The 71,739-nt window shown below is 40.6% G+C and overlaps 3 protein-coding genes and 1 non-coding gene across 4 annotated transcripts; all 4 read right to left on the bottom strand.

The window, feature by feature from the left end:
- Positions 1 to 20,161: 20,161 nt before the first annotated feature.
- LOC141638604 (small nucleolar RNA R71) lies at positions 20,162 to 20,268 on the bottom strand. Its single transcript, XR_012542150.1, has one exon. It is a non-coding gene; the product is annotated as a small nucleolar RNA R71 (small nucleolar RNA).
- Positions 20,269 to 45,401: 25,133 nt separating this feature from the next.
- On the bottom strand, positions 45,402 to 48,052 carry LOC141638558 (tyrosine aminotransferase-like). Its single transcript, XM_074447967.1, has 7 exons — positions 47,335 to 48,052; positions 46,905 to 47,247; positions 46,617 to 46,835; positions 46,482 to 46,541; positions 46,202 to 46,360; positions 46,019 to 46,112; positions 45,402 to 45,756 (listed from the first exon to the last, which is right to left on the bottom strand). Exons 1-7 carry the CDS (start codon positions 47,607 to 47,609, stop codon positions 45,638 to 45,640), a joined length of 1,269 nt encoding a protein of 422 aa, XP_074304068.1. The 5' UTR covers positions 47,610 to 48,052; the 3' UTR covers positions 45,402 to 45,637.
- Positions 48,053 to 48,604: 552 nt separating this feature from the next.
- LOC141638429 (putative E3 ubiquitin-protein ligase RHB1A) lies at positions 48,605 to 53,456 on the bottom strand. Its single transcript, XM_074447837.1, has 5 exons — positions 53,253 to 53,456; positions 51,288 to 51,438; positions 50,431 to 50,854; positions 49,687 to 49,796; positions 48,605 to 49,234 (listed from the first exon to the last, which is right to left on the bottom strand). The coding sequence occupies exons 2-5, from the start codon at positions 51,354 to 51,356 to the stop codon at positions 49,199 to 49,201; spliced, it is 639 nt and encodes a 212-aa protein (XP_074303938.1). The 5' UTR covers positions 51,357 to 51,438; positions 53,253 to 53,456; the 3' UTR covers positions 48,605 to 49,198.
- A 2,016-nt stretch (positions 53,457 to 55,472) lies between these two features.
- LOC141638400 (uncharacterized) lies at positions 55,473 to 60,061 on the bottom strand. The gene is made up of 8 exons (XM_074447811.1): positions 59,834 to 60,061; positions 59,535 to 59,593; positions 58,945 to 59,267; positions 57,776 to 57,914; positions 57,292 to 57,425; positions 56,526 to 56,588; positions 56,231 to 56,296; positions 55,473 to 55,848 (listed from the first exon to the last, which is right to left on the bottom strand). The coding sequence occupies exons 3-8, from the start codon at positions 59,137 to 59,139 to the stop codon at positions 55,756 to 55,758; spliced, it is 690 nt and encodes a 229-aa protein (XP_074303912.1). The 5' UTR covers positions 59,140 to 59,267; positions 59,535 to 59,593; positions 59,834 to 60,061; the 3' UTR covers positions 55,473 to 55,755.
- Positions 60,062 to 71,739: the final 11,678 nt, after the last annotated feature.

Here is a 71,739-nt window from a genome sequence, read left to right as displayed (position 1 = left end):
ATGGTAGTCCAAAGAAAGTTCAAAAAGAACCTCAAAGTTGGCGACAATTTAGTTGTTAAAATAGTCTCAGACGAAGTCGCATCTTGTTTGAAATACCGTTTCACTATTAACTTGTTCTCAGGTGTCATACTTCCCCATTCTACGCTTGGATTAATTTTGATTCCTCCTCCAGGAACTCGAGACAAGTCACAGAAATCACCAGGTGAGACACGTATAGATGTCTCGTTAACCACGGCAATTAAATTTCCTTCCTTAAATTGAACAGTAGCATAAAATTGATATACCTCAATGGGAAAGACAGGACCACTTACAGCAACAATATTTTCCCATCTTTGATCTTTGAGAAAATTCCTGAAGAACCCAAGTGCTTTATATTTATTTAACCAATCAATCGAATATACTCGTCCTGCGTGAATGCGATATTGGGCAACTTGATTGATATTCCTTCATTCTACTTGAGTTAATCGAAGATTATTCAGTCCATTGTTAGTGTAATCATCCATATGCTGTGCGTAAAGAATGCGTGAAGAACCATCTTGAAGTATATAGTTCTCAGTCTTCGAACTTACCTCAATTTCCGAAACCAACTTTCCCTTACCCTTAACCAATTTCCGTCGCTTCTTGTCGTTGTCGGGTAGGTCGGCTGACCGGGGGGACCAAGGTGTCTCGGGTGGCGTGATGGGGTTGGTTCTTGGCGGTGATTGGCTTACCTTCTTTTTAACAACAACATGTTTCTTGGATTGAAAACGGGTTGTTGGTTGATTTGCCATTATTAATTTTGAAGGGTTTAACAAAAGGTATTAGGGTTTAAGATGATTAGAATTGATGAGAATTATGGAGAGATTTAAAGGGTATATATAGCATAAGGAATTTGTGTTTTTGTAACAATAGAATTCTTAAAGATAGAAAATAATACCAACTTCCTAATTTTTAATGCCTTTCCTTTTTTTTTCGGCACTTTCCCTTTTTTTTTCTCTTTTTTTTTTCGTGCTTTTTTTTTTCGCACTTTCCCCCCCTTTTTTTTGTTTTTCGTATTATCTCCTATTTCTTATAGGATAAGAATAAGAAAAGAATCCTATTTAATGTAAGATTAGGAAAGAATCTTTTGTATTGGAGTTTAGGCTGGATTTGTGTACGAATATAATAAGATAAAAATATCTTTATTATATTTAGGCATTTTATTGTAGATTTTGTCGAATTTTTGTAAGAATATGTGATCATACACAATATAAAATATTACCATACACATAAGCAAGATATAACACGTAAAATAAACATTATTTAACATAATTAAACTTGCAACAAAAATATACGGACACAATCGTACAATCTCATCTTCCTAGCCAGTCATTCAGGTTCCCAGACATAATTATGACGGATTTAATTATCACTAATTAAACCAATCTCAAGTCTCAATAACTCAAAGCATTTTCTAGCTAATGGCTTAGTCAAGATATCAGCCTATTGCCTTTCGGTACTACAAAATTCAAGTGAAATGTTGTCTTTCTCTACATGATCTCGTAGAAAATGGTGTCGAATATCTATATGTTTGGTCCTCGAGTGCTGGGCAGGGTTCTTAGAAATTACTATAGCACTCGTATTGTCACACATAATAGACATACGACCTACATTTATACCATAATCACATAGTTGTTGCTTTAACCAAAGTAATTGAGAACATACCAGTCCAACAGATACATACTCGGCTTCAGCAGTAGACATTGCAACTGAATTTTGTTTCTTTGATCCCCATGTGATAATACAAGGTCCAACAAACGTCACAAACCCAGAAGTGCTTTTCCTATCTAAAAAGCATCCTGCATAATCTGCATCTGAATACCCTACTAGATCGAAATTATACTCAAGTGGATACCATAAGTACAAATTCGATGTACCAATTAAATATCTCAAGATACGTTTAACTGCAATCATATGTGACTCTTTAGGAGACGATTGATATCGCCCACAGACACATACACTATACATTATATCAGGACGACTTGCAGTTAAATATAAAAGCGAACCAATCATACCTCGATATGTAGTCTCATCGACACACTTACCATGTTCATCTATAGTTATTTTCTTTTCAGGTACCATAGGTGTATCATAAGATTTTGCATTTTCCATACCGAATTTTCGAATCAGTTACTTGATATATTTCTGTTGGTGAATCTTTATACCATCCTTTGTTTGTTGAATTTGTAAGCCTAGAAAGTACTTCAATTCTCCCATCATGCTCATTTCAAACTCAGAAGTCATTAGATCTGAAAAATACTTGCACAATTTTTCATTAGTAGAACCGAATATAATATCGTCTACATAAATTTGCACAACAAGTAAATTAGAACCCTCGGATTTTAGGAACAAGGTTTTATCGACAGATCCTCTTATAAAATTATTTTGTAATAGAAACTTGGATAATCTGTCATACCATGCCCTTGGAGCTTGTTTCAAACCATATAAAGCTTTGTCTAACTTATAAACGTGGCTTTGAAACTTGCTATCTAAAAATCCGGGAGGTTGTTCTACATAAACTACTTCTTCCAGATAACCATTAAGAAATGCAGTCTTAACGTCCATTTGGAATAATTTCATTCCTTTATGAGCAGCAAAGGCAATAATGAGATGAATAGCCTCAAGTCTTACTACGGGTGCAAAGGTCTCGTCATAATCGATCCCTTCTTGTTGATTGTAGCCTTGGACAACTAGTCGTGCGTTGTTTCTTGTAATAAGTCCTGCATCGTCCAGTTTATTTCTAAATACCCATCTTGTACCAATAACAGTTCGATCACTAGCTCGTGGCACTAAGTGCCATACCTTATTGCGTTCGAATTGTTGAAGCTCATCTTGCATAACGGTTATCCAATCAGATTTAGCAAGAGCTTCTTTGATATTGGTAGGTTCAATGGTTGATGGAAAAGAAAAGAACGAGCAGAAATTATTCAAGGACCTTCTAGTTTTAATGCCTTGTTCTAGATCCCCTAGGATTTTGTCCAAAGGGTGGGAGCTTTGATGTTTCCACTTTTTGAGAACTCTAGGTTCATTATCATTTGATGAACTCGTACCATCTGCAGACGTGGAATCATGATTTGTTCCCCCTGAGTTGGACTCGGGATTTTCTTCAGAAGTATCACTAACTTCATTAGAAATTTCATGATTTGGATAGAAAGTTACACCATCATTAGGTATAACTTCAAGATCTTTTTCTTTATCTAAGGAAGGGTCAATAGTATCATTAACTACGGACTCATCACTTCTCTTAGGATCATTTGCAGAATTATCTAGTTCATCATTGATACCTTGAATATCTTCATCTTCATTTAAGGGCTCATTTCTTGCTAAAAAGAAATCGGGCTCATCTGGATCCTCTTCTTCCTGTTCAACTTTATCAAGCACATTATCTTCGTCAAAGCGAACATGAACACTTTCTTCTATGCGCAAGGTTCTTTTATTAAACACTTTGTAAGCTTTACTATGATCCGAATATCCCAGAAAAACAGCTTCGTCACTTCGGGGGTCAAATTTTCCTAAATTGTCTTTTCCATTATTGTGAACAAAGAATTTGCTCCCGAAGCAACGAAGATGTGATATATTGGGTTTTCTCCCTCTTAAGAGTTCATAGGGAGTCTTTTTCAAAATAGGTCGGATCATAGCTCTATTATGCACATAGCATGCGGTACTAACAGCTTCTGCCCAAAAACTTCTAGGAAGGCCACTAGACAAAAGCATAGTACGAGCCATATCCTCTAGGGTTCGATTTATACGTTCCACGACACCATTTTGTTGTGGGGTACGTGGTGCGGAGAAGTTATGCCACACACCATTTTCCCTACAAAATTCTATAAACAATTGATTATCAAATTCTGTGCCGTGATCCGTCTGAATCTAAATAAGCTTTTTATCATATCTATTTTGGGCAAGCTTCATAAAAGCCACAAATTCATCGAAAGTTTCATCTTTAGAGGAAAGAAAGATTGGCCAGACATACCTTGAGTAATCGTCGACTAGAACAAATATATACTTTGATCCACCACGGCTTCTAACTTTCATAGGTCCACATAAATCCATGTGTACCATCTCAAGTGATCGTTTAGTGCTAACTACTCTTTTAGGTTTAAATAAGGATCTAACATGTTTGCAGCGGGCACATGAGTCACACATTGTCTCTTGCTCGAATTTAATTGAGGGCAAGCCTTCAACTAAATCCATAGACTTAAGTTTATTTAAAATAGTTCGACTAATGTGTGCAAACCTCTTGTCCCACAAGCAAGACTCGTCTGAGGTTGCTTTCATACAGGAGAAGGAATTTGTATTGACAATATTTAAGTCAATCATATACACATTACTCATACGGTGACCCTCAAGTAAAACATTACTAGTACCTTCAATTATGATACGACAATCATCGGCATGAAAAACAACTCTATTTCCTTTGTCACATAATTGAGAAATACTAAGTAAGTTATGTTTAAGACCACTTACCAGATATACTTTATCGATTGAATGAGAGGTTGAAATTCCAATTTTTCCTACTCCAATAATCCTACCCTTCTTGTTATCTCCAAAAGTAACCTTGCCACCAAAGAAGGGCTCTAGTGAAAGAAAAAACATGTATGTCTCCTGTCATGTGTCTCGAGCGTCCACTGTCGAGATACCATAGATTATTTTCTTTCACTACTACCTCTTCATCCTCTGAATCTGAATCTGAATTTCCAACAAGACACATATCATCACTTGAAGCATTACTTTCATTATCGTTGTCGGAGAATAGGTCAAGACTGATGCTGCTTAGGCAAAGATTGGCAGTATCTTCTTCATTTTCGGATTCGCCATCTTCAGAGTCCAAGTCTCCCCAACAATATGCTATCAGAACTTGCTTAAATTCCTTCTTTGTCTTGTTACGTTGATCTTTGTCCTTTATTTTTTTCCATGTGGGGCAATCTTTGATCATATGATCATTATCACCACACTTGAAGCATCCACAGTTAGAGAAGGACCCTTTTGACTCAAAGGTTTTCTTGGGAGTTTGCTTAGATTTGTTATTTGTTTTATTTTGATTTTGATTGAAGGACTTTTTCCTAATTCGTTTAACAAACAACACGGTTTCATCTTCAATATCTGAAGAATCATTACTCTTGCAAGACTCGGATTGTAAGGCCATCTTTTTGCTTGTCCCAGCTTTCTCCTCATCCTGATTCAGAGTAATCTCGTGAGCCATTAAGGTTCCGAGTAGCTCCTGATAGGATAACGAAGTTAGGTCCTTACATTCCTCTATGACAGACACTTTATGTCTCCATCTGCGAGACATACTTCTAAGGATTTTTCTAGCAATTTCCTCGGAGTCAAATGTTCTTCCTAAATTCTTTAACTCATTGATGATACTAGAAAAGCGAGAGGACATGCTGTCAACTGACTCGTTTTCTCCATTGCAAACAGCTCGTATTTTCGCATTAGTAATGCCATACGTTGCTTTTTGACAACAGGGGTTCCCTCATAGGCTAAATCTAGACCATCCCATATTTCCTTGGCAGATGAACTGGTTGAGAAACGATCGAATTCAGTTGCAATCATACCGTTTTGCAATAAGCTTATTGCTTTTGAAATCTTCTCAGCCTTTTTATATTCCGCCTCAATATAGTCCTCTTCTTTCTTTTCGACGGTAGTGCCATTATTGGTTGCAAGTAAGATCTTATTCGGACCATTCTTGAAAATCAACCTGCACTCCCTATTACCTTTAATGAGATGGGTCATCATATTTTTCCATAAACCATAGTTCTTCCCATTGAATATAGGACACTTAAGGTATTTGGAATCCATTTGATAAAAAAATAAATGCAGCGGAAAAAACGATAAATAAACTCAAAAAAAAAAGATCAGACTCTAGCTGTTAGGCTATCAATAGCACGAGGCTCTGATACCAATTAAGGAGTCTATTGATCGAATACGAAAGAGGGGGGGTGAATTGAGTATTTAAAAACGATGACCACTTTTTCGATCTATATGATGTAAAATAATTATTTGATTTTATTGATTAAAATCAACTAATTAATTTACTAATAATAAACGCAAAATCGAAATAACAAAAATAAAGAAAGAGGGAGAGAGACACACACAGGATTTTTGAAGTGGTTTAGTTTCACAAGTCGAAACCTACGTCCACTATTCTCGATTAATAATTTTTAGTACCTTTCTACGGATTACAAAAATTATCAATCCACTCGTATAATCAACTATATGATTATAACTCAGATTGAGTATCGCTAAATACTCTAGATTGCTCTTACGTTAATAAGAAAAGTACAACGATAAATACTAATTTCACGTTATGCGAGTGAGTATAATATCTTTGTGTACTTAGTATCCTATAACGATTTCTCTTTGAGTGATTGACAAATATGATGCGCAACTTTTGTTTAAGCAATTTGTAAAATAAGAATTAAGGCTCAAATAATTTTTTGCTTAAATATTTTTCTCTTTGAAAGTGTATATGTGTGTCACTTTTAAATGATGAATGAATGAGAGTATTTATAGTAGTAGAGAATTAGGGTTTAGGAATGTTCTGGAATTAGGGTTTAGGAATGTTCTGGAATAATAAAACCTAAACGACTTGATGAACAAGTAAGAGGCAAGGAGATGGAGTTTCGGCCTCCTAGGGTTTCGGCCTCCTAGGGTTCGACCTCCTAGGGTTTTGGTCGGCCCACTCGGTCCCTCTTGCTTCCATAGTCCACAACAAATCGAGATAGAATTAAGTTAAAAACCAGGTTTCATGACGACATAAATATCGTGTTACAAACCAATAGTTTATTCAAGTTAAATTCTTATTAATTAATTCCAATTAAAATAAATACTCTCTTATCTTTATAAATCACTAAAAATATATTTTTCAAAAATTAACGCATCATTTTTGTCTAGCAATGAAGTTATGGCTGTGAGGTCATAACTTCACTAACCTTTAAATCAAACAAAGTAAAACCATTATCGGATGACGACCTATACTATCTAATCTTCAGTAGATCTTCAGTAAACGAATCGTCTCTTCATAAGTCTCTCATCTTGAGTCTCGTGGTTGTTATATGGTCTTGATCTTGAACATTACGATCAAATGTCTTTGAAGTAAAACCTCCTTGGTCCAATACTTCAAGCTTGCGTCATTGTAATTGTTCCTTTCTAAATTAAAACTTAAGCACACAATTACACGCATATGTTTATAATATTAAGTCCACATACAAATCATTACTGTCATTATCAAAACAACTAATTAGGACTAAAGGTCCAAATTTGTTGTGATTGTTTATTTTTAGTGATTTATAAAGATAAGAGAGTATTTATTTTAATTGGAATTAATTAATAAGAATTTAAGTTGAATAAACTATTGGTTTGTAACACGATATTTATGTCGTCATGCAACCTAGGTTTTTAACTTAATTCTATCTCGATTTGTTGTGGACTATGGAAGCAAGAGGAACCGAGTGGGCCGACCAAAACCCTAGGAGGCCAAACCCTAGGAGGCCGAAACCCTAGGAGGTCGAAACTCGATCTCTTTGCCTCTTACTTGTTCATCAAGTCGTTTAGGTTTTATAATTCCAGAACATTCCTAAACCCTAATTCCAGAACATTCCTAAACCCTAATTCTCTACTACTATAAATGCTCTCATTCATTCAACAATTAAAAGTGACACACATCTACACTTTTAGAGAGAAAAATATTTTAAGCAAAATTATTTGAGCTTTAATTCTTATTTTACAATTTGCTTATACAAAAGTTGCGCATCAATTTTGTCAATCACTCGAAGAGAAATCGTTATAGGATACTAAGTACACAAAGATATTGTACTCACTCGCATAACGTGAGATTAGTATTTATCGTTGCACTTTTCTTATTAACATAAGAGCAACCTAGAGTATTTAGCGATACTCAATCTGAGTTATAATCATATAGTTGATTATACGAGTGGATTGAAAATTTTTGTAATCCGGAGAAAGGTACTAAAAATTATTAATCGAGAATAGTGGACGTAGGTTTCGACTAAGCCATTAGCTAGAAAACGCTTTGAGTTATTGAGACTTGAGATTGGTTTAATTAGTGATAATTAAATCCGTCATAATTATGTCTGGGAACCTGAATGACTGGCTAGGAAGATGAGATTGTACGATTGTGTCCGTATATTTTTGTTGCAAGTTTAATTATGTTAAATAATGTTTATTTTACGTGTTATATCTTGCTTATGTGTATGGTAATATTTTATATTGTGTATGATCACATATTCTTACAAAAATTCGACAAAATCTACAATAAAATGCCTAAATATAATAAAGATATTTTTATCTTATTATATTCGTACACAAATCCTGCCTAAACTCCAATACAAAAGATTCTTTCCTAATCTTACATTAAATAGGATTCTTTTCTTATTCTTATCCTATAAGAAATAGGAGATAATACCAAAAACAAACAAAAAAGGGGGAAAGTGCGAAAAAAAAAGCACGAAAAAAAAAAGGAAAGTGCCGTAAAAAAAAGGCACGAAAAAAAAAGAGAAAAAAGAAAAGGGAAAGTGCCGAAAAAAAAAGGAAAGGCATTAAAAATTAGGAAGTTGGTATTATTTTCTATCTTTAAGAATTCATTTGTTACCAAAACACAAATTCCTTATGCTATATATACCCTTTTAATCTCTCCATAATTCTCATCAATTCTAATCATCTTAAACCCTAATACCTTTTGTTAAACCCTTCAAAATTAATAATGGCAAATCAACCAACAACCCGTTTTCAATCCAAGAAACATGTTGTTGTTAGAAAGAAGGTAAGCCAATCACCGCCAAGAACCAACCCTGTCACGACACCCGAGACACCTCGGTCCCCCTCCCCCCCCCAGGTCCGCCGACCTACCCGACAACGACAAGAAGCGACGGAAATTGGTTCGGGGTAAGGGAAAGTTGGTTTCGGAAATTGAGGTAAGTTCAAAGACTGAGAACTATATACTTCAAGATGGTTCTTCACGTATTCTTTACGCACAACATATGGATGATTACACTAACAATGGACTGAATAATCTTCGATTAACTCAAGTAGAACGAAGGAATATCAATCAAGTTGCTCAATATCGAATTCACGCAGGACGAGTATATTCGATTGATTGGTTAAATAAATATAAAGCACTTGGGTTCTTCAGGAATTTTCTCAAAGATCTAGGATGGGAAAATATTGTTGTTGTAAGTGTTCCTGTCTTTCCTATTGAGGTATATCAATTTTATGCTACTGTTCAATTTAAGGAAGGAAATTTAATTGTTGTGGTTAATGAGACATCTATACGTGTCTCACCTGGTGATTTCTGCGACTTGGCTCGAGTTCCTGGAGGAGGAATCGAAATTAATCCAAGCGTAGAATGGGGAAGTATGACACCTGAGAACAGGTTGATAGTGAAACGGTATTTCAAACAAGATGTAACTTCGTCTGAGACTATTTTAACAACTAAATTGTCGCCAACTTTGAGGTTCTTTTTGAACTTTCTTTGGACTACCATTGTTCCTCGCAAAGAAGGTAGAGATAAATTCGGGGTTCATGAGATGATTATTATGAAGGCTTGGCTTGAAGGAGAAAAGGTTAGTCTACCCTTGCTTGTGTTTCATAAAATTATACAAGCTAGTGTAACGGCTAAGATGGATGATTTAACTTCTACTTTAAGTTTGCCTTATGGGAATTGGATCTCACGAATTTTAGAGAAGAAAGGAGTTATTGGGAAGCATAGTTATGGAGTTATAACAAATGACGAGATGAGCGATCTTTATTTATCTTATATGAAGCTCGTTATTAATGGCCCGGAATTATGTTTTGAATCAAAAGGAGAAAAAGGAGAAAAAGGAGGAAAAAGCAATGTGAGTTTTGAGATGTTGGATTCTAAGATGGAATCAAATTTTACTTCTATTCTTGGAAGGATTAATGAGCAAGACAAGAAATTAGGTGAGTTGTTTGAGCTTATTAAAAAGGAAAGGAGAGTTGATACTAGTGGACCAAGTAGTATTAGCCCGGCGCGTCTAAATACCGTGTTGTCACGGTTTGACACGAAAATCGATAGTGCTCTTAAGGCCGTCGTGCGAACACACTCCGAGTCTACTCATATGAGGGAAGGTTTGGATAGTTTGGTTAAGTTTGTTGATGAGCTTTTACAATCTGGAAAGGAGACGAGGTCTGAAATGCAAACGATATGAAGCAGTTAAAGCTATGACTTTGAGGATTGGTAATTTCGACACTCGATTGACTGCTCAAGCTGCACCCCTAGACCATTGTCATGTGCGACTCGAGAACTTGGAATATCGGACCCGTCCTAGGTCACAACCGCCGACTCCACGCTACCCTTGACCACCTCGCCATACCCATCCAACCTAGCCTTATCTTTTTAATTCCTTTGCTCACAATAAAAATCCATTCTTATGGATATTAGCTCTTCCAATTCCGCATTTTATTCATTGTGTGATTGCAGGTTTATAATATTATTATGCTAATTAAGAACTATATTGCGTTTAATATAATATGTTTTTCATGATTAATTCTTGTCTCATAATATATTATTCTAGTTGTTTTATGTTTGTTCTCATCTTTTCAATGATGCCAAGAGGGGGAATTATTTTTATGATTTGCGACCGTCTCAAGTTAATTCTCTCAAGGCGTTCTATAGTTATAACTTTGAAAAGATTATTAGTTTCTGCGCTCAACTGTTCTATAATTTGGGAAGTATTATGTTGAGGGGGAACTAGACTTAGACACAAATCATAGGAGACTTGTCATCATCAAACTATATAGTTAAAAGGCAACTTAATACATTTAATTTTTTGCCATGTAGAATTATCATAATTAAATTCTATTAATTTATATTTTTAATATTAAGGCTACTTTAATAAATTTATTAAAATTCATTATAAGGTTTATTAATATTTTTTTATGTGGAAACCATAAGATCATGATTTAAATTATAAAAATAAATTAAGAATTTAGTCTCATCATTTAAGTCATTCAATTTGTTCATCTAACTCCTCCTTAACCATAAATATAGTAGCTAAAAGGTCTTATATAGTAAATAAAAAATCTAATAATTTGGATTATAAAGCTATAATATCTACAAATTTATAAATATAATTAAAAGGAAAACCAAAATATCTATCATCATCAATATGTCATATTTTAACTATATAGTTAAAAGGCAACTTAATACATTTAATTTTTTGCCATGTAGGATTATCATAATTAAATTCTATTAATATATATTGTTAATATTAAGGCTATTTTAATAAATTTATTAAAACTCATTATAAGGTTTAGTAATATTTATTTTTGTGTGGAAACCATAAGATCATGATTTAAATTATAAAAATAAATTAAGAATTTACTCTCATCATTTAAATCATTCAATTTGTTCATTTAACTCCTCCTTAACCATAAAGATAGTAGCTAAAAGGTCTGATATGTAGTAAATAAAAAATCTAATAATTTGGATTATAAAGCTACTAATATCTACAAATTTATAAATATAATTAAAAGGAAAACCAAAATATATATCATCATCAATATGTCATATTTTAATTACATATACAAGATAACTTTTTAAATGACTCTCATGCAAAGTGGAGTTTGTAGGGAAATAACAACAACAACAACAACAACAACAACAACAACAACAACAACAACAACAACAACAACAACAACAACAACAACAACAACAACAACAACAACAACAACAACAACAACAACAACAACAACAACAACAACAACAACAACAACAACAACAACAACAACAACAACAACAACAACAACAACAACAACAACAACAACAACAACAACAACAACAACAACAACAACAACAACAACAACAACAACAACAACAACAACAACAACAACAACAACAACAACAACAACAACAGCAACAACAACAACAACAACAACAACAACTTTTACATACCATTTCTCATTTTTCCATATTTATGTTTCTATTAAACTTCATAATAATGAAAAATGGATGCTCAAAAGTCATGAACTTGATCTTTATTTATACCTATATTAAATTTAATAATAATGAAAAAATAATATTTAATAGGCATAAAACGCATTCTCAATTGTTTATATATTTTTTATAGAAGGCAAAATTTGTAAGCAAAAAATTTCTTATCTCTATCGTTAGTAGAATGATATGTGTCACCGATATTATTAACTAATTTTTTTTATTTTTTGTTTGGAAGTTTAATTGGGTTATGAAGTGTTCATCACATTTTCAAGTTCGTGTATATGTTTGTTTTGTTCTCATTTAGGTGCTATCAAGATTATTTATTGTGTTAAGCTCTTCCAAGGTAAATATACTTACATCTCTACGATTTGATTATCATTCCCTCTTTTTTTTTTCATTACTTAAGGTGAAACTAAGTTAATAACGATAATATTGCATAAAACAAATTCCACCATTAATGTGTTATTTTTTTTTAATAGGTATGATTTATTGAAGAAAGAAGATTATATGGAGAAGTGAAATACTAAGATTGCTTAAACAACTATATTTTACATACTAACTAAAGATTGGTGACATCAACGTGAAATCGTGGATGATTAATAATTTTTTGAGCATTTACTATATATATATATATATATATATATATATATATATATATATATATATATATATATATATATATATATATATATATATATTTTGAAATATCACAAAAAAGTGGAAAATTTGAGGGGATGACATAGCATTTTTGTATAATATTGTTTAATAGGTGAAGTATTCGGCAATAATGATCCAATTGTTGTTCAAGTTGTTGCTGCTTTAAAATTTTTAGTTCCGCAATTTATTAATGTATTAGCTTCAATTTTATGGGGGCATGAAATGTTAGTTTTGTCACAACATTTCTAATTGTGTGTTTTATGTTATTTTCATAACTGTTGATGAAATTTTGATATCTAATTTGTGAGGGTGCTCTATTTTCGGGGATCTTTGTTTGATAATATAGTTTTGTTTAATTTGATTATATGAATACTTATATTATTAATTCATTTTAGCTTGCACTTAGTTATTTTAGTTTTGATAGAGGGTATCTTAGTATATCTAATGTATGGAATTTTAATTTCTGATAAACTGTTGTATAAAAGACTAATTGAATTTATACAACCCTTAAAACATGAAAACCGTAAATTGAATTGATCGTAGTATGTTATTGTATTAAATCACTAAAGTATTACACTAGAAACAGAACAACCCGTGAATTTCACGGGTTACAAAACTAGTTATTATTATTATAAGCCTTTCTTAGCGTTATTCTGGTTGGCAATAACATTAATTCGCGATACTAATTAATGGGCGAGCAATTAACCAATCACATCTCCTATATACTAAGAGAATAAAACTTGTCAAATTTTTTCCTTCAAACTCCACTTACTTATTTAAGGAAAATAATGAGATTTTTTTTTTCCAAACTATTTTTTTTCTTTAATGTATACTTTTTTTCATTAAATTCTAAATTGTAATGTTTTAATCAAAATAAAATAATAGTGGTATAAAATTATAAAATAAAAACTGCTAATCTTTGTGATGGGGCATATTCTGCACCCGCTGACCGAGTCAACACATTGAGCAAGGTCAAAGATAAATGACAGCAAGTCAACGTATTAGCAGCCTAACCGACACGGAATGTCGGCCTGTCACTTGGACCTCGGTCTCGGTAACTAGCCGGCCGAGAGGCATATCCGCGTACTCACATCCAGTCCCCTCGGCATGAAGTCAACCAGGTCTGCCGGCCCGACATGGGTCCCTCGGCCGAGGGTAAGATAGTCTTTCCACCTGCTAGCCACTTGGCCACTACGTGACAAAAGGTGAAAGTCTATAAATACTCCACTTCTCTCATTGAGAAAAGGATCCCAAAAACTATTCGAAAAACACCTAATAATATGGTATAAACTCCCTTATCTCTCTACAATATACTTTGCCAAGTTAACACACAACTTATCTCTCTAAGTTTACTGACTTGAGCGTCGGAGTGAGTACGCTCGGTACCAAGCCGAGCCCTCAGTTTGTTCATCTTTACAGGAGAGAGCGAAAGGAAGAGACAAGCCAACGACGTCATTCTACAAGCTTAAGTGGTCATAAATCCTGCTCCGGAATTACACCCGGAACACTTTGTTTTAGAATGACTTGACTCTATAAAACAAAAATCTAAACTAATATTATTAGCTTTGTGAAAAAAAAAATTCATTAAGATGATTCAAGAAAAGTAATAAAATGAAATCCTTAATTTTTTGATAAAAAATTCATTAAAATACAAATTTCATGACATACTCAGTTTTTTTTATTAGTTTTGCAGTTTCATTTTTTTCTCATATCAAAATGCAATAAGGTGAAATACGAAAAAGTTAAGGTATAAATTTGAATGAAAAAGTAATATACACTAAAATGTAAATACTCTACAAATACCGCGCATTTATTGCGTGTGATCTATACTAGTTACTAAACAATAATCAAGTGATAGTCTATCTAAGCAATTAACAGATTATTACCTCTAATAAAATATTCATTGATTTCCTTCACTATAGATGAATATTTAGCTACGCAGAACGATGAATGTAATTAAAGAAGACATAATGAAATAGTAAACATGAATTAATAACGAAAGGAAATCAATTACCAATAACTAAAAGATTAAAGATCCAATCGCAAAGTATGTAGAATAGCAAAAGTACTCAGGGTTCCTAAGAGTAGTGCATAAAAAGAAATTAGGTAGAATGTAGAATGAATATTTAACCTAACATGATGCTTAAAGTAATACATCTTAATTTATTAGCCCGAACCCAAGTTCATTACTAATTAATCTAGCTCGAACGAGTTGCCCCCGGTCGAGTGGGAGCTGGTGTAATACTACGGTTTTATGTGTCTTAAGGTACTCTATCGAGTGGGGCTTATTCTGTCGAGTAAGTAGCTTTTTACGCAAAACAGTAGACTGCCTGTAGGATACTCGATCGAGTAAGTTGGGGACTCGATCGAGTATGGGGCACTCGATTGAGTAAGTCACTTACTCGATCGAGTAAGTGAGTTTACTGGTGATGTTTGACAGGTTTTGTTAATAATGCGGGATTAGTATATAAAGCTTTCATCACTTTTCTTAAAACACTTTTACACTCTAAAACCTTTCAAAGAGAATATTAGAAGTTACGTTGATTGTTCTCGCCGCATTATTAACAAATCCCAAGGCTAGGGGTGTCGGATTGCATTGTTCTTTACGGCGTTGTGATCCTTGTGTCGAGGGTAAACTTTTTATATAAATTTTATAATGTTTTGTTAAGATTGGTTAAATCCTAATTGGGTGATATTGGGGGTTTTGGGTGATTTATATGAATGTGGTTGTAATTGCATGTATGTATGTTATAGAAGGAGGTTTCGTTGAGGAAAGATTCTGATTTAGCTGCTTGATCGACTGTTGGTGTTTGCTTTCTAGGTAGGGTTCCCTACTCAGTATTGGCTACATAATGTGTGGTGTTTGTGATGGTGATTATTGGTTAATTATATTGTTGGTTTGATTTTGATGGTCGTTGGTTGTATATTATTGATTGGTTGTGTATATGTCTGTGATCTTCGAGGTGCGTCCCTGGCTGAGTGAAGTCACTTGTGGGAGTGGCTTCACACCCTTGATTCGCCTTCTGTGGAACCCGTCAGAGAAGGGATGTGCATATTAATGAACATTGGTTTATCGCTCGATGGAGATGAGCGGGGCTTAGGTGGGAATGGCTGCGGTCCCCACTGGCGGCGAGGAGTACTTGTTGCGATGGGTACTCTGGCAAGGCTACACACTTTAGTGTGTAGTCAGTTGTGTGGAGATTGGAGATGGAGACTGGAGATTGGTTTGAGCTGTTTGAGATGTCTGTGTTTCTGTTTCATTGTGGCTATTGTTTTTATGTAATCAGTACTGACCCCGTTAATTATTTTAAAAACTGTGGTGATCCATTCGGGGATGGTGAGCAGTTGTTGAGCAGGTATGATGGCTTATGCGAGGGATAGCTAGGATGGAGTCACCACCGGTCTTAGAGTCTTTCGTTGTGTGTTATTTAGTTGTTTGAGTACTTTGGTTTTTGGAGAACAATTGTATTCCTTTTGGCAGTTTTTGGAACTTTGTTGTATCATCTAAACTTTGTTATCATTTAAATACGTCTCGTTATTGTCTATTTGAGTATCATTGCCTCGGTTAACCGAGATGGTGACGTTCTCATTCCTTAAGTAGTCCTGATAAGGCACTTGGGATATGGGGGTGTCACAAAGTGGTATCATAGCGACGATCTTGAAACCTGTAACCAATGAATCTAATGAACATAGGGAGTCAAACTAAAATGAACCCGAGTAGGAGTTGTAGGAGCTAATGCAAAGACTTGGGAGACGTCCTAAAGTCGCGAACTCGCCCTACAATTTTGAACCGGTCACTATGGGGTGTGTGTCGGGATCGCTATGTGTTTAGCTTGTGCTTTGTGTATCTATATAGTAATGTGTGGTATGAATCGGTGGATGCATGCATGTGGAGGATAGGAGATATGAAGTAAAAGATGATGATGATGTGGTTTGTATGTTGATTGATTAAAAGCATGAAAGCATGATATTTGATTTATAACGTGGCATGTTAGAAATACGGAAGGAAGGTTGTTTTTGTTTGAATATATAAAGCGATACGTATATATATATGTTGTTGTTTGTCGTTTTGCATAAGAGTATAGATAGTTGGAAGTGTGAGTTTGAACATGCGGGTAGTGTATGAGTCTGCATGACTGGATCGAGTGAGGGGCACTCGATCGAGTAGGTGAGTGACTCGATCGAGTAGGTGTGACTCTGTCGAGTAGGTAGTTTTTTGTTTCTGGGCAGTAGTCTGTTTTTGGGCACTCGATCGAGTAGGATATGTGATTCGATCAAGTAGGGCCAACTCGATCGAGTGGGTTGTTAACTCGATCGAGTACATTTTTGGGAGCTTTCTGGTCAGGTTCTGGAGTCGAGGTACTCGATCGAGTACGTTGGGCAACTCGATCGAGTGACCTCAACTCGATCGAGTGGGTGATGGGGCTCGATCGAGTAGGTGTTGTGCAAGTCGTTTTCGCGTTTTGAGATATGGGATATGTGTTTATGTTTACCCTTTTCTTATATAGTTTCAAAGATGCCGCCAAAGAGAACGGCATTGTATGTAGAACTGATCATCTCCGGGCTGGCCCGCCCAGCCCAGCCCGTCCGGCCCGCTACTTTAGCGGGCTTGGTCCCAAGATTTTTAAAAAAAAAATATGGTTAGTGGACAAGGAAAACTCGGCTCGCTAAGTTAATGGACGGGTATGGACTAAATAAAAATGTTCGTGGACAACCCGGTAGGCCCGCTAAAGCTTATAATTTAATTTTACTTCTTTGAAATCAATTTCCAAACTAATTAATTAACTAAGGTCCATATAAGAATTCAATACCCAATTAAATTAATTAAGAAAAAAAAAACACCACCCAAACGACCAAACTTATTGAATGTTATACTACTTGTACCCTTAATTTGTGCAACTTGTTATGCCTCCCGACAACTAACGTCAATGTGAGGACGAATTTCCTGTCGCGCAAAGATGTACTTTAGTACTCACTGCTCAGATTTTGGTAGGCATAAACATCATTTTTAGGCCAGTGTTTTCTATGTTTCAAAGCCCAGTGGCCCATGGGTAGGCCCGCCAACTTATATCGGGCGGGTATGGACAATTTCAATAAGCCCGCTATAGCGGATACAGACACAAAAAATAGGCCCGCCGAACACTTTTTATACGGGGTAGCCCGGCCCACATCCGGCCCAAGCCCGCAAACGATCAGCTCTAAATTTGTATGCCAGGGCAGAGAATATGAGTATTGATGAGATCGTTAAAATGTTGGAGCACCAGGATGCTCTCACGGAGGCACTGAATAAGGTGGGAAAAGATAAGGAGACAGGGCCTGATCACTCAAAGATCAGCATACATATAGCGAGGTTCAATCCTAAGGAGTATATGGGAATGGGGGCGCCAATTTTGCTGGATAATTGGCATAGAGAGACGGAGAATATACTCAATCTGGTTCATTGCCCAGATGAGCTTCGAGTGGAACAAGCTACGTTCTACTTGAGGGAAGCAACTGGTGAGTGGTGGGACAAGGTTAAGGTGAGTGCTTTGGAGTTTTACATGAAACAGGGGTTACCAGCGATACCTTGGGATGAGTTTAAGAGGGCAATGAGGCGAGAGTTTGTGCCAGAGCATGTGCGTAGTAAGCTGAGAGAGGAGTTTGATGATTTTAAGATGACTTTTGATATGACAGTTGCTGAGTACTACCACAAGTTTAATGAGAAATCTAGGTATGCTGAGGACATGGGGCTGAGCCAAGAGAACTTGGCATTGAGGTGTGAGAAGGGGTTGATACGTGCATATTCTATACACTTTATCTGCGATTTTGGCACGTATTTCCATGCATAATTGTTAGCTTAAGGCTACTATTTCTCCCGAAACGGTTTACTTTGAATTTTCTATGATTTATTGTAGGAATGAGTGGAAGTAAGCTAAATCAAGCCTAATTCGTCCTCCGGAGGCAACTTCAAGGAAGCCCAGAAGAAGGAGATTCAGATTCACCCACCTTGGGATGCGTGCAAAGGAGTGAAGAGCTGATTTGAAGGAACAAAAAGAGCCACTGCACAGCATTACCGGTCGATCGACCAGTCTTCGAGCTGAGAATTATTTCTTCGTGTTAGACTTTTAAAAGCCCAACTTGTAATTAACTTTTGGCATCTTTTTATCAGTAGAACACAGCAACTTTTAGGTTATGCTTTTCATTATTGAAGAACTCAGTTTTTAGATCTAGCTTTGCTGACGGAAAACCTCGATTTCGATACTTTGTTCTTTAATTCAATTAGTAAGTTTTTATGCAATTCCTTTCTTCTTTTAATTCTTGTTATTTCAATTCTTGTTTTACCAATTTAATTCCAGAAATTCATCTCTTGTCTTTTGTCTTTTATTTAAATTCAATCATGTCAATCTTGTTCTTTGTTATCAATTTAGCAATTGTTTTAGTTTTAGTCATGCGTAGCTAATTTCTTTGATTGGGAATTAGGTGAGCCATGGCATAAATTAGGATTGTTTTGTAGTATGAATTCTTCCGTATTGGTCTTGTTGTCTTTTGATAAATCCCTTTACTAGATTGAAAGATTAGTAATTTGAATTATCGTTAGATTTGGAATTTCTCCTGAGCGAAAGCTTTGAGAAATTCTAGGGAATTAATAGACCGTAAGGTTATTTGAGCTTCGGTCGAAAGGCTAGCTTATATTCCCTGAGACCGTATTATAAGACCTCTGCTACCTTACTGACCTGACATTTGCCATGGTGAACCGAAGTTCCCAGTCTTCTCTTTTTCTTGTTGAGAAATTTCATTTTAACAATTAGCCGATTAGTCAACCAATCTCAAAACCCCCCAATTAATTGTTACCTTCATAGACTGAAAATTAGCAAACAAAATCAACCTTGTCTCTCTGTGGTTCGACCCTTACTATCACTAGCTATAGTTTTAGTTTAGAATTATAAATTTAATTTTGATACAAAACGACGGTATCAAATTTTGTTGCCGGGGAGACGGTGTAATTCTGTTTGCTTTATTTTAGTTTATTTTTCTTGTCTCAAGGAACTTTGGTTCCTTGAGACCGTTGCTTACCTTTGCTTCTAGTTTTGCTTTTGCACAGTTAGAAGACAGGTTTTTGAGAGGAAGACTTGAGTACTCTCATTTTGGCAATTATGGCTACAATATATGATAATCTACCGCCAAAGGAGCACCACCTTCCAAAAGGGCACCAGTTACCTACTCCTACTACGGGTAACTTCGAATTTCGTTCCTCTTATATCGATTTAGTGGAGCGAAATCAGTTTGCTGGTCTACCAGATGAGGACCCCTTGAAGCATATGGAAATTTTCACGGACTCACATTGCTCCATACCTATACCAAATTGGGGTGACTCGGGATGAAGTAAAGGGGTTGATGTTCTTATACTCCTTGAAGGATTCAAATGAGATTGGTACCGCTACCTTGATAGGGTAGCAAATCGGAGTCACTGACCGGACATCTCTAGCATTAGCCTTCTACAAGAAGTACTTCCCACTTTCAAAGACTGACGCCTTGAGAAGTAAAATCACAAGTTTCCAGCAAGGAGCTGATGAGGGTTTTTGCGAAGCATGGGGACGTTTCAAAAGTTTGGTCCGAGCTGTCCCTCACCATGGTTTCTTGCAATGGTATCTTTGCAACCTATTTTATAATGCTCTATATGATGATTACAAGGTCATCCTGGATGCAGCTGTTAATGGTAGGTTCCAAAACAATACCAGTCAAAGTAAAGGTTGGAACACTATTGAGGAGATGGCAGTCAATAGAGCTGAGTTTGGAAGTTCACGTGGAAAGTCACGAAAGCAAGGTGATGAAATGAGTGCCGTTGTGACACTTATAACTTCTATTACTGCCCGTCTCGAGAAGCTCGAGATTTCTGAAACTTCCAAGGAGAAAGTTGAAATACCTGTTCAAAACTCAGATGAGATCGAGAAGTTGAGAGAAATGGTCCAACTCCTTTTGGTTCAAGTGGCGAATATGGAAGCAGCCGGGATTGAGTCCTCAAACAATTTTGTGAAGCAATTGGAGAATATAGAGGCTAAGCAAGTTGCTAATTCTTCAAGCAAATGTGAAGGGCCGATTGAAACGATTAATGCCATTAATCTCAGAAGTGGCCTCTCTTATGAAAGTCCCGACAAGCCAAAGGAAGACTCGGAAATGATGAAGAAGCTCGTTTAAATTCTCGTGCAAAACGAGCTCAATTGCTAGTATTCCGTCGATCGACCAACATTGTCGGTCGATCGACCGAGCGTCGATAAAATAGTTTCGATCAATTTATTCACACCCAAAGACAATCGATCGATCGACCAACATTGTCGATCAATCGATCGAGTCACCTGACGAAATCAATTACGAACAGAACTGTTCACGCCACCAAGTTGGTCGATCGACCACTCACATCGATCGATCGATGGAATCCCGAGAGCAGATGCAAATCAAACTAGTTCGCATGATTCTTCACTCATTGATGATTTGACGGGGTTTTAAACCTACGGAAGCCGAAGGTTACTGATCCTACTGCGATGTTGCGATCCCGTATCCGGAGCGTTTGAAGGCTACTAAGGTGGAGCTTAAGTTTGGTAAGTTTCTGGAGATGGTCCGAATCTCGAGGTAATGTGATTCCGTTCACTCGATTTAATTACCCGGTACCCTCTTACGCTAAATTTATGAAAGATATTTTAAATCGTAAGAGAAATTTTCGTGATGATGGTAATGTTGCTTTTGTGGAAGAGTGTAATGCTCTTTCGCAAATTAATGTGCCACCTAAATTAAAGGACCCGGGTAGTTTTTCAATTCCTTGCACTATAGGTAACCACGTAATTGGAATGGCCCTTTGTGACTTAGGGGCCAGTGTCAGTGTCATGCCCTATTCTGTTTGCGAAAGATTAAATATTGGTAGACTTAAGGTGACCGATATTACCGTTCAAATGGCAAATAGATCGACTCAGAGACCTATAGGGGTTCTAGAGGATGTACCCGTTCGAGTGGGTAAGTTTTTTGTTCCTGTCGATTTCGTTGTTTTGGACATTGCGAGGACAATCGATACCTATTATTTTAGGCAGACCGTTTTTACATACAAAATGTAATAGATGTCAAACGCGGAACCACCACCTTGGAGGTAGGGGATGACACCATTGAGTTGATCTTTGCTCACAAGGCGACCGAACTCGCTTGATGAGGACACGTGTTATTCCATTGATATTGTTGATGGGTCATTACTTGTAATTGGAGGGAATCCTTAGCCAAGGATCCCTTAGCTGATCTAACCCGTTTAGATGAGTGTGCAGGTAATACAATGGAGAATGCTGAGGAGCCAAATGCTTTGGTAGCCTCAATGGAGAGCTACGAGCTCAATGAAGAAGAAGATGAGATGCTCTTGAGCCTAGCCAACGAGAACTTGGTAAACACTTGCTACACCATTAAAGCTGATTCTGTCTATGTTGTAGAGGTAAAAGTGCCAGAGCGTAAGCCACTTCCTCCTAATCTTAAGTATGTTTTTCTAGATGATACGGAGCAAGACCCGCTATTGTTAGCTCTAAGCTTAATGATGACCAGGTATGCCCGCTTTGATGTGTGTGCTTAAGAAAAACAAGAAGGCTTTGGGTTACTCTTTGGATGACATTAAGGGCATCACCACGATGTTTGTATGCACAGGATAGAGCTGGAGGAAGGCCACAAGCCTTACAGGCAGGGTCAACGCAAGTTGAACCCGAAGATGCAGGAAGTTGTTATGGGCCGAGGTGATGAAACTACTCGATGCGGTATTATTTATACAGATTGGCAACTCCAAGTGGGTTAGCCCGATTCAGTAGTCCCGAAGAAAGGAGGGACTACCGTGGTTAAAAATGAGAAAAATGAATTAATACCAACTCTAGTAGTGACAGGTGGCGGATGTGCATTGATTATAGACAGTTAAATGCCGCCACCAAGAAAGACCACTTCCCCCTCCCTTTTGTTGACCAAATGACCGAAAGACTTGCTTCTAACAAATTTTTCTGTTTTCTAGACGGATATTCAGGGTTCTTTCATATCCCTATTCATCCGGACGATCGTAGTAAGACCACTTTTACCTGTCCACAGGGTGTTTTTGCATATCGTAGAATGCCTTTCGGATTGTGTAATGCCCCAGCTACCTTTCATAGGTGCATGATGGGGATTTTTTCTGATTATATAGAAAATATTATGGAGGTATTCATGGATGATTTCTCGATTAATGGTAGTGACTTTGATCGTTGTTTAGCTAACCTTGATAAAGTCATGCAACGTTGTATAGATGTTAATCTTGTTTTAAATCGGGAAAAGTGTCGGTTTATGGTCAATGAGGGAGTTGTGTTAGGGCATCTAATTTCGATAAAGGTATACATGTTGATAAGGCAAAGGTGCAGGTGATTGAGCAATTACCTCCTCCAGTGAATGTTAAAGGAGTGAGGAGTTTCCTTGGTCACGCCGGTTTTTACCGGCGTTTCATTAAGGATTTTTCAAAAATTGCTAAACCACTTACACAATTGCTCCTTAAGGATGCTGTATTTGAATTTACGATGAGTGCCTTGTCGCTTTTAACAGTTAAAGGAGGCCCTAGTTTCTACACCAATCATTCAAATTACTGATTGGGACCTCCCATTTGAGATCATGTGTGATGCCAGCGATTATGCGATCGGTGCGATTAGCTGGGACAGCGAAAGAATAAAGCTTTGAATGCCATATACTATGCGAGCCGAACTCTGGATGAGGCTCAAGTCAATTATTTTACCACTGAGAAAGAGTTTCTAGCTGTTGTTTTTGCCTTAGACAAATTTCGGTCTTATTTGTTAGGTTCTAAGGTTATTGTTTATACTTGACCATGCAAAGTTGAAGACTCTCTTTATTAAGAAAGATGCGAAGCCGAGGCTTTTGAGGTGGATACTCCTTTTGCAGGAGTTTGATTTGGAGATCAAAGACAAGAAAGGAGCTGAGAATGTGGTGGCTGACCACCTATCTCGTCTGCAGCTGACAGAAAGGGAGGATTCGTTACCTATTAATGATTCTTTTTCTGATGAGAGTCTGTTAGCTATTACTACTTCATGGTCTTATCCACCTCCGTGGTTTGCTGATTTTGCTAATTTTGCTGTGACAGGTAAGATACCACCCGAGCTTTCATGGCAGCAGAAGAAGCGGTTTGCTTATGATGCTAGACAATATTTTTGGGATGATCCTTATGTTTTCAAGGAATGCGCAGACGGTCTCATCCGAAGATGCGTACCTCAATGGGAAGTGAAGGATATCCTAGAGGCTTGCCACTCTTCAGCTTATGGTGGTCATCACGGTCCGTCCAGGACTGTAGCTAAGGTACTCCAATCTGGTTTCTATTGGCCAACTTTGCATGCAGATTGTCGCAATTTTGTTGCTGACTGCGATGCTTGTCAAAGATCAGGGAATATTTCCAAGAGACATGAGATGCCACAGGTAGGCATTCTTGAGGTTGAGATTTTCGATGTCTGGGGCATTGATTATCAAGGACCTTTTCCGAGCAGTCAAGGTAATAAATATATCCTCGTAGCTGTAGATTATGTATCCAAATGGGTGGAAGTTATTGCTACTCCCCATTGCGATGCAAAAGCCGTGATTAAACTGTTTAAAAAGATTATTTTCCCTCGTTTTGGTGTCCCTCGGGTTGTCATTAGCGATGGGGGAATGCACTTTAAAGAGAAACAACTTAGTGCTTTATTGACTAAATTCGGTGTCCAACATCGTAGAGGTTTGGGGTATCATCCCCAAACTAGTGGTCAGGTTGAGGTTTCTAACAGAGAATTGAAAGAAGTCTTAGCTAAAGTTCTTTCTAAATCACGGAAAGACTGGAGTCTTAAGTTAGATGATGTCTTATGGGCTTATAGAACTGCGTTTAAGACGCCAATCGGGATGTCACCATACCGATTGATTTATGGTAAGACATGTCATTTACCTGTTGAGTTAGAGCGTAAGTCTTGGTGGGCTATTTGTGATTTGAATTTGGATCCTAACCTCTCTCGAGAGAAACGCATGACACAGCTGAATGAGCTAGAGGAATTTAGGCTGCTGGCCTATGACAATGCAAGGATCTACAAAGAGAAAACAAAGCGCTGGCACGACAATAGAATCATCAAGCGCGAATTCCATATTGGCGATAAGGTACTCCTTTTTAATGCTCGTATCCGTCTATTTCCTGGTAAGCTGAAATCCAGGTGGACCGGCCCTTACACGGTCACAAAGCGCTTTACAAAATTCGGATCGCTGGAATTGGAGACCTCACCGAGAAAGGTTCAAGGTTAATGGCCAATATGTGAAGCATTATCACGGATCAGATGCATATGTTGGGAAAGTCGAGGTATTATACTTCGACCCGTTATCGGATGATGCAAAGTGAGGTAAAAAGGTCGTGCGTGACCTCTTAAACCAGCGCTAACTGGGAGGCAACTCAGGTTGTAATTAATTATAATTTAGGAATTTTATTTTGTCATTTAATTTAATTTGCATTTTTGAGTTCTTTTGTATTCTTTAATTCCTTTTAATTCGCAATTCCTTGGTTTGGGAATATGTGCGCCTTTGATAATTCTTGTAGGAATTTATTTTATGCAAAGTGTGTAGGTGGCTTACTGGATGTTTGTGAGAGAAAGACAGGAAATTATGATGGCAAAAATGAATTTTGACGAATTAAAGTCCAATTGCCAGCTCTAGCAGTCGATCGACTAAGTGGTTCAGTCGATCGACTGAAGCGGAGAAAGCAGAAGCTACTGTGCAGGAATATTGGTCGATCGACTGGGTCAATGAGTCGATCGACAAATACACGAGACTCCAGAAGCTGTTAAATGAAAGACCGGTCGATCGACCGAGTAAAGTGGTCGATCAACCACTCCGCGGGATCAGAATACAACTAAAAAGGGAAGTTTTCACTCATTCATTCATTCACTTTCACAAACTCAGAAAATCATAAGCAAACCCTAATTTCACCCTCCTTTTCGCGATTTTCACCTTAAATCTAGTCTTACACTTGATTTTTCTTGCTTTAATCTTCAAGTTTCTTCAAGGTATGTCTCTAATCCCATTTCCATGCTCTATTTTCGATTTTAATGCGTTTTTATGCGAAATTTTCGAGTAATGTGCATTTGAGATGGAAAAATCGATTTGGGGAAATTGATTTTTGGGATTGATTTCTTGTCTTTTCTATGCTTTAATCGCTTGTTCTACCATTTCCCCCTTGATTTTCAACACTAGCTAGCAACGAGGAGGCGATTAAAGCCGTTTTCCCCAAAATCTCGAAACCCTAATTTGCGTTTCACATCTGATTTTGATTCGGGTTTCCGTAAATTGACATTGTTAGGGGATTTCTGTTGCTAATGAAGATTCTTTTGCAGGTAACAACAATGACAAAAGGGAAGGAGCACATGCACGAGGGACAGTCGAGCCAAGAACCTGCCAAGCGGCCACGAGGACCGCCACTGATGATTGCTGACACCACGGATAGTCTACCTGACTATCCGCAGGTTATCTTTTCCTCTTCTACTCAGCGGGCTAAATTTTCTATGTTTGTTGCGAAAATGAAAGTCACAGCTACCCGGTTTCTCCATAAAGATACTTTGGAGAAATTAGGCTGTTATGAGTCGGTTGTGTCCCTGCTAAATGGGACAGGTATGATGGGTCTTGTGGACATGGCTGAGTTCAAATACTACATTTTGACCCTCGAATTCTTTTCATCTTATGCTTTTAATTCCGCTGCTTTTAAGGAAAACAAGACTAGTGCTTGCATCTCCTTCCGGCTATTCAATGTCAATTACTCCTTGACGTTAGCCGATTTCGCTGGATTTTTGGGTCTTTATTTCGAGGGCAGAACCTCGGATACCTCTGATGTTCATCGAGTCATGTGGTCTTGCATCAGTGACTTTCACGGGCCTAAAAGGACGGGCACTTCCGTCCATTTGCCCCCTCTTCGTTATTTTCTACGGCTAATGGGTAATACCATTTTTTGCCGTAAAGAGTCTAATAATGTGAATAATATTGAGCTTTCCATCTTGGCGGGCTATCTGAACGTTGAAAGTCGGATAGCCCGTATTTTTAACATTGCCTACTTGACTGCCGCTCACTTTCAGACTGTAAGTGAGGGCACTTTGACCACCATTGCTTGTGGCGGGTTGGTGACACGTATCGCCAACCGCCTTGTTTTACTTTTCCCTCGAGAGGAGGCCCCCATTGACCCTGACCTGCACTTCATGGACCTTCCTTACGCGAGGGCTGTCTATTGGGTCGATAGACAGATGCGGTGGAAGATTGATTCTTTCATCTGTGACCGCATCCCTGTTCTAGGCTACCGTCCTATCCTGCCCCTTACCACTGTTCAGGGGGCAGCTCGGCCGCCCTTGCCTAGTTACAGGCTTCCTCTGGTGGCGGCCACTGCTACTGCTAGCACTTCGAGGAGAGCTCGTGCCTCCACTTCACAGGCACTCTCTTCCTCCACTCCTGCTCCCACTGGCTACCCGGCCACTTTTCGACCACCTACTCCCTTGGTTGTCCCTCCGGTCATGGACCAGAGGGCAATGTCACGTGTATTGGGTGATTTGTGCAGGAGCTTTGACCAGCACAGGCTAGACACGGCTCTAGCCCTCTACCCAGTTTACGAGGAGTTAGCCCGGGGAGGGATGCTCCCACAGGGTGCTTGACTCACCCTTCCTACTTTGTTCCCCCGTGGGCGGCTACCTCACTCGCCGTCGAGACCCCTCCTACTACTACTACTGGTGCCTCCACTTCCAGGAGAGCCACTGCCGCTGCTGCTGAGGCGGAGGAGGAGGAGAGCGACTCGGGGTCCGAAGAGGACAGTGGTTTCTGATTACGATGGTGGAGATTAGATGCTGGTGACCTCCCCGTTTTGGCTGGTTTGGGGAGGTCGTATTTTGTGAGTTCCTTCCTTTCTTTATTAGCTTCCTTTTATTTTATTATGCTTTTATTCTCCCATTTTTCTGCTGGTGATTTGCTGCTGAGCACAATGAGGGCATTATGCGTTTTGGTTTGGGGAGGGTATTTGCATATGCCTTTTGTTTTGCATCTGCATTTGTTTTTTTTTTCTATTGCATTTCACTCACATGTTTAGTGCATTTCTGTTTGCATTTGTTTTTTCATTCATTCAAAACAAAAACAAAAACAAAAACAAAAAAAAAAAATTGAAAATTCATAAAAATCAAAAATATCACGTTTACTTTTGCATATAGTTGAGTCGGGTTGGAGTTATTAATGATGATTTTGCACTATTAGTCAAATATGCCACTCCTTGCCTTTTCACAGCTGTTTAGCGAGAATTTTAAGTGATTTCTCAAATTTTGTTATGGAATTCATTTCGGGTAATTAGACTTGACTCATTACTTTTGGCAAACTACTTATATTTTCTGAGATATAGAGCCCATAACTGGTGACATTCATGACCGGTTAATTTAGGATTGAGAGTAGTACTCCCTTCATTTCATGTTTTGCACGTGTATGAGTTTTGATTGCTTATTGCCTATACGCATTGGTGTGTGGTCGGTATTGCATGTTTTGAGAACTATTGCATCCTCCCCTTTCTCATTTTACCCCATTAACTCCACTATAAGCCATAACTGCCAGTTACCCTCAACTACATCCCATACTTAGCCTACCATTGTGCCAAGCTAGGAAGTAGTAGAGGAATTTGTCGATTCATGTTGTTTGGTTCGTTTTGTAATGATGGAGTGGGTATTGATGAGAAGTGAATGGGTTGTGTCATTTTGAAGGGAACGAAAGAAATTTAGAAGAAATGAAAAAAAAAAAAAGATGTTTACCTGGCAGAGAGCACTGGAATGTGCAGAGTGGTCGATCGACTGCCATCACTGGTCGATCGACCACCAGTTCAGAAGATGAAAAAAAAATGAAAATGAAAGAAAAGAAAAAGAAACAGGAAGAAGAAAAAAAAAGAAGAGGAGTTTGAAAATAATAAGGTTTTGGTTGAATTGAGAACACGCCTCATGTGCCTACTTCATGAATTGGAGGCGTTTGTTTGGGATATTGTGTAGCCTAGTCATTAAAAGGCATGGTTTATATTTTGAGTTGGAGGAACGGGATACGGTTTCTGATGGTCGGATAGGTACTAGCTTGGCTCTTACCTTCACTTTTTCCATAATTGTTTTGCCCTTCCTTTCCCACTTAACCTCACATATCCAAATCTTGCAATAGTTCGGCATGTAATAGTCTTTGACGGTGGTTATGCGTATGTACGGTAGCTAGAATCATTATTCATGCTAGTCAAGCATACATGTTTTGTCGGTCGCAGTCTAGGTGAGAGACTGTATTTTTCTTTCCTCTCTTTTAAATATAATCTTACCATTTGCTTTGCTGAGAGAAGAGTGACCCGGGAGAGTCCGAATCTATGAGTCTTGCAAGGTCGAACGCCCGATTAAATCCATGATATGCATAAATTTGTTCACTTGATTTAAGCTTTGCAGTAGTTGACTATGTGCATTAAACGGTTTGGCATTGATTTGTAGCTAGCTCTGAGATATACTCCTTTCCATTTAGTTTTTATATGGGTCATAGTGCTTGCTTGGGGACAAGCAAGGTTTCGTTTGGGGAGATTTGATACGTGCATATTCTATACACTTTATCTGCGGTTTTGGCTCGTATTTCCATGTATAATTGTTAGCTTAAGGCTACTATTTCTCCCGAAACGGTTTACTTTGCATTTTCTATGATTTATTGTAGGAATGAGTGGAAGTAAGCTAAATCAAGCCTAATTCGTCCTCCGGAGGCAACTTCAAGGAAGCCCAGAAGAAGGAGATTCAGATTCACCCACCTTGGGATGCGTGCAAAGGAGTGAAGAGCTGATTTGAAGGAACAAAAAGAGCCACTGCACAGCATTACCGGTCGATCGACCAGTCTTCGAGCTGAGAATTAATTCTTCGTGTTAGACTTTTAAAAGCCCAACTTGTAATTAACTTTTGGCATCTTTTTATCAGTAGAACACAGCAACTTTTAGGTTATGCTTTTCATTATTGAAGAACTCAGTTTTTAGATCTAGCTTTGCTGACGGAAAACCTCGATTTCGATACTTTGTTCTTTAATTCAATTAGTAAGTTTTTATGCAATTCCTTTCTTCTTTTAATTCTTGTTATTTCAATTCTTGTTTTACCAATTTAATTCCAGAAATTCATCTCTTGTCTTTTGTCTTTTATTTAAATTCAATCATGTCAATCTTGTTCTTTGTTATCAATTTAGCAATTGTTTTAGTTTTAGTCATGCGTAGCTAATTTCTTTGATTGGGAATTAGGTGAGCCATGGCATAAATTAGGATTGTTTTGTAGTATGAATTCTTCCGTATTGGTCTTGTTGTCTTTTGATAAATCCCTTTACTAGATTGAAAGATTAGTAATTTGAATTATCGTTAGATTTGGAATTTCTCCTGAGCGAAAGCTTTGAGAAATTCTAGGGAATTAATAGACCGTAAGGTTATTTGAGCTTCGGTCGAAAGGCTAGCTTATATTCCCTGAGACCGTATTATAAGACCTCTGCTACCTTACTGACCTGACATTTGCCATGGTGAACCGAAGTTCCCAGTCTTCTCTTTTTCTTGTTGAGAAATTTCATTTTAACAATTAGCCGATTAGTCAACCAATCTCAAAACCCCCCAATTAATTGTTACCTTCATAGACTGAAAATTAGCAAACAAAATCAACCTTGTCTCTCTGTGGTTCGACCCTTACTATCACTAGCTATAGTTTTAGTTTGGAATTATAAATTTAATTTTGATACAAAACGACGGTATCAGGGGTTGACCCCCAAGATCATGGAGAAGTTACCGGTGGGAGCTCTCTATGAGCGTGCTGGGAGGGCTGAGAGGTTAGTTGAGATGACCAAGGAGAGAGTTTCTGAGAAGAGGAAAGCTGAGAGTGAGGGTGGTGGCCAGTCTAGTTACAAGAAGAGCGGCCATAACCAGGCAAGAGTGTACTCATCAGGTTCGGGGTTTAGTGCTGGAGCTTTTTACGGGCGTGGTCGTGGGGGTGGTAGTAGCAGTTGGGGTATGACTTGTTTTAATTGTGGAGGTATGGGCCACAAGAGGCAAGAGTGAACCAGTGCTATGAGTGGGGGTTTCTAGAGACCGTCGCATGGGAGTTTCTCTCAGGGTCCTTCGCAGAGTTATACTAGTAACAGGCCGGGTGGGTCGTGGAACAACAGGGGTGGCCATAATAACAACAATGGTGGGGCTAACCGCAATGGCGGTAATTTATACCAGAAACCGACAACGAACAACAACAACAACCAGGGGTCGGCTGTTAAGCCGTCTACCTCAGCTTGTACTGTCCAAGGAAGTGGGCAGAAGACCAATGGTAAGCTGTTTATGATGGAGAAGAAGGCAGCTGAGGATGATGCTCACGTTATCACCGGTACTTTTCTTGTTAATGGAGTCTTTACCTTTGTTTTGTTTGATTTGAGAGCGTCACAGTCGTTTGTATCATCGAGTCATGCTAAGCGGTTGGGTTTGAGTGGGTATGAGTCTGTAAAAGAGGAAGTTTTTATACCTTCGGGTGAGTCTGTATCTTGTGGGCGGTTGTATAGAGGTGTGTCTATGATAGTTGGGCAACAGGTTGACCTACCAGTGGACTTGTTAGAGTTTCCTTTGGAGGGTTTTGAGATAATAGTTGGTATGGACTGGTTGGGTAAGCATAAGGCTAAGATAGATTGTCATCAAAAGAGGGTTTCCTTGAAAGGTCCTAAGGGGATTAGTGTGTCTTATCGTGGGTTTGTTGTCAAACCCAAAGTCAAGTTGATTGCAGCAGTGACCTTGAAGTCCTATCTGAGGAAGGGGTGTTCGTTGATCTTATGTAATACTACGGTTTTCTATATCTATGGGTACTCTATCGAGTGGGACTTACTCTGTCGAGTAAGTATGTTTTTATACGAAACAGTAGTCTGTCTGATGGGTACTAGATCGAGTATGTGTGGCACTCGATCGAGTAAGTTACTTTTACGGGTTGTTTTTGACGGGATTTTTTAATAACGCGTGATTCATATTTAAAGGTTTTCGTCACTTTAGTCATCACTTTTACTTCTTCTAAAAACCATTCAAAGAGAAAAGAAGTTACGTTGTCTCCGTCGTCGCGTTATTATCAAATCCCAAAGGCTAAGGTTGTCGGATCGTCACGTTATTTACACCGTTGAGTTCGTCGTGTCGAGGGTAAGATCCTTGTATAGTTTTTATGTTGTTTCATTGAGTTTCGTTAAAACCCTAATTGGGTAAATTGGGGGTTTTGGGAGTATTGTGTTTATTAGATGGTGATTGTATGATTGTATGATTGCATGTTTGATAGGAGGTGATTTCATTGAAGAATGATTATGATTAGTTGATTGTGACGATCTTGGTGATGGCTTATTTCAGGTAGGGTTTTCCCTACTCAGTATTAGTTACATGATATGTGTGGTGAATTGTGCTATAGTTAGTGATTGTTGATTGATTGAGACAGTTCTGATTGTATATTGTTGATTGATTCAGACGGTTGTTGATTTTGGTGTTATGGTTATTGTTTATCTGTCTGTGTTCTTCGGGGTGCGTCCCTGGCTGAGTGGAGTCATTTGCGGGAGTGGCTTCACGCCCTTGATTCGCCTTCTGTGGAACCCGCCACGAAAGGGATGTTCACATTAATGAACATGGGTTTATTGCTCGATGGAGATGAGAGGGGCTTAGGTGGGAACGGCTGCAGTTCCCCACTGGCGGCGAGGAGTAACCTGTTGCGATGGGTACTCTAGCAGGGCTACACACTTTAGTGTGTAGTCAGTTGTGTGGAGATTGGAGATGGAGACTGGGGTTGTGTTAAGCTGTTTGAACTGTTTGTGTACTTGTTTCATTATGGCATTGTTTTTGTCTAATTAGTACTGACCCTGTTTAAATGTTTTAAAATTTGTGGTGATCCGTTCGGGGGTGGTGATCAGGTTTGATTGATGCGCATGGGATAGCTGGGATGAGTCATCACGTTGCAGTTAGAAGTCTTCCGTTGTGCCAGACGATGTCTAGTAGCTTTGATAGTTTTATCAGTAGACCGTTTGAGTACTTTGTATTTCATTTAACAGTTTTGTTTGAGACATGTAATCACTTAAATTATAGTTACTATTTAAATTGTGTTTCGTTATTGTCATTTGATTATCATTGCCTCGGGAAACCGAGATGGTGACATTTCTATACCTGAGTGGTCCTGGTAAGGCACTTGGAGTATGGGAGTGTCACATCTTATGCCATGTGAGAGACCATAGAATGGAGAGTCCGTCAGTTGAGTAGAGGAGAGTTTCCAGATGTCTTTCTAGAGGAGATACCGGGGTTGCCACCGAAGAGGGAGATAGATTTCAGTGTTGAGTTGAAACCGGGGACGGGGCCAATCTCTAAGGCAGCGTACCGTATGGGTCCTAAGGAGTTGGAGGAGCTGAAGAAGCAGCTGGATAATCTGATTGAGAAGGGATACATTAGACCTAGTGTATCACCATGGGGAGCAACAGTTTTGTTTGTGAAGAAGAAAGATGGGAGCTTGAGGTTATGCATCGATTATAGAGAGCTGAACAGATTTACAGTGAAGAACAAATATCCTTTGCCGAGGATAGATGATTTGTTTGATCAGTTGAACGGTGCAGCGATCTTTTATAAGATTGATTTGAGGTCGGGTTACCATCAGGTGAAGATTCGGGAAGAGGACATACTGAAGACAGCTTTTACATCGAGGTATGGTCACTATGAGTATGTTGTGATGCCGTTTGGGTTGTCTAATGCACCTGCAGTGTTTATGGATTTGATAAACCGGGTCTTCAATCAGTTCTTGAATCGGTTTGTTGTGGTCTTTATCGATGATATCTTAGTCTTTTCTGAGACTAAGGAGGAGCATGAGGAACATTTGAGGATAGTGTTGCAGACTTTGCGAGAAAATCAGTTGTATGCAAAGTTGTCTAAGTGTGAGTTCTGGTTAGAGGAAGTTTTTTTTCTGGGGCATGTAATTTCAAAGAAGGGTGTAATTGTGGATCCTGCAAAGATTGAAGCAGTTACTAAGTGGGAAGCACCGAAGAATGTGGCAGAGATCAGGAGTTTCATGGGTTTGGCAGGGTACTATCGACAGTTCGTTAAAGATTTCTCCAATAGTGGTTGCAGATGCCTTGAGCAGGAAGAGTGTGAATTCTCTATGCACAATTATGTCTTTAATGAGGATGAGAGATGAGGTGGGGAAGATGGGGATACATATGATCCAGAAAGGGGATGCTATAGGGGATTTGACAGTGGAGCCAGACCTTTATGATGATATTCGCAGGAAACAGACTTTGGATCCCAAGATTGAGGAGTGGAGAGCTGGAGTAGAGAAAGGGACAATGTCTAGATTCTCTATTCATACAGATGGTAGTGTTAGATTCGATGGGAGATGGTGTGTTCCTAGTGATGAGGAGTTGAAAAATATAATCATGACAGAGGGTCATTGCACATCATACTCGGTACATCCAGGCGGTGACAAGCTATATAAAGATTTAAAGAAAACTTTCTGGTGGCCTAGGATGAAGAAGGAAACATCCGAGTTTGTGACTCGTTGTTTGACATGTTAGAGAGTGAAAGGGGAGCACCGATGACCACAAGGTAAGATTCAGTCTCTTGAGGTACCTGAGTGGAAGTGGGGGTCCATTTCTATGGATTTTATAGTGGGTTTGCCGAGGAGTCAACAGGGTAATAACATGATATGGGTTATAGTTGACCGACTGACTAAGTCAGCTCACTTTGTGCCGATGAAAGATAAATGGACCAAGATACAGTTGGCTTTGGCTTATAGGAAGCATGTGGTTCGTTTGCATAGAGTGCCTAAGGATATAGTGTCCGATAGAGATGCGAGGTTCATATCACGATTTTGGAAAGAGTTGCAGGAGATGATGGGGACTACTTTAAAGATGAGTACTGCATTTCATCCTGCGACAGATGGCCAGACAGAGAGGACCATCAAGACTTTAGAGGACATGTTGCGAGCTTGTGTTATAGATTTTGGTGGTAGCTGGGAGCAGAGGTTAGATTTAATTGAGTTTTCTTACAACGACAGCTATCACACCAGTATTGGCATGGCACCGTTTGAGGCTTTGTATGGGAGGAGATGTAGGAGTCCTATTTGCTGGGATGATAGTGCTGAGGCAGTTGTTTTGGGACCACAAATGGTACAGGAGATGGTTGAACAGGTTAAGCTGATTAGACAAAGGATAAAAGCGGCCCAGGATCGACAAAAGAGAGATGCAGATCTACATCGTCGTGACATAGAGTTTCAGGTTGGGGACAAGGTTCTTTTAAAAGTGTCTCCTATGCGTGGGGTCATGAGATTTGGTAAGAAAAGGAAGTTAAGCCAGAAGTTTATCGGACCTTATGAGATTTTGGATCGTGTGAGTGAGGTTGCTTATCGGTTAGCTTTACCAGCTGCTTTGGATAAAGTGCATATTACGTTTCACGTGTCTCAACTGCGGAAGTATGTTAGTCACCCATCACATGTGTTAGAGGTAGAGAACATCGAGCTGGATGAGTCTTTGTCTTATCTTGAGGTGGCCAAACAGATTCTTGATCGCAAAGTTAGGAAAACCAGACACGGTGAGACAGTGTTTCTTAAGGTTCTTTGGTTTAATCATGAGGTTGAGGAGGCTGAGGAGGCTATGAGGGAGCGGTATCCGTCTCTTTTTTATCAGGTATGTGTGGTTACGGGGACGTAACCTTGTTTTTTTAGGGAGGTAAAAGATGGTCGCATAGAGTTTTTACAAGTTTTTGCATGTTTTATGTTGGTCTTAGTACAGTTAGTAGTTGTCTTAAGTCGGGTTGAGTTTTGTCTTGGGAGGTGTGTTTTGAGTTTTGTGTTGAGTTTTGATTATGTTGTTATGTCGGGGTGATATGGTTTGAAGGGACGAAGTTCTTTTTAAGGAGGGAAGGCTGTAATACTACGGTTTTATGTGTCTTAAGGTACTCTATCGAATGGGGCTTACTCTGTCGAGTAAGTAGCTTTTTACGCAAAACAATAAACTGCATGTAGGGTACTCGATCGAGTAAGTTGGGGACTCGATCGAGTAAGGGGCACTCGATCGAGTTAGTCACTTACTCGATCGAGTAAGTGAGTTTACGGGTGATGTTTGACGGGTTTTGTTAATATTGCGGGATTAGTATATAAAGCTTTCGTCACTTTTCTTAAAACACTTTTACACTCTAAAACCTTTCAAAGAGAATATTAGAAGTTACGTTGATTGTTCTCGCCGCATTATTAGCAAATCCCAAGGCTAGGAGTATCGGATTGCATTGTTCTTTACGCCGTTGTGATCCTTGTGTCGAGGGTAAGCTTTTTATATAAATTTTATAATGTTTTGTTAAGATTGGTTAAACCCTAATTGGGTGATATTGGGGGTTTTGGGTGATTTATATGAATGTGGTTGTAATTGCATATATGTATGTTATAGGAGGAGGTTTCGTTGAGGAAAGATTCTGATTTAGCTGCTTGATCGACTGTTGGTGTTTGCTTTCCAGGTAGAGTTTCCCTACTCAGTACTGGCTACATAATGTGTGGTGTTTGTGATTGTAATACTACGGCTTTATGAGTCTCTGGGTACTCTATCGAGTGGGCCTTACTCTGTCGAGTAAAGGTGTTTTGGTTTTTTAAAACAGTAATCTGCCTGTAGGGTACTCGATCGAGTAGCCTGGGCACTCGATCGAGTACGTTAGTTACTCGATCGAGTAGCTCGGTTTACGGGTAATGTTTTGTCGGGTTCTGTTAATAACACGGATTAGTATATAAATCTTTCCGTCATCTTCATAATAAACTTTTACAAACCTAATCACATTGAAAAGAGATTCAAGTTACGTTCTTCGCATTCATCTGTGTTATTGACAAATCCCGGAGCTTGAGAGGTCAGATTTCATCGTTCTTTGCATCCTTGTGATCCTTGCGTCGAGGGTAAGATCTACGTACCGATTTTATAGTATTTAGTCAAGTTTGTGTAAACCCTAATTTGGGGGATTGGGGATTTGTGTTAGTTTTTGTATGGTTAGTGATTATGTGATGATGTGTTAGGAGGAGGATTCGTAAAAGAGGCTTTTTGATACAGTTGTTGATATCGTCACATAATGTGTTGATTGTTGGTTGTGATTGTTGTATAATATCATACTCATATTGTGACGGTTGTTGGAATTGGTTACTGTTGATAGTTGTGATTGATTGTATCTGTCTATGATCATCAGGGTGCAGCCCTGGCTGAGTGGAGTCACTTGCGGGAGTGGCTTCATGCCCATTATTCGCCTTCTGTGGAACCCGCCACAGAAGGGATGTGCACATTAATGGATTTGGGTTTATCGCTCTATGGTATGAGCGGGGCTTAGGTGGGAATGGCTGCGGTCCCCCACTGGTGGTGTGGAGTAACCTGTTGCGATGGGTACTCTGGCAGGACTACACACTTTAGTGTGTAGTCAGTGATGAGGAGTTGATTATGTAGTTTGGGTTATGTGACGATTGAGATGTGTTGGTTTCCGTCTTATTGTAATTATATATGATTGTGTGATTAGAACTGGCCCCATCTTTGTTTTGAAAAACTGTGGTGATCCATTCGGGGATGGTGAGCAGTTGTTGAGCAGGTATGAGTCGAGACATATGGGCTAGCTGGGATGCGTCACCACGAGATGATAGAGTCTTCCGCTGTAGTTTGAGTAGTTTGTCAGACATTTTGTTTAGTTGTTAGACATTTGGTTTAAGAGCATGTAATCGTATTTCATTAGTTGGTTTTGGGATTGTATTCACTAAACTTTATTCTATTTAAATGTTGTTTCTCTATTTTCTTTTGATTATCATTGCCTCGGGAAACCGAGATAGTGACATCTTTATACCTGAGTGGTCCTAGTAAGACACTTGGAGTATGGGGGTGTCACAAAGTGGTATCAGAGCGAAGATCCTGAAACCTGTAATTAATGAATTTAATGAACATAGGGAGTCAATTAAAATGACCCCGAGGTAAAAGTTGTAGGAGCTAATGCAAAGGCTTGGGAGACGTCCTAAAGTCGCGAACTCGCCCTGCAATTTTGAACCGGTCACATGGGGGGGTATGTGTGTCAAGGTCGTATGTGTTGTCTTTGGTTCGTATGTGAATCTAACGGTATGTGTTGTGAATTGTTGAATGTTGGAAGTGGAGAATTGAAAGTACGGTTAAAAGAGAAGAGATATGTTTTATATGTGAATTGAATGAAGAAGCATGTTGGGTGTTTATAATGTGGCATTTTGATAACATGAAGTAGTTTGTTTTGTGGATTATATGAGGAATTGTGTAGAATTGCATGCGTAGTTATAATTATAATGTTGAGATTATAAAGCTTGCGTATTACGTTGGGGGTAAGTGAGATAACATGCGGGTAGCGTATACGAGTCAGCATGATTCGATCGAGTGGGGGGCACTCGATCGAGTAGGTGAGGTGCTCGATCGAGTGGGTCTAGCTCGATCGAGTAGATAGTTTGACGTTTTATGACCAGAACCATGTTTTGGGGTACTTGATCGAGTACGTAGGGGCACTCGATTGAGTAGGGGGCACTCGATCGAGTGGCTTGTCAGCTCGGTCGAGTATGTTAGAGATCAGAAGGTCTGTTTGAGGTCTGGAGTCGGGGCACTCGATCGAGTATGTTGGGCACTCGATCGAGTAGCCTCAACTCGATCGAGTGGGTTTTGGTACTCGATCGAGTGGGGTCTGTGCAGGCTATTTTCGTGTTTTGGGTTATAATATGTATGTTTATATCTACCTTTACTTATATAGTTTTAAGATGCCGCCAAAGAAAATCGCCTTGTATGCGAGAGCTGAGAGCATGAACGTTGATGACATAGTTAAGATGTTGGAGCATCAAGATGCTCTTACGGAAGCGCTAAAGAGAGTGGGAAAGGATAAGGAGGTTGATCATTCTAAGATTAGTCTTTACATAGCGAGATTTAACCCGAAGGAGTATAAGGGAACCGGGGAGCCAATTCTTCTTGACAATTGGCATCGTGAGATAAAGAACATTCTGGATTTGGTACATTGTCCGGAAGAGATGAGGGTAGAACAAGCTGCGTTCTACTTGAGGGAGGCGGCAGGAGAGTGGTGGGATAAGGTAAAGGTGAGCGCTAGAGATATGTATGCGAAGCAGGTGCTGCCTGTTATTCCTTGGGAAGAGTTTAGGAGAGCTATGAAGAGGGAGTTCGTGCCGGAGCATGTGAGGAGTAAGCTGAGGGAGGAGTTTGATGGGTTCAAGATGACCTCTGAGATGTCTGTGGCTAAGTACTACAAACAGTTTAATGAGAAGTCTAGATATGCTGAGGATATGGGATTGAGTGAGGAGAACCTAGCTCTTGAGGTTTGAGAAGGGGTTGACCCCCAAGATAATGGATAAGTTACCCGTGGGAGTCCTTACTGATGTTAAGGAAGCTTATGAGAGGGCTGGGAGAGATGAGAGGTTGGTAGAGATGGCCCGGGAGAGAGGTGCTGAGAAAAGGAAGGCTGAGAGTGAGGGTGGTGGCCAATCTAGCTACAAGAAGGGCAACCACACTCAGGCTAGAGTATATTCATCTGGCTCGGGGTTTAGTACAGAGGCTTCTTATGGACGTGGCCGTGGGAACAGTAGCAGCAGCTGGGGGATGACATGTTTTAACTGTGCGGTGTAGGCCACAAGAGACATGAGTGCACCAGTGCGGTGAGCGGGGGTTACCAGAGGTCGAGACAGGGGAGATTTTCTCAGGGGCCGGCACAGAGTTTTGCGAGTAACGGACCAGCTGGGTCATGGAACAACCAGGGAGGTCAGAGCAACAACGGGGGTGGTAACCGCAATGGCGGTAATTCTTATCAGAAGTCAGCTACGAACACCAACAACAACCAGGGGTCGGGTGCTAAGCCGGCTACCTCTGCCAGTACTGTCCAAGGAGGTGGGCAGAAGACCAGTGGAAAGCTGTTTATGATAGAGAAACAAGCAGCTGAGGACGACGCACATGTTATCACTGGTACTTTTCTTGTTAATGGTGTTTACACCTTTGTTTTGTTTGATTCGGGGGCATCTCAGTTGTTTGTATCTTCGAGTCATGTTAAACAGTTGGGTTTGAGAGAGTATGAGTCTGTAAGTGAGAAAGTTTTTATACCTTCGGGAGAGTCTGTAACATGTGGGAGGTTGTTTAGGGATGTATCTATGATAGTTGGGCAAGTAGATCTACATATAGACTTGCTAGAGTTTCCTTTAGGTGGTTTTGAGGTGATAGTCGGGATGGATTGGTTAGGGAAGTACAAAGTTAAGATAGACTGTCATCAAAAGAAAGTGTTTCTGAGAGGCCTTAAGGGCATTAGTGTGTCTTATAGTGGGTTTGTTGTCAAACCCAAAGTTAAGTTGATTGCAGCTGTGACTTTGAAGTCCTATCTGAGGAAGGAGTGCCCGTAAATCTTGTGCCATGTGAGAGATGACCGGATAGAGAGTCCGATAGTTGATCAGATACCAGTTGTGGGGGAGTTTTCAGATGTCTTTCCAGAGGAGATTCCGGGGTTGCCACCGAAGAGGGAGATAGATTTCACTGTTGAGCTGAAACCGGGGACGGGGCCAATCTCTAAGGCACCGTAACGGATGGGTCCTAAGGAGTTAGAGGAGCTAAGGAAACAGTTAGATGATTTGATAGAGAAGGGATACATTAGACCTAGTGTATCACCGTGGGGAGCACCAGTTCTTTTCGTGAAAAAGAAAGATGGGAGTTTGAGGTTGTGCATAGATTACAGGGAGCTGAACCGAGTGATAGTGAAGAACAAGTATCCTTTGCCAAGGATAGATGATATGTTTGATCAGTTGAGTGGTGCATCAGTCTTTTCCAAGATTGATTTGAGGTCAGGGTACCATCAGGTGAAGATTAGAGAGGTGGACATACCAAAGACAGCTTTCACGTCGAGGTATGGCCATTATGAGTATGTGGTGATGCCTTTTGGGTTATCTAACGCACCGGCTGTGTTTATGGATTTGATGAACATAGTCTTCAGTCAGTTTTTGGATAAGTTTGTGGTGGTTTTCATAGATGACATCTTAGTCTACTCCAAGACTAATGAGGAACATGAGGAGCATCTGAGGATTGTGTTGCAGACCTTGAGGGAACATGAGTTGTATGCTAAGTTGTCCAAGTGTGAGTTCTGGTTAGAGAAAGTTACTTTTCTGGGGCATGTGATCTCTAAGGATGGGGTAGCTGTGGATCCGGTAAAGATTGAGGCAGTTACCAAGTGGGAAGCACCAAAGAATGTAGCTGAGATCCGGAGTTTCTTGGGTTTAGCTGGATATTACAGACGGTTCGTGAAGGATTTCTACAAGATTTCTAGACCTATGACGACTTTGATGAGGAAAGAGAACAGGTTTCGTTGGGATGAGAGTTGTGAGACGGCGTTCCAAACATTAAAGGAGCGTTTGACCACAGCTCCAATCTTAGCATTGCCTGAAGGGAGTGAGAACTTTGAGGTTTATACAGATGCCTCAAAGAATGGGTTGGGATATGTGTTGATGCATAACGGTAAAGTCATTGCCTATGCTTCTAGGCAATTGAAGCCTTATGAGGAGAATTATCCTACACACGATCTAGAGTTGGGTGCAGTGGTGTTTGCTCTCAAGATTTGGAGACATTACCTTCATGGGACGACCTTTAAGGTATTTTCAGATCACAAGAGTCTCAGGTACATCTTCACTCAAAAAGAGTTGAACATGAGACAGAGGAGGTGGATGAAGTTGATTGGCGATTATGACATGGATATTATCTACAATGAAGGGAAAGCCAATGTAGTGGCAGATGCTTTGAGCAGGAAGAGTGTACATTCCTTGTGCACTGCTATATCTTTGATGAGGTTGAGAGATGAGGTTGGGAGGTTTGGGATACATATGATCTAGAAGAGGGATGCCATGGGAGATTTGACAGTGCAGCCTGATCTTTATGATGACATTCGAGGTAAACAGGTGTTGGATTCTAAGATGGTGGAGTAGAGAGCTGAAGTAGAGAAAGGGACAGTGTCTATATTCTCTATTCATACCGATTGTAGTTTGAGGTTTGATGGGAGGTGGTGTGTCCCTGATGATGAGGAGCTGAAAAAGACAATCATGACAGAGGCACATTGTACAGCATATTCGGTACATCCAGGTGGTGATAAGCTGTACAAGGATTTAAAGAAGACGTTCTGGTGGCCTGGGATGAAGAAAGAAACAACTGAGTTTGTGGCCCATTGTTTGACATGTCAGAGAGTTAAGGGGGAACAGCGACGACCACAAGGTAAGATTCAATCTCTTGAGGTACCTGAGTGGAAGTGGGAATCCATTTCTATGGATTTTATCGCGGGTTTGTCAAAGAGTCAGCAGGGTAACAACATGATATGGGTTATAGTGGATTGACTGACCAAGTCAGCTTATTTCGTGCCAATGAAAGATACATGGACTAAGGCACAATTAGCTATGGCTTACCGGAAGCATGTGTTGAGGTTACATGGGGTGCCTAAAGACATAGTATCTGACAGAGATGCGAGGTTTATCTCAAGGCTTTGGAACGAGTTGCAGGAATCTTTGGGAATGACATTGAAGATGAGTACAACATTTCATCCTGCAACAGATGGTCAGACAGAGAGAACAATCAAGACTCTTGAGGATATGTTACGAGCTTATGTGATGTATTTTGGTGGTAGCTGGGAACAGAGGTTGGATTTGATTGAGTTTTCTTACAATAACAGCTATCACACTAGTATTGGCATGGCGCCATTTGAGGCTTTATATGGGAGGAGATGTAGGAGTCCGATTTGTTGGGATGACAGTGCTGAGGCAGTGGTTTTAGGACCAGAGATGGTACATGAGATGGTTGAGCAGATTAAGATGATCAGAGAGAGGATGAGAGCAGCTCAGGATAGGCAAAAGAGTTATGCAGATCTACATCGCCGGGACATAGAGTTCAGGTTGGGGACAAGGTTCTTCTGAAAGTGTCTCATATGCGTGGGGTTATGAGATTTGCGAAGAAAGGCAAGCTAAGTCAGAAGTTCATAGGACCATATGAGATCCTAGACCGGGGTGGAGAGGTTGCTTATCGTTTGGCTTTACCGTCTTCTTTGAATAGGGTACATAACGTGTTTCATGTATCTCAGCTGCGCAAGTATGTGAGTGATCCGTCACATGTGGTAGAGGCAGTGAGCATAGAGCTAGATGAGTCCTTGTCTTAGCTTGAGGTGCCTAAGCAGATTCTGGACCGGAAGGTTAGGAAGACTAGACATGGTGAGACAATCTTGCTTAAGATCCTTTGGTCTAATCATGAGGTTGAGGAAGCTACATGGGAGGTAGAGGAGGCCATGAGAGAGCGTTACCCTTTCCTTTTTGATCAGGTATGTATGGTTACGGGGACGTAACCTTGTTTCTTTTAAGGGGGTAGGAGATGATCGCAAAGAGTTTTCGCACCTTTTTGTGTTGTGTCGGTATAGTTAGTAGTGGTTTGAGTCAGGTTGAGTTTGGTTGGTAGCATGTTTTATGTTGATTTTTGTTTTGGTTGTTGTGTCGGGAGTATGGTGGTATGTCTTTTCTTTGTGTGGTTTGAACTTCGGGGACGAAGTTCTTTTTAAGGAGGGAAGACTATAATACTACGGTTTTATGAGTCTCTGGGTACTCTATCGAGTGGGTCTTACTCTGTTGAGTAAGGGTGTTTTGTTTTTTTTAAAACAGTAGTTTGCCTGTAGGGTACTCGATCGACTAGCATGGGCACTCGATCGAGTAAGTGGCACTCGATTGAGTACGTCAGTTACTCGATCGAGTAGCTCGGTTTACGGGTAATGTTTTGTCGGGTTCTGTTAATAACACGGATTAGTATATAAATCTTTCCGTCATCTTCATAATACACTTTTACAAACCTAACCACATTGAAAAGAGATTCAAGTTACGTTCTTCGCATTCATCTGTGTTATTGACAAATCCCGAAGCTTGAGAGGTCGGATTTCATCGTTCTTTGCATCCTTGTGATCCTTGCGTCGAGGGTAAGATCTACGTACCGATTTTATAGTATTTAGTCAAGTTTGTTTAAACCCTAATTTGGGGGATTGGGGATTTGTGTTAGTTTTTGTATGGTTAGTGATTATGTGATGATGTGTTAGGAGGAGGATTCGTAGAAGAGGCTTTTTGATACAGCTGTTGAGATCGTCTGCGTGTGTTGCATTCCAGGTAGGGTTTCCCTACTCAATATTAGTCACATAATGTGTTGATTGTTGGTTGTGATTGTTGTATAATATCATCAGGTGTTCCTTTTCAACTCCTTCCTTTTCCTAATCATCCCTGGTTTCCTCTCACATATGCATTTCTTCCTTTAAGCTCAAAATGTATCCTAAAACCCAAATGGAAAAATTAAGGCGAGAGAAGCGGTATTTAATCAACACAGGATGTCACTAAGCCTAACGTAAAACTACAGCAAACTGCATATGTTAATAAGATTTGAAATTGAGAGAATTCTCGGGTTTTTTATTTCAAAATAAGCTGCTGAATACAGTTGGGGTAGAGGTCCTTATATAAGCCTCTCCTTTACTATTTTGAATTTTTGATACAGAATAAACCCTAGAGATCTCATCTAAGGGTTAGGATTGTCCATGCATACAAACAAGAGTCTTAAAAATACTACTCCATTCAACTCCACTCTACCTATTTGTGTTTTACACAAATATTAAGAAGGGTGGGGTAGGGTGGAATATATTGTAAATAAATAATGGGATATGATGTAAATAAGTGGGTATGAGACTATGAGTGAAAAATGGTGGAGTTTGATGTAGAAGTAGTGGGGTATGAGTGACAAATATTGTAAATAAGTAATGGGATATGAGGACAAAATGGTCATTTGTCATTCTTTTTAAGGAAATAGGTAGAGTGGAATTGAATGGATGAAAAAGGAAATATGGTAGAGTGGAGTTGAATGGAGGAAGTATATTACAAAGGTTATAAATTAAACTGATGCAAGTTGAAACAAAACAAAAGAGGTCTCGGGTGACAATGACTGTTTGCCTTGCTTTGGGCAGTGTGACTTGGAGTTTGAGGATGAAAGGTTTTAATTGTCCTTTTGGCTTCTTCCCTCGGCTGGTACCTAGAGATGTCAAGGCTTCATCTGTTTGATGGCAAAAACAGCTCCAAAGTACTTTAGCAAAACAATCCTCTTGTCTTCACCATAAAAGGAAATTTGTTTTTTATTTTTCACTTTTTCTGGTTTTGAGATCATTTTCAACTTGATTTCTCTATGGATTGCAACATGATTTGGGTCTGACTCCCTAAGACTTTTTTGGACTTAGTTGACCCAACTTTCAGCTAGCTAGGGTGTTAGCTGGTGATTAGTGGTCAAGTGGTTGTTTTGAGCTCCCAAAGTAGGCTGGTCAATGGCTGTTTTGGCAAGGCTATGGCCTGATGTGGCTTGGTTGTGGCTTGGGTTGCCGGCCTGGTCTATAGCTCCTGCTGCAACCAACTTGCAGATGTTCTGACCAAAGCCTTGCCTCGTCCACAGTTCCATTCTCTGGTCTCCAAGCTTGGTTTTGTTTTCGCTTCGTCCAGCTTGCCGGGGCGTACTAGAAATATTAGTTAAATATTTGATTCTTATCTTTTGTGTTTGCTGTCACTTTTGTAATTTTTGTGCAACTACAATTAGTTATGAAATTATATCTTGTGAGTTGTAAAGATTTAGATTATAAGCAGTAAAGTTTAGCTTAGTTTAGGTATTGTAGCTCTAGTCCAATGCTCATCTCTTTGAATCAGCAATAAAAACACACAAATTCATTCTCCCATCTTATATTTTGAACCATTGATCTCGAGTTTGAAATAGTAACTACTATCGCAACTGCAACTACGTACCAAAGCGGGAACTAATGTTGGTTTACATACTCAAATGTAAATGGCCATAGCCAAAATCCACCGATGCATCTTCCGCAGGACGACATACAACTACAAAGTTGTCAATCACCATACTCCCCTCCCCGCCTTTGTTTGCTCTCTTGCTTCATACTTTTTTCGAATGCCTTTTACAGAAGCCCTCTATCCTTTCAAGACCTTCTTGAAGGACTAATGGTTCAAGAGCGAAGGTAATCCGAAGCCAATTTTTCATTCCTAAGGTCGAACCTGTACAAAAAGGTGACGAATTGTTATGCTAACTGGTTTATTTCGCAAATTTTAAAGTCACTCTAGAATCAATCAAACTATATAACAAAACAAGAACCGAGAAGGCCTCACTAGGGCAGCACAGTAGCGTAGAATCAACAACCGACACCCTTACGCTTCTATAGACGATAGTCTTTGAGGCACTTACTGTAAATTTTTTCAATTAGTCTCAATAAATTAACACTGATAACAATGATTTTACGAAGTATAGATTAGTAGGTACCTGGTAAAATCATTACTTTCTCTTCTTTAGCAATCTTGAGGCAAAATTCAGTGTCATCTTCAATGTCATCCAACAGGGACACATCTAGTTTGACCTGCAAAATATTGTCCATGCTCAAGCAAAGATCATTTCAATTTGATACTCCGCGGAAAGTAAATGAGACTATAATGCTTATTCCCTCACCATTACAAACATAGAACCTTGTGGTTTATGTGGACATGAAATGCAGGGTATCTTCTTCTCTAGCTTCTCATAAATAATATCCGCGTCTTGGCGCAGAATATTGTTAGCATTTGAAAAGAACTCGTCTTTCGTCTTCTCTAATATTTCAGGAAGTGCCCCCTATCATGCTCAAATTCATTAGGTTTCATACCCATTCATCAGTGGCCAGTAAAGAGGAAGCTAATGGAGTAAAATGTGGTCGCACAGGACAATACATGAACACAGGAGTCAGGACACAGACCTGAATGAATGTTGTAGGATTAGACGCAAGGTCCAGAAATGCTTGAATGCGTTCCATTAGCTGACAAAAGGAAGCAAGCAACTTAGGTATTGACGTGAACCACGCTGAAATGACAAAATGCAAAGAAACAGCAACCTCAGAATTCTGCAAGATGCCATTTGGATCAGTTGTGACAAGCCAACCAACACGCCAGCCAGGAACAAGCCACCTCTTTGAGATGGACCCAATTGTAAGAACGGGTGCTTTTAATGCAAACGTTCCCATTCTAACAAATGGAGTGTCGCCGAATGTCATGTGTTCATACACTTCATCAGCAATCACAAGCAGTCCTAGTTTTTCTGCCATTTTTGCCACCTAAACAAAAAATTATTAAACAAAAAGTAATATTTCATGTTGTCGTAAAAATAAGGTAGCAGAAGATACATTTTCCAAGTGTTGATGAGTGTAGACACTTCCACAAGGATTTCCGGGGTTAATTATGACAATAGCCACAGTGTTGTCATCGGCAAGAGCTTCAACTGAGTGAAGATCAACTTCCCATTCCTTTGTTGGAAGAAGATTATAATGGCGGACTTCAACTCCGGAAACAGCAGAACAAGCATCATAGGTTGGATATGTTGGCATTGGTAGGAGGATGTTGGAACCCGGGGGGCTGGAAAGGGAAGAAATTGTTGCGAGAATTGCTTGATTGCAGCCAACAGTGATGCAAACATCACTTTCGGACAATCTGTATGGAAGATCCCTTGAAATATATTCAGCCACAGCCCTGTGAGGAATGTGTAACAGCTAGCTGGTCAGGTCAATACATATATTAGAATAAAAGTTCGAATAGAAAAAAAAAGGGAGTTACTACTTTTTGGCAGAGGGGAAATCGGTGGGATAGCGATAACCATTGAAACGGGTAGAGCGGAGAGCATCAACAATGGCATTGACAGCGGCAACAGGAGGATGAAAGCATTTGAATGGTGAAGGATCGCCATGACCTAATGGAATAACTGACCGATTGTCATCAGGGTTGAGCTGCTTATGCAGCATACCCATTGTTGCTTTTACTGTCATTGCTCTCTTTTCTACTGATTTTATTATACCTTTCTCACATTTTTTGTTAAATTTCCATCTTTTCTCCATTTTTTCACCTTCTTTCTAATCTCTACTCCTATGTCGGTCTCGGACTGTTAGACTGTAACTGTCTAAACTGTACATGAATTGCTTATATTTAGAAATACCCACATGTTCTGTGTCTATTGTTCATATCATCACATGTTTGTATCAAGCGGCTGTGGTGTTTGATGTGAGATGGTACTGTATATATGTATGAAAATGATAGCCGAGAAATTAACTGTACTACCATCCACACATCATTGCTCTCTCTGTCTCACCTCATCTCAATTTTTTCAATTACAAGAGAACCAAAATGTGTCGTACAAGAGATCTTAGCCTAGTGGTTAAGATGGATGGAGGTATAGTGGACAATAGGTCTCAGGGTCGAAGCTCCCCAGCCCCACTCCCGATATTGTACTACCCTTGTGGCTCATTTAGCACCAAATAAGGGTGATTAAAACCTCGAGGTGTTAGTTTGGATGGATTTATACCTTCTTGTAAACAAGAATTTCACCTATTTTTATAGAACAATTTATTTTACTCCTGTTTATTTTTGCACGGATGTCGTACTATAATTTAGGTAAATAAAAGACAATTTACAATAGAAGATTGTAATAAGTTTTTTTTTTTTTTTTTTTTGACAAATAAGATAGTAATAAGGTGATGGTTTAATTTCCTAGAAACTCATTCGTGAACTTTAATGAGAAACGGAATTTCTTTCTAGGAATTTTAGATAGTGGATCCTAGGAAACGGTTTCTCGCTAAATTATTGAGAGAATATTTATGTCTATCACGAAAGGAGTATGTCTATCACGAAAATAAGTACGAAATTAGAGTCATATTAAGCCAGGATTACATATAAACCAGTGTAATATTTAGACTTGGCGACCTTTTTCTTGTATTACATGGAAGGTTTCTTTCCATGACTTGGTTATAACATGTACCAAGTAGTCAGTTATACTCAATGCTTCACCTGTATCTTTTCTCGAACAGCGTATGGTCAAGCAAAGACAAGTTTACACTTTTCTCTTCAAAGCTCAAAACTATGTACGAAAGGCTTAATCGAGTTAAAAAAGGTAGATCAAAGTCGAAAAGGCAACAAAAAATAATAGATCTAAAAGAATGGAAATGATTTTCTCTAAACTAAACCTAAAAAGGAAAATAAACAGGATTGAACAACAAAAGGTGGTCTTTTGTTGATATTGAATATATACAGGGGAAGAATTTTATAAACACTGTAATAATTAAAGAAGAAAAAGGGCCAACTCGATATGGTATGAAAGATCATTCACTTCGGTTCCAGTAATCAAGAGCAAATCCCATTGTGTTCCATCTAATGTCCCATTCTTTTCTCCTTTTAACACATCATCAACTAAAAGTATGTTCGCACATACGACAATCACACATCATCATCATTCCTACCGCGCCAATTTAGAGCTCAAGGAGGACCATTCTTACCCTATCCTCTCTGTTTCAGAATATTTTTAAGGTATGCCACCACAGACCATATAACGACCATATCAGCCATACACTAAGTTGAAACCCAAAACAGGTGATCTAAAATCAAACTAGACATGTCCTACATAAATCCATAATTTACCACAAACCCTACATACTCAAGTTCCCATTAAGGCTTCATCGATCACCACTTCCTGCATTGAAAAACAGAAGAAGATAGAAACTAAGGGTTATAACAGGAGATACCAACATTGTTCATTTGGGCAGTAGTTTCCCGTCCATGAATAAACTTCTTGTTTCTTTGAAAAAAAAAATAAGGAACATAATAAGATGCGGATGAAAATGGAAGTTCAAGAAAAGATAGGGGTTATAAATTATAGTGATTGTTGCCTCAAAAAAATCATAATGATTAAAAATAAAATACAATGCATATATCAACTGGCTTAGTTGGTAAAGTCATGAGATTGAATACCGTCACTGATTAAAAATCGCCCTTGTGGCTCCCTTGAAACCAAAAAAAAAAACAAAACAAAAAAGGAAATAAAAGGAAATATTAAAGGTAAGAAGTTTATTCACGAGCACCACGAAGTGAAAACCGTGAAGTCTATTAACAAACAGAGGAAGTATAAATTATAAAGGCACTAACCTTGTCACACACAGGACAAGTGTTGCTTCTCTCCATCCACTCAAGAAGGCAGCAAAGATGAAAATGATGCTCACATTTAGTAAGAAGCTTTGGGTTCTCTTCTGTGTACTCTGCACATAAAACCAGCCAGAAGATATTCATGACTTGTACAAAAATCCTCGTAGCATTGAGTATATTATCTAGCAGAATTTGAAGAGTGAGACAGTTCTTCGTTACGCACACGCCATGTCACAAGGCGCACTGTTTTTTCAAAAGTAAATATTGTGTGACAGTACCATTTTTGGATTGAAAATAATTGAGTAAATGTAAAGGGTCAATACGAGAATTAAAAGAAAAAACATGGATTTGCACAAAAGTGTGCATCGTTTTATACTCTTATGCACAAGGCGCCCTGAGATGTTCCACCCTTTCTACAACTAAGAGAAGGCTATTGATTGCTTTGTGCCTCTATCCGCTTATATGTGCCATTTAGGACAAAGGCACAAGTATTATGAAAATCATCATTATATAAAAGGTGCAACGAACACATTAATATGAACAACGATGACCAACTTGCCCATCACTTAACACTCAACTCGTTATGTTGGGGATGATGACAGTTAACATGGGACAAGAGAACAACAATTTAAGAGAAAAATAAGGTGTGTCAAGGAAGACATGAGACACCACTACCAATAGCCTGAAAACGCCTACAACTCTACAAGTGCAAATTTTGATGATGACGGAAACTTATTCAGCCATTACCTTCAAGACATACTGGGCAATCCTCTTCTTCTAGGACTGGAACAATTAGCTCAACAGGCTTCTTCAAGTCATCATCAACAACCTTTGATGGGGTGAGCTCCAAAAGTGTTTCTGTTTTGCTATCTGCGTCCTTCAGAGCCTTCTCTAAATTTCCGGAGGGATTGGCGCTGATCAGTCCCTCAACAGAACCAGAATGTTCAATTTCAGATACTGTGCCGCTCTTGGTACTTTGATGGTCTCTAGTTCCAAGTTGTGTTTGAGAATGTCCAAAATCAACATCATATGGAAGAGGTGGAGGAGGTGAAGTATACGTGTCAATATTTGATGTGTCCAGATTAGTGTCCACCAGCAGTCCTCTTGATATGCCAGTGGGTGTCCCGTGGTTAGCTGACAAAGGTTGGCGTTCTTCTGGGGTCCTTGGGCACTGTAAAGTGTTCCAGAGTTGTTCACGCAAGACAAGTAAATATAGTAATCTCTAATGTCATTTTCTCTAGTTAACTTTTCTTCTCCTACGAGATTTCTGTTAGTAACTATCGATTTGGAAAATTTGCACACACACATCAGATAAATCCAATACGTAAAAAATTGCACTCCTAATATAAATTAAATTCACCCTGGAGGGGTAATTTGATTTGGAAAAACACACGCAATTTCATAAGCATGAGATAATATTGAATGAATGACAGAGAGTGGCACCAATCGCCATCTGTGAATAGATTGCCTTGTTTTTAAAATACATTAGAAATACAAAGTAGTCAGGAATCATCAATTTCGCTTACAGCGTTCCAAATGGTATTGCTATTCACCAACAGTGTCAACACTCAACCGTCATTCTGGATTTCAAGAAAAGTACTCACATAGTAGTACGTTGGCGTCCTTTCTGGTTCAGATCTCCTAGAAGAAAAACAACAGCAACAACCTCCCATCTTTTTATTGGGGGGCCGCACACTCCCACCTATCCGTTATCCACCAGAAACAGTTTGCATATGGCACATTGTCACCCGTGTTCTAGATAAAAAAAGATGTCGATATTATCAGAACATATCGATATAAAAAGTTAAAACAACCAATATCATGGTGTAAGGAGAAAAAGAACATATGTGACTATCGATATATGTAGCCAATACTCGAACAGATGCATACAGAGCAATTTTCATGAAAAACGTTAATATATAGTTTGATCGGCTGGCGAAACGTTGCCCTGGAAATACACCTAAAAACTACATAGACTTGGGGGAAGGGGACTTACTTAACAGTGCACAGCACAGGTGAAAAGTGGGTTTCCAGAATACCAATAGCGAGGCACCACACCAACACTTCTATTCTAAATAACGGTATGATCAATATGAAGAGGTTTTTTCTTTTTTTTGATAGGTGGCTAGTCCTCTAACATCAGTGTAAATAACTAAATACAGTAGCATTACAAGCATGCTGCTGCCTACCGTCAACAGACAAAAGCTTTCTCCTCTCCCTCTAGAACACAATATACACAAACTCCATTTCATCATCATCATCTTGCAAGCGAACATTTGAAGTATGGACGAAAAAACAAACAAACGCAAATCTAGAGGTGATAAAATTGGGACTCAGCCTGACAACATGAATTTTATGGCCCATAGACGAACAGGCCTGGGGCGGGTTAGTGGGCTGAACCTTAGTAAATTTTTGAAAAATGCATTGTCGTATTCCTTTCTTAGTGTGTCACGTGGGCCAAGCCGGGAAAACAGCCGACACATGAACAATTCTATTAAAATGAGAGCAAACTTATTCAATTTGCTTTATTCATTCTTGTCTCGCCTCTCTCTTTATTTGCTTCTACATCCTTCTAGCAGTGGTTTCTTACGACAGTCATGTTAACCAGATTACAGGGAACTAACATTTTGTTGTTCTTGATAGATGAACCATCTCAACCAAAACCTTACGGTGATGGTTGAGGTCCAACTATTATATTTATTCCTATAACGCCCCCTCACTCGAATACCCGTTGGGCTTAAGGAATGGTTTTACGACAGTCATGTTAACCAAATTATAGGGAACTAACATTATGGCTCTGATACCACGATAGATGAACCATCTCAACCAAAACCTTAAGGTTTTGGTTGAGGTCCAACTATTATATTTATTCCTATAAGATACCATGATAGATGAACCATCTTAACCAAAACCTCCTTAAGATGATGATTGAGGTCCAACTATTATATTTATTCCTATAAGTTATAGTGCTACAAGTAGGCAAAATCAAAACAAAACGCGGGGGAACATCTATAAGCCATACACTCAAAATCAGAAGCTACATACAAAAAACAGTGGTATAGTATAATTCATAAATTTCATTGTTGGGGGGACGACGGTCCTTGCTAGCACCGATCCGCCACGGACCGTAACCGTAACCGTAACAGTACAACCAACAACACACAAAACAGCCCAAACAAAGGTCAATCTCTTGCAATAAGCTTTGCTTATTGTGAGACGGTCCTATACAAGAATTGGCGATGATCATAACTCTAATCAGTATAGCTCGAACAACAATTAGCTTTCCACAAATAATCAATCGACAAAATTCAAGTAGTAGAAACATATATGATCAACTAAATTAAGCTTAACATGAATTATACTATGCTCTAAAATTCAAATTCAAAATACATAATAAAATCAAGATGATTATGTAAAACCCTAAAACCACTAACATGACATAAAATGTTAATACTCAAGAACACGCGGGATTACTCATCAAATACCTGATAAATACGAAGAAATTAAGGAAAAAGGTAAACAAATAACCGGGACCGGGGAGTAATATCGAAAAAATTAAGGAAGAATACCTCTGATAAATACGAAGAATCAACAAAAATATGAGAGATTTTCAACGCCCTTTTTAATAAATTAAATAGAACTAGAAATGATAATAAAAAATTTATTTAATCGAAAAAACTTGAGCGCTTTTGTTCTAGCTCTTCTACTGCCGGACTTACGGAGTACTTCAGTTAGGAAAGAAGGAGAAGAGGGAATTTTTCTCGATTAAATAAATAAATAGGAAAAAATTGTATTATTATATTTTATTAATATAGATATAGACAAATTTGAAGATAAGAGGTGTGAAGAGCCACGCGTTGAGGAAAATGAAATAATGCACGCTCTTTGGAATTTTCAACAGCTGGGAAGTGGATCGGTCAGTTTTGAAGCTACGTGGAATATTTAGATTATTTTATTTGTGAATAATTGATGCAAAGTAGTGAATCAATCAAATGATGGTCACTTAGGGGTGTTTGGTTGGGAGGTTTGGAATGGAATGGAATGGATTCTAATCATTCTAGTGTTTGGTTGGGGTGTTTTGGAATGGAGTTAGAATCCTGATGGATTCTCATTCCACCCCAACCCCTTGGAATCCCATACCCACCTCCTCCCCATGGATTCAAACCCCATTCCTTCATGTTTATTTTTCTAATGAACCAAACATGTTTTGGAAGGTATGAATTGGAACCCCATACTCCTATGGTTTCTTATTCCAATCCATTCCATTCCTGAGTAGTGAACCAAACGACCCCTAGTCTCTCTTAAATTAAATATATCCGTCGAACAATTAAAATGAGTGAAGTTTTATACTCCATAGTTTTTTAAATGAATTAGAGAAAAGTCTCTTATTCTCTGAGTTTATTATTTTAAGTATAAAATGGATGGATATTTGAGTATTAAAATAAATGGAGGCCCGGTGCACCGAGAAAAAATGAGGCTCCAAATATGAATGCACAAGGGTACTATACTTCGATTTTTGTATTGAATTTAATAGGCTTATCGATTAAGTGTGAAAAACTCAATGTTACCATTGTTGTGATATGGAAAGAGTATTTGGTATTAAGTTAAGAATTCAAGACTAAATTATACGGAGTACACACCTCAATGCAATTATTAATGCATATATTAAATTTTTTTTTCCAAATTTAGTTTCTTAAATACAAATCATTAGATTGTATATATCAAAACTCATTATATTATACTTCCATCTGAATCATCGGGCTATGAGATTTTGGATTTAAAAAAGTATGACAAGGTCACTTTTAATTTAACAAGTAATTAATGAGGAATTATGAGAAGATGAAGAACGTAAAAGTACAAGTGTTGCAATGATATGAAGTTGGTTGTTGTATGTGAGACCATGACGGTTGACGAAGGTGTTTGAATAGAGAAGTTGTAGAGTAGTGAGAACAAAGTTGATTGCATCACGTAAATACAAATTGTACGTACTTATCCATGTTTTGTGCCAACTGCCTACCGCATTTCATTCTTTTCTTGACGTTTCTAGGTTGCCTAATGTTGCAATGACTATTCTTCTGTTTTGAATTTGCGGAGGTCTTAATTAGACTCACCTAATTAGTACTTAGACGCGTGTTAATGTATAATTTACTTAGGGGTGCGCTCTACTGTGCGTTTATGTTCTAATTATATCTACCTCCAATTTTGCCAACGAGGAGTAACGAAACTAGAGAACACAATTTTGGATATAATAAAGTGATGATAATTGATAGTTTAAATTACGAGTTTAAGCAAATACGGAGGATCACGACCACTCCTTGACATTGGCATACATCTACATACATATGAGTGTAGCGGAGCCAGGAATTGAAGTTTTGAATTTAGGGGGTCGAACAACTAATTTCATAAGGCACCCTTGAATTTTTTTCGAAAAATTTAACTAAAACCTTTGAAAATTTCATCCGCCAGGGGGGCGACCACCCCTGCTAGCCCCTCCCCAGCTCCACCACCCGAAAATGTATTGGTCTTAAACGCGTAGCATACAAGAAGTTGCGAATGCAGTCGATAATTTATGGCATGGTTACTGTGATGAAGGGGCTCTTGATCACCCGACACGATCGTACGAGGTCACAATTCGCTCAACACGATCATCCGAGGTGAAGATTAATTGGCGGGCCGAAAAGCTTTTTTTTTTTCAAAATTCCTGCATTCTGGTAATTATCTAGGTGTCGTTGGAACTCTTGGAAGTCGAGGGGAAAAGCACCGAAGCATAAAGCAAATACGCAATAAACTTCCGAAACTTGGGTCAAAAGACCAAAATCTATCATTAGAAGATACGATGTCATGATTGAAGATATATGACAAAGATCAACTCAGGTTACAGATATTAACTGGGCTTTCCCTAGTTGACGGCTTGATGCAGGTTAGAACCCGGAAGAAAACAGGGTTGTAGCATGCTGGGTGAATGAACGGACCCTTTCTAGTAGCAGTAGGTCTCTGAGTTAGCTTTGATCTAAAAGTTAAGCTAAGAATTATGTACAAAATTAACACTCCATAACTACAACGAAACGTCTTCTACATGAATTTACCCGCTACTTTTCTGTTAGTGCTCCTCAGTTTCCTTGCTGCTCGAATGAATTCACCAATCACCTGTACTTCTTCAACTTGCTGTACACATCAAAAATAAAATCCAAGGTCACACGACTCACATTTACAGACTTAGGCAGACCTAATGTGAATTTCGTGACCCACAGACAAACAGGTCAGTGGGTTAGCAGGATGGATAGGCCAAGTCCAATGGGCAGAATGGCCATGAACATCTTTTGCTAGTCGTGAGCACAGTAGAGGTGATCACAGGCAAGGCAAGCAAGTCAAGGCCAACGTTAAGCCAGGCGAGTGCTAAAAAATTGTCCTGCAAAATTGGTTTTGGTCGGGATTGGGCCACAGGACAAGGACAGGGATAAAAGAGCCTATAGATTGGGCCAAATTAGGTCCCTACTCCCTATGGCATACGGGTTGGGTTGTGCCTAATTGAGGAAAGACGACGAACCTGTGAAATGAAATGGCGTTGCACTATGTTAACCATCTGCTCCCTTGAACTAGAATTCATGCTTCCCTGAACAGAATTACAATTACGAGAGTCGCCAATTATATTAGCTTCAGTCCATAAACAATGGTAAGACCTATTGAATACTCGGTATTGGCACTCAAAAACAGACTTGCTGCACAGTTACACTCCTACTAAAATTTTCCGACAAAGAAAATAATGCAGGAGAGAGTGCTGGAAGTTAGTTTTGAAGTGCTAATAATAAGCAGAATTAAGTAAAGAGGTATATAATACTGACAAGGTGAAATCTGGTCGAGTATCTCCAAAGCGACTCACTTCCCAGCTGAGCAAAGTTCAATTTCTGACATTGCAAGTCACGAAAGTTCATTATGATCGGAATTACATCCATGATTGATCTCACATCATCATTTCAAACTATCTTAAGAACGTAAGAGAATTATAAATGGACTGATATTGTGTGGTGAGCCACAATAAACAATTAGAAATGTATAAACCTCAAGCTACATAGATCATCATGAATACACACGGTCTAGGGCGAGGCATAAATAATGACCTGGTTAGTGGTTTCGTCTTAGTCTCTTATCCCGCCCCACTTTCTCCCCCACCCCCGATTCTGAACAAAAATTCAAACCATGAGATATCTAAGGAGGCTGATGAGCCCTTCAGTTCACAACCTCAGCCTCCAAATTAAAAGAGGCGAAAACTTGGGTAAGATCGGCGTACGTGAGTCTCGAACCTCTCCAGCTACTCGAGAGTCTAGTACCCAGAATATCAAAAGAAAGGGGTTAAGGGGTTAGATAAGCTTGTCTTGTCTTACTGAGGACCGCCTCACCAATAATTCGTAGAAAAATATATCAGTCGCAAAGACTGGGAAAACATGCTGCCTGGACATCAGTCAACCAAAAGAACATGATAGCGAAATGCATTCACTATGAATAAATGAAACTGGATTTCATTACATGTAGAATTTAGTATTTTATAACACTATATGTTCGGTCTTCTGAGAAAATTTATAGGACCACACAGTTTTGTAAGGTGCTTACACAGTGAGGGGTATGAATGGTGGTCTGGAATTCCCTGAAACAATTGCGGTTGTTCGCTTTTGCAGCTAGAGATGGAGCCCATGGTCTCGCAAGGCGCACTCTCGGCCTGCACACTTTGGGGAACTCAATGCTACCTACAGCATCAGAAAAGGTGAATAAAAAGGTGATACAAATGGCCCTCAACCCTCAAGTTTCCAATAATCACAAATAGTTATGTAGATCTTTTTAACATGAGCGTTTTAACCCGTGTATTATAACATTATATACTACCTCCGTCTCATTCATTTGTTTACCTTTTTTATTCAATGTGGGAGATATTTTAATCAAAGGTAAACAAATGATGAGAACCGAAAGAGTAGTCAACAATGATAACCAACATTTTTTTCCTTGATGGATAGTTCTACAGTATGTCGTAGAACCATCTAAGAAGAAACTTAGGTCTGATAACTGAATAATTCATCAAAGCAACATTCATTAAGCTTACCAAGATCATGATCCTTAACTCCAAGCTCTGAGCTGCTACTTGAGAGACCAAGCTCATCATCTTGCTCGTTCCCAGTAGGCGGTTCTAGTACACTCAACGCATTCCTTTGAAGCTTCACTTCAATCCCATTCTTCAAAACCTTCAATGTCAAATTATTATTATCGTTATGCTATTTAATATTTTGGTTTGTATTAACTATTGTTTTTCAAAACTGTTTTCTTCAACGAATAAGTGTCATCGTATACAGTAGTTAAATTATTTTTTTTTCCAAAGATACCGCATTACATTAATAATTCACCCCTCTACAACGAATTCAATTTTCAACCCAACTAAGCTGGCGCCAAGGCGTAGGCTGTAGGGAAAGCATTTGAACAATTGAAGATTGCACATTACTGAGTTTTGACTTCCTTTCCCAAAAGAAAGAGAACTAAAAACAGACCCAATACTGAGTCATGTCCTACTAAATAAAAGACAATCATGGATTCATGGGTCCTCCGGTCCTGCATATCCTCATTACGAAGAATAATTAGAGGCCTTAATCACACTTTGCTCACAAAATCAACATTAGAGAATAAAACATGTCTAGCTTTTACGAAAACACATTAATTACTCCGTACTTAAAAGACCTGATTTTATATATCCAAAGTTCTTCGTTAACAGAAAAAACACACATAATCATTAAACAAAAAATTCCAAAAGCAATAAGAAATTAAGGAGACAAATCATCACAAAAGTTTAATACTCCCTTTTGTCTCGGTCATGTGTTTACCTTTTATATTCTTTGTGAAGAGTATTTTAATCAAAGGTAAACAAATGATTGGGACGGAGTTTCCAAACTAATCACATTGCGTGACTTTACATACATCCCATATCATTAACAGTTAATCCAACAACACAAGGACCAAACATCTTTCCTCAAAGATCGATACCAAAGACTTCAGTTTTAATACTTCTGCAGCATTGGTAATAAATCTAGCCACACTAATCACATCGTCGTGTGGCGTAAAAAGCCCCATTCTAGTATTCTACAATAGAACCCAATACCAATTAACGTTATACTCCCTACGACTCAGCTCATTCTTTTCTGAACGAGAAGGGTTTAGGAAAAAACGTAAAGAATCAGTTGAGTCAGAGCGATGAGACGTAAGAAGGGTGAAAAGAAAAATTACCAGCCAATGCCAACCACCAAGACCAACAGCCTTCTTAACAACACCTTGTAAACCCACTAAAACAGATTTAGTTCTATTATTTCCAGTGACAATAACTTTGGTATGCCTTGGTAAAACTGCTAGCTCATCATCTCCACACTCTTCTCTAAATGCTGCTGTCATCACTCTTTCCCCACATATCTCTGATTCCACCATTTTTTCCCCACTTCAATTTTCACCACTTGATCACACACCAAAAGTACTAATTGGTAAAAATGAGATTAACCCAACTCAAAATGAGAATTTTCTCAAATACCCAATTTTTAAGACCCAATTGCAGTTTCCTGAAAAAGGGTAAATTCAAGATTATGTCAATCAATCAATCAATCAAATATATAAGAAAAATAAACCACATTATCCAAGTGACTCAATGGCTCCCGCAAATTGCAAGGCAAGGAGGGATCAAATGTACGCAACTTTACCCTTGTGTTAGCAACACAAAAGGTTGTTTCCGAATGACTCAAGATGAATTGAACTATACATTTACTAAATTTTGATATTGTGTGGCCTGAAATTTTGAAGCTTTAAGCAAGGGATTACAGAAGAATTACATTGATTACAGGCATTGAACTATTGAAGTAGGCATCATTTCAAGTTTCACCTCCAACATCTGCATGCACACAAAAATACATCAATTTTTAAAATTTACAAATATAAAACAAAAATCACATGAACCTCAAATCATAAACTCATAGTAAAGTAACACATCATCATAAAGCTTCAAAATTGGAATGAATAAGAAATATTACACTTAAAATGAACTAACCCTCAATGCAAAATTCATAAGCTAAACAATCCTTAGCTTATTAGAAAAAGAAAAAAAAAACGATATAAATACAGTACATAATACCTCAAATATTATTCAAATTCGGGAGACAAAGAGAGAGTAGCAATAAAGTGAGAGAACAATATAGTAGAATAAGACTATTATAGGTAACAATGTGATCAACTTTTTTTGTTTTAAATTGAACTATGTATATATGCAACATTGAAAGTTGTTTTTATACATACAATAATAAAATATAAAATATGAAATGATTGAATAATGAAACTAAATGGAAGCATGCACTAAATGCTTACCAACTGCTATGGAAACCACCTGCCTGCAATTATCGTACGTTTTTTTTTTTGCTTTTTTAACTGGTCCCACCTTTTTTTTACTGCCTACTTCCGGTTTTTCATCTTCTGTTTCTCCGGCTTTTCACCGGCTCGATTTGGCTTCTTAGACCATCCCCAAGCAAAGGTCACGCTAACTAGGTCACGACCCGATTTTACTCTTAATCCCACATTATTAACCTTGAGTCATTTTCACCCTCCTCCAGGAAGGTCGCGACTGCGTCATCAACCCAATCATTATCCACTTTACAACATTCCCAATCATTTCCCACATTCTCTACCCCACTTTTCTCTCTCTTACTTTTACAATTATTTATCCTAACATTTTATAAATATATTATTTATCTATTATTTATAAATATATTATTTATCTATTATTGTAAATATCATTTTCCACATTATTTTTCCTAACACTTTACAAAAAAAAAAAATTAAATAACGTTATAATTTTGAAAAGTGATTAGACGATGTCATTAACAACAAATAAATAAAAATTGAAAAACATAATTCAACATATAAAATACCGCATACATAATTAAAAAAAAACATTAAATTAAAAAACATTAAATACTACGAAATTATAAAATGCATTAAAAGCAAATTCTAGTTACGAAAGTTTTCCCAAATATGCCCAATAAGATCATTTTTCAAAGCGTTATGAGTGGCATGATCACGAATCTCGCCATGAATTTCTACGAATCGTTCTTGCGTCGACCTTCTACGACGATGATATTCATCTTTGGTCATCGTCGATGGTGAACTCGGATTATCTTCCTTAAATTCTTCGATGATGCTTTCATAGTTAAGATAAGTTTCTCGTTCATCTTCAACTATCATTGTTCCGGGTGTAATTCCAGAGCAAGTATAATTACCACCCGTGGCTTGTAGAATGATGTCTTGAGTTGGATCCCTCGTCCCTATCGTTCTTCACGGCCTCTCTCCGCAACAATGAACGGCGAGGGCTTGGCTTTGTGCCAGCGTACTCACTCCGACGCTCAAGTCGATAAACTTAGAGGGATAAGTTGTTACTTGGCTAAATGCGTATTGTAGAGAGATAAGGGCGATATTACCAGATGAATAGTAATTCTTAGGTTAGAATGTGGATCCTTTCCTCAATGAAGGTTGAGGAGTATTTATAGGCTTTCACCTTTTGTCACGTGGTAGCCAAGTGGCCAAGTGGCTAGCGGTGGAAAGACCGTTCTACCCTCGGTAGATGGACCCATGGCGGGCCGAGGGTCTTGGATATGAGTGCGCGGATATGTGTCTCTACCGGTGGTTTACCAGCCGAGACCCCAGGTGACAGTAGATGGGTTGCATCGGCTAGTCTGTCTAAGTCGTTGACTTTCTTTGTGGATATCCTTGACCTTGCTCAATATGTTGACTTGGTCGGCGGTGCGAGAATATGCCCCATCAATTTGCCCCCAGCGTAGTCTATGCTTAGTGGTATGGGCTCCGGATGTATCTTTGAGCGTATATTCTGCGCAAGTAATTTAAAACTTTTCAGATAGGCTTCTTCTATCTCGGCCTGGTTCTTATTAGGCCGTACCATATATATCCCCCCTCCGCATGGATGTATAAAAGGCATCCGATGTGGAAGAGAAAGTGACGCCGGCCGAGACCAGGGGTTGAGAGTCTTAGTTGTTTTTGATTGCCCCGCCGTGCTACTTAGCCTGGTTGATCATGTGGCGGCGGAGAGCGATCTGAAGAATTTGTTGAGGAAGATGAATAGGGAGAGAGATATGAAGGGGCGTGTTGAAGACGCTTGGTCACCGTTGCATTGATTGACGTTTGGTGTTGCGACGATTGACTTTCCATGGTTGCATGTCTGACACGTGTCTATTTGCTGATTGGCTGGTGCTCCATGGGCTGTTCTCTGATTGGTCCTTCTTCATGGGCTTTTCCCTATAAATAGGACAGTTATTCCGTGAAATTGGCCATCAATTTCATTCTCTCCAAAATTTTCTTCTCTCTAAGCTTTCAAGGGCTTCTTTGTCTTCTAATTTTTTAGAGTTGTTACTCCGTGAGTGTTTTTCGGGTAAACAAACAAACTTCCTCACTTCTTATTTTGTTAAATAATCATTGCTATCATGTCTTCTGCTGACGCTAGGGCTAGCACTTCTGCGCCGGGGGGTTCCCCGTCGCGTCTCGACGGGGAGGGGATACTAGATGCCATCCCAATAAGGTTCGGGGGCCCTAGGTCTCCTTCTCCCGTAGTTGATCCTCCAATTTTGGAGGAAGGGGAGGATGAGGGTGATGATGCTGATGATGACAAGAGGACTCCTTCTGATGGTGTCAGGCCGTTTATCCCGGATCATGGCGAGGCCTGTACAACTGGTCTTGACCGTGTCCGGACTAATAAATTCGCAAGCGTTCCTTCGGTGCTACTTTTTTCGGAGGCCATTTCTCCTTCGGTGAGGGGTACAAGATCGTTATCCCCGAGGAGGGTCAGGCGATCTGTTGCCCTCCACCGGTCACATCGGCGTGCATATCCCAGACACGGAGTATGGGCTCCGGTTTCCTTTGAATGAATACGTCGTGGCCATTATCAAAGCTATGAACGCGCAGCGGGCCCAATTGCATCCGTTGGCCATGAGGACGATAGTCGGCTTTGTGTGGCTCTGTCTCTTTAGAGGGGAGGTCCCAACGGTTAATCTATTCCGCCGCCTTCATCATCTACGGTAGTCTATCGCCGGTAAAGTGGGGTGGTACGGCGTGCGAGACGGAGCCGAGGCTTCGTCTCTCGTGTCCAAACTTACTTCCTGCAAGGACTGGCAACGGCGGTGGGTGTATGTTCAGGTGCCGGAGGACTACTCATTGCCTCGGTCTTTCCCGGAGCCCTGTTTACTTGCGGTGTGAGAACCGGAAGAGTATGAGGAATGTATCTCCCGGGTAAAGCTAAGATGGACGCTCATTTGGTCCCTCTTCTGCGGATGAGAGGCGGGCGATCTGGTTGTTTGATCTTTGAGAAGGGTTGGCTGCCCCGACTCAGATTATTCTTCAGGATGAGCTGCTTTGCCGCGTCGGCCTCATATCGGCCCTCAGCCAGGGTGAGTGGGGTCGGTGTGAGGCCCATCTTTGCCTGTTATGCTCCTGTTTCAGAGCTTTGTTTTACTTCTTTATATATGACTCTTGTTTGATTTCTTGCAGACCGGTTTGGCCAGGAACTGCCTGAGAGGACCTTGGAGAGGTTAGGGCTTGATAAGGACAGGAGGGTCGTTCAACGGCATCGTACGGCTGACTTGCGTGATCGTAGACCGGCTCCTAACGAGCTCATGGAGAAGCAGCTGAAGTCACTGGACCAGGCGGCGGCCCAAGTACGTGTTCTCGGAGGTGTGCCGAAGAGAACAAAGAAAGCAGGCACCAGGTTGGCGACGGCGTCTGGGCCAACTCCCTCTTCGACCCCAGTGGTTCAGAAGGAGCCCGTGCATGTGGAGGTCGTCAATATCACTGAGGGGGTGGTTACCGTTGCTAAGGACCCTTCTCCTCTGAAGAAGAGAAAGGATCCGCCGTCTGCTTCCACCGTTGCCGAGGAGAAGACGGGCTCAGCCGGCCCTCCCTTTAAGAGGGTCCAGACTGGTACGGATCTAACTTGTGGTTCGGATTTAGCTGGTTCGTTGGACATCCCTGACGACAGACTTTCTGATGTGTCGATGCATGGTGACATGGATGCTCTGTGTAAATTTTTTGTAGATCCGCCGTCGGCAGCTGTCGTTCTCACTGAGCGGCAGCTCGAGAAGCAGCCTGAGAAGACGGGTGATAGAAATGTCACCGTTGACTCCTCGGTTCAGAAGATTTCTTCCGACGAGCTCGTGGTGGAGGGTGAGAGAATATATAAGAGGCTGGCGAAGTGGACCCGTATAGCCGGCTCCCACATCATGGAGCAGGAGAAAGCCGTGGCCCAATCTGCGCCGCTGATCGCAAAGCTTAAGCTTGACCTCTCCGCTGCAAGGGGTGAAGCCGGGAAGGCTAAGCTGGACCTCTTCGCTGCCAAGAGGCGTGTGGGGGAAGTTGAGAAGCTGCTGGTGGCCGAGAGGACCAAAGTTGAGGATGCTGATGCCGCCACTGCCAAGATGATGGAGGAGCGGGACAGGTATAAGGGCGCTTATGACGCCGTGGTTGCCAAGAGGGACGAGTGGAAGGATCTGTTCCATAACCAGGCGGAGGCGCTCAAGGACACGCAGGCCACCCTTGCTCAAAAAGAGAAGGATATTGAAATGCTTCAAGATGATCTCCTCCCAAAAATGTGCGCCCAATTCCGGGACCAGGCCGAGGAGGCGACCAGGGAGGCAATCAAAAAGCTCATCCCTGACGGCTCCTTCCCGTGGGATGAATTTGACCAGCTTCTGGATGAGATGGCTGATACTGCGGAAGCAGCGGCTGCGAAAAAGGCGGAGGCGGCGAAGGTAGCTCAGATAGCTGAGGCCAAGGCGGCCTACGATGCAAAGGTGATGGAGGGCGAGAGGCTAAAGGCACTTGAAAATGTCGAGCCCTCTTCTGAGCCGGCCACCGAAGATGCTTTGCGCCATCGATGGAAGGCGAAAGAACAGCATAGGGAGACGGGCGGTCGTCACCGGACTCACCCGGCATTTCGGATAGCTTTAGGCTCGGGGCCAACTATTGAGCCTTTCCTCCCTGCCATTTTTGGCACTTCAAATGATATGTTTGTAATCTTTTGCTTTTCTTTCCCGTGTTTTGTTAGTAAAACTCTTGGTAGGTTGTGTTTAGGCTTATCCCTATGGGGACGGCCGTCGTCTGTACTCTCTTTGTAATTGTTTTTAATAAAGTTCGTCTTATTGGCCTTTGGCTTGGCCGGTGAAAATTGATCACAATCACTTGTCTTTTTGCGTTATTAATTGAGTGCCTTCGTTTTTACCTTCGGTATGACCGAGGCAGTTTGAATGCATGTCCCAACTGTGTTTAACGTCTTTAGCGCGTCTACCGGCGTGTCCCCGTCGCTCTCGGCTTTGGCCAAGGTAATCGGGGTTGCGGCTCGATAGCGTTCGTAACTGTGTAGGCATATTGATCGCTAGATTTGCGTCTCAACTGCACTGAGTATACGTTTCTTCTAGCGTATCGACCGGCGTATCCCCGTCGGTCTCGGCTTTGACCGAGGTAATCGGGGTTGCGGTTCGACAGCGTTCGTAACTGTGTAGGCATATTGATCGCCAGATTTGCGTCTCAACTGCACTGAGTATACGTTTCTTCTAGCGTATCGACCGACGTATCCCCGTCGCTCTCGGCTTTGACCGAGGTAATCGGGGTTGCGGTTTGACAAATTAAATAGAATCGTGTAGGCATATTGATCGCTAGATTTGCGTCTCAACTGCACTGAGTATACGTTTCTTCTAGCGTATCGACCGGCGTATCCCCGTCGCTCTCGGCTTTGACCGAGGTAATCGGGGTTGCGGTTCGACAGCGTTCGTAACTGTGTAGGCATATTGATCGCTAGATTTGCGTCTCAACTGCACTGAGTATACGTTTCTTCTAGCGTATCGACCGGCGTATCCCCGTCGCTCTCGGCTTTGACCGAGGTAATCGGGGTTGCGGTTCGACAGCGTTCGTAACTGTGTAGGCATATTGATCGCTAGATTTGCGTCTCAACCGCACTGAGTATACGTTTCTTCTAGCGTCTCAACCACGGAGGGGATAAACACTGACGGAAAACTTGGATGTTTCTTTACTACATATAAACAGGCGCCGGGGTGCCGACAATGGTTTTGGACACCTCCGCCGCTTATACAAAGTATTTTCTTAGGTTGTCAGTGTTCCGTGGCTCATCAAGGCCACGCCCCCATATCTGTCGGCACATGTACCGGCCTCATCTCTTCAACTACTTTGTAGGGTCCCTCCCAGTTGGCCGTTAATTTACCATGAATATTTCCTTTGTTGGTGGCGGCCGACTTTCTCAGGACTAGATCTCCTATTTTTAAGTCCCTTTTGTGGACTCTTCGGTTGTAGGCTCTTTTCATCCGGTTTTGGTATACTGCCAAGTTGAGGCGTGCCGTATCTCGGCTTTCTTCGACCAGGTCTAGGGAGGCTCTCAGGCCTTCCTCGTTTTCAACTGGGTGAAAGGTAGCCGTTCTGAATGTTGGCACCGTCGCTTCAATTGGCGGGATCGCCGGAACCGTAGACTAAGTGGAAGGGGGTGTACCCGTTGCTTTTTCTCCGTGGTCCGAAGGACCACAGGACACCGGGTAGTTCGTCGGCCCACCTTCCCTTAAGGTCTTCAACTGTCTTCTTCAAACCGTTGAGGATTGTTTTGTTGGCTGCCTCCGCCTGCCCGTTGCTCTTTGGGTGGCAGACGGAGGAATATGCAAACTTGATGCCAAGCTCTTCTAACCAGTTCATTATCAGGTTACTCCAAAACTCTCGGCCGTGGTCAAATACCATAACTTGGGGCAATCCGAAACGAGTTATAACATTTTCCCAGATTACCTTTCTGACGGCCGCTGTGGTTTTCGCCGGTACTGCTACAGCTTCGACCCATTTGGTGAAGTAGTCAACGGCGACGATCAAAAACTTCCTTCCTCCGGAGGCCGTTGGAAATGGCCCTAGCATATCCATCCCCCACTGTGCGAAAGGGAGGGGATTAAGCACCGATTGTAGGTCCCGGGAAGGAGCGTGTATCACCGGAGCATGCATCTGACAATTCGTGCACTTCTTGGTTTTAGCCTTGGAATCCGCAAGCATGGTTGGCCAGAAGTAGCCGGCTCGGAGAGCTTTGTGGGCCAGCGTTCTTGCCCCCATGTGATGACCACAGATGCCTTCGTGAATTTCTGTCAAAATTAGCTCTGCGTCGGCTGGGCCGACGCATTTCAAAAGTGGTCTTATTACGGACCTTCTGTATAATTCTCCTTCAAACAACAAGTACCTGGCGGCGATCCTCTTTATCTTGGCCGAGAGATTGCGGTCCTCCGGCAACTCATTTGTAAGCTTGTATTTCATTATGGGAGTCATCCACGTTGTCACGGCCTCGATGTTACCCACCGTGCAGAGTGCGTCGGTGATGCTTTTAGCTGTCCTGATATCCACTAGCACGGTTCAGCTGATATTCTTGATGGTTGAACTGGTAAGTTTTGAGAGAGCGTCGGCCCGGTTGTTCTCAGATCTGGGAACGCATTGGATTTGGAAAGATTTCAACTTCGCTATGTCGGCTTTTACCCTTTCTAGGTACCTCACCATTCCGTCGTCCCGAGCCTCGAATTCCCCTCTGATTTGGTTAGTAACTAACAGTGAGTCTGTCTTCAACACTATGTGTTCTGCTCCAGCAGCCCTAGCTAGCTCGACTCCGGTTATCACCGCCTCGTATTCGGATTCGTTGTTCGAGGCCGAGAAGGTGAATTTCAAGGCATACTCAAACTCGTCCCCGTTTGGGCTGATGATAAGGATGCCGGCTCCTGAGCTGTTCGTCGTAGAGGAGCCGTCGGTGTAAACCTCCCATACACCGGGGTTGGGCTCTTCTTGATATGTGCATTCGGCCAGGAAATCCGCAAGTGCTTGCCCTTTTATCGAAGGCCTTGGTTTGTCTTGAATGCGAAGGCGAGAGTTCCACCGCCCATTTGATGAGCCTACCGGATCGTTCGAATTTTTCCAAAGCTTTCTCCAATGGCTGATCGGTTAGGACCGTCACGGGGTGTGCGTCAAAGTAGGGTTTTAACTTCCTCGCGAACGACGACGGCGAAAGTCGCTTTTTCAATTAGTGGGTAATTTCTCTCGGCGGGCAACAACGTATGGGTCGACAAAGTAGATTGGTCTTCTTGTTTGTCCTCTTCCTCGATGATCACAAAGATCGACCGTGGCCGAGGTAATCGCTATATATAGATATAGCGTCTCCCCAAAGACCGGCCTGACAGAGTTGGGAGAGTCGAAGATGAGCTTTCGATTGCTTGAAAGGCCGTGCTCTCGTTCCTCCCCCAATCAAGTCTTTATTCCCCTTCAACACTTTGAAGAATGGGGTGCTTTTGTCGGTGACCGAGAGATGAAACGGGCGAGAGCCGCCATTCTCCTTGGCCGGCGTCATAACCTCTTTTCGATTCCTTGGTTCCGGCAGGTCTAGGATTGCTCGGACTTTGTCTGGATTGGCGTCTATGCCTCTGACACTGACAAGTACACCTAGGAATTTACCTGCCCGGACGCCGAAGTTGCATTTCATTGGGTTGAGCTTCATCTTGTATTTCCTTAGTGAACAAAATGTCTCGTGTAAATCGGCCAAGTGTTCGCTGTCAGACTTGCTTTTTACAATAGCATCGTCGACGTAAGCCTCAATGTTCCGTCCTTTTTTATTTTGGAACACTTTGTCCACCAGTCTTGTGTACGTTGCTCCGGCGTTCTTCAAACCAAACGGCATCATTTTGTACATGTATGTGCCGTTAGCAGTGATAAATGCGCATTTAGGCATGTCTTCCTCGGCCATGAATACCTGGTGATACCCCGAGAAGGCGTCCAGCAGGCTCAGCATGGTGTAGCCTGCCGTGGCGTCAATTAAACTATCTATTCGAGGCAAGGGATAACAATCTTTGGGGCATGCTTTATTAAGGTTGGTAAAGTCTACACACATCCTCCATGCCCCCGATGACTTCTTCACCATTACAACATTAGCTAACCACTCAGGATAAGTGCAAGGCATGATGAAGCCCGCCGCTAGTAATTTATCTACTTCGGTCTTGATGGCCTCATCCTTCTCGGCTGAGTAGTTCCTCATTCTCTGCTTGACCGGGCGAGCGGTGGAGAGTACGTTCAGCTTGTGAACAATCACCTCCCGGCTCACACCTGGCATCTCGGCCGCTGAGTAGGCGAAAACATCTTTATTTTTCCTCAGCAGGTCCAGGAGGTCGGCCCGAATTTTGGTTCCAGGTTGACACCGACAAGCGATTCGGTGCGGCTGGATCAATCTCCACTTCCTCGGTCTCGGCTCCTTCAACCATGCTGCGATGGTTCGGTCGTTCTCGGACACAGGAATGTGTCTTTGATCCGGAAGGATTTTAATTTTGAAGCGCTAGCTTTCAACCTCTCTAGATACCTTATCGTCCTATAGTCCCGAGCCTCGTACTCTCCCTTGATCTGGTTGGTCACTAAGAGCGAATCTGTTTTTACCATGACATGCTCCGCCCCTACGGCTTTAGCTAGCTCGACTCCGGTTATCACTGCCTCATACTTGGATTCGTTGTTTGAAGCCAAGGAGGTAAGCTTCAAGGCGTGTTCAAACACGTCTCTGTTTGGGCTAATAATAACAATGCTGGCCCTCGAGCTATCCGTCGTGGAAGGGCCGTTGGTGTAAACCTCCCACACGCCGGGATCCTCCTCGTTCTTCGTGGCGAGCTTATGCGCTTCCCCCCAGTCCGAGACATACATCAATGTGAGGGCCCGGATGGACATCACAGCGTCGGCTTCGCTCAAAGTGGCCCGGCCAATGAGAACGTTGTAAGCGGACGAGCCGTCTATAACCACGAACTCGGACATAACATTCTTGGCTGCACTTCCTTCGCCGAACATTACTGGCAGCTTGACTGATCCCAGGGGTACCAGGTCGGCCCCAGAAAAACTGTACAACGGTTTGGTGTAGGGGCTCAAGTCTTCGACCTTCAGATCGAGGCTACACAAGCATTCTCTGTACATAATGTTTGTGTAGGCGCCCGTATCAATCAGGCATCTCTTCACCAAGTGGTTGGCTACGTTTAGGTGGACCACAAGGGGGTTGTTGTGAGGAGCGATGACTCCCTCGTAGTCTTTCTTCCCAATGATAATGTCGGGGATGTTGGAAGCGGGGGTTGCTGTGTTGGGCATAAAGTTGATGGCCTGATATAGTTCATTCAGATGCCGTTTGTGCCCATGAGCGGACCCACCGTTCTCGTTGTCCTCGATGACGACATTGACTACTACCCGTTCAAAAACGTTCTTATTTGACCCGCCGGCATCAGTTTTTTGGCCCCCGGCTACGTATTTGCCGAGACTCCCCGTTCGGATCAGATCTTCAATGACATTTTTCAAATGCCGGCAGTCATTTGTTAAGTGGCCGGTGTGGCCGTGGTACTTGCAGTACTGGCTCGTGTCACCGTCACTCCTCGCCCTAGGGGGCCTTTCCCACTTTTGTCCTTCGCTTTTACTCAGGGCGAAAACCTCGGCGGCAGGTACTACCAGGGGGGTGTGATTATTGTACTGCTTTCGGTAGTACGGTGCTGAACTCCCCCCGGTGCCCGCCGAGTTCTGTTTCCTGGCAGACTGGTCAGACCGTGACCTATTATTGTCACGGCGTCTTTCATCCGGGTTGTCCTCCCGGCGCTCTTCTTTTCGAGTGTTTGGCCTCGGCCGGGCCTACCCGTGTGTTGTGGTAGTCCTCCACCTTAATGGCCCGATCGCCCAACTTTCCGCGGCGTCCGTGGGTTAGGCCGCCGCACTTGATGAGCTCGTTTTTTAAGGCTCCCCTTGGGAGGCCTTTCATCAGTGCGAAGGCTGCTAATTCGAGATTAATCTCCCGAATCTGTTGAACCTTGGCGTCGAACCTCTTCACGTAGCTTCGCAGAGGCTCGCCGCCCTCCTGTCTGATAGTCAGGAGATCCGATGTCTCTACGGCCTTCCTCTTATTGCAAGAGTACTGGGTTAAAAAGGCGTCCCTTAGGTCGACGTAATAGTATACCGAGCCGTCGGGAAGCCCCTTGTACCAACTTTGAGCCATCTCGTGCAAAGTTGTTGGGAAAACTCGGCACCAGACCTCATCGGGCTGCTCCCATACCGACATGTAAGACTCGAAAGCCTCGGCGTGGTCGGTTGGATCACTATCTCCTTTGTATGTGAGCGCCGGCAGCTTCAGCTTGGTTGACACGGTGATTTCAAGGACATAGGCACTGAGGGGCTGTCTGACCATATGTCGAACGACACGCGGCGATCGGCTCCTCGCATTCCTAATCCGGCTTCTTTCCTCGTAGCGAGATGGACTTCTTCTCCGACTCTGGCGAGTTGGGCTTCTTTCGCTCCTCCGGGGTGTGCCTCGTTCGTGCCGCGGCGACGCAGTCTTCTCACGAGTGTGAGAAGGACTTAGGTCCACCACGACCACTTTGGGCTTCCCCGATGTCTTGACAGGGTCAGCTTCTCCTAATGCTCCGTTCAAGTTTCTTCGGGTCACGTTTTGGGCCCTGGCCTCCTGGACGGTTTCCGCCGCTCTTGTCGGCGTGACAGTGTGAGCCGACGTACTCCCAATTAGGTCCAGGAGCATCTTCAGTTTTGCTACATCAACCACATGTCCCATGATGGTGACCTGGTCGGTGGGCAGCGGTGTATCTTGCTCCTTTGGCGTCCCGTTCGTCGTATCCGTGATACGGCCGGTGGGGGACTGCCCGATTTCTGAGTTGTGGAATGTGTCGTCTTGGTAGAATTTATTTTCCACCAACACCTTCTCTGGTTGTTTCGACATCTTCTTAACTTTTGGGGTGGGTTTTTTTTTGTTTTTTTTTTTGTTTGGGAATGAATGTGACTAGCTTCTAGTGTCTTTTTCCCACAGACGGCGCCAATTGTTCCGGGTGTAATTCCAGAGCAAGTATTATTACCACTCGTGGCTTGTAGAATGATGTCTTGAGTTGGATCCCTCGTCCCTATCGTTCCTCACGGCCTCTCCTGCAACAATGAACGAACTGAGGGCTTGGCTTT

The sequence above is a fragment of the Silene latifolia genome, unplaced genomic scaffold (genome assembly GCF_048544455.1).
Source record: "Silene latifolia isolate original U9 population unplaced genomic scaffold, ASM4854445v1 scaffold_20.1, whole genome shotgun sequence".
In the NCBI taxonomy this organism is placed as follows: Eukaryota; Viridiplantae; Streptophyta; class Magnoliopsida; order Caryophyllales; family Caryophyllaceae; genus Silene; species Silene latifolia.
Note: the sequence above shows the minus strand (reverse complement) of the source record. Positions and strands in the feature narration are given on the sequence as shown.

Excerpts from the sequence above, each read along its gene's own strand:
- LOC141638400 (XM_074447811.1), bottom strand. The coding sequence starts at position 59,139 with ATGGTGGAATCAGAGATATGTGGGGAAAGAGTGATGACAGCAGCATTT. Across the intron at positions 56,589-57,291 it reads CCATTCATACCCCTCACTGT|AAATTGAACTTTGCTCAGCT; the intron begins GTAAGCACCTTA and ends TTGCAATGTCAG. Across the intron at positions 55,849-56,230 it reads AACGCCATTTCATTTCACAG|CAAGTTGAAGAAGTACAGGT; the intron begins GTTCGTCGTCTT and ends TGATGTGTACAG.
- LOC141638558 (XM_074447967.1), bottom strand. The coding sequence starts at position 47,609 with ATGGAGAAAAGATGGAAATTTAACAAAAAATGTGAGAAAGGTATAATA. Across the intron at positions 47,248-47,334 it reads GATTTCCCCTCTGCCAAAAA|GGCTGTGGCTGAATATATTT; the intron begins GTAGTAACTCCC and ends CATTCCTCACAG. Across the intron at positions 46,836-46,904 it reads CTCATCAACACTTGGAAAAT|GTGGCAAAAATGGCAGAAAA; the intron begins GTATCTTCTGCT and ends TTTTTTGTTTAG.
- LOC141638429 (XM_074447837.1), bottom strand. The coding sequence starts at position 51,356 with ATGGGAGGTTGTTGCTGTTGTTTTTCTTCTAGGAGATCTGAACCAGAA. Across the intron at positions 49,797-50,430 it reads TTGCCCAGTATGTCTTGAAG|AGTACACAGAAGAGAACCCA; the intron begins GTAATGGCTGAA and ends TTTTATGTGCAG. Across the intron at positions 49,235-49,686 it reads CTTGTCCTGTGTGTGACAAG|GAAGTGGTGATCGATGAAGC; the intron begins GTTAGTGCCTTT and ends TTTTCAATGCAG.